The 72,089-nt window shown below is 39.3% G+C and overlaps 1 protein-coding gene across 1 annotated transcript; it reads right to left on the bottom strand.

The window, feature by feature from the left end:
- Nucleotides 1-42,118: 42,118 nt before the first annotated feature.
- Nucleotides 42,119-43,637, bottom strand: LOC147619135 (dormancy-associated protein homolog 1-like). Its single transcript, XM_086774321.1, has 4 exons — nt 43,463-43,637; nt 43,067-43,321; nt 42,833-42,953; nt 42,119-42,305 (listed from the first exon to the last, which is right to left on the bottom strand). Exons 1-4 carry the CDS (start codon nt 43,566-43,568, stop codon nt 42,269-42,271), a joined length of 519 nt encoding a protein of 172 aa, XP_086630447.1. The 5' UTR covers nt 43,569-43,637; the 3' UTR covers nt 42,119-42,268.
- Nucleotides 43,638-72,089: the final 28,452 nt, after the last annotated feature.

Below are 72,089 nucleotides of genomic sequence, written 5' to 3'. Positions count from 1 at the left end.
CAAAAATTGAGAAGGATGCCGAGGCTTAGATCGAAGCAATGGATGATTATTTCTCAGCTACCGATACTGGAACAGCAAACCAATCTATTCTTGTATGATTTCATCTCACCACGGATGCTAAACTCTAGTGAAAGCAATGGTGCCATGACAAGGGGGTCACTGAACACTCACAAACATGCGATGACATCAAACAAACTGTGAAGGAGTGGTATCTCCCTCCATCTCATGAATCTATAAAAATGAATGAGTTCTTTAGCCTCAAGCAGCTCAATTCAACCCTAGAAGAATACTACTCCAAGTTCAACACTCTCCAGAAGTATGCCCCAGCCATGACTACCTCCGAACAACAAGTAACCTGATTCTGCCAAGGTATGAATGAACCTTTGGACTCCCGCCTCGAAGCAATAAGACCGAGCACATTGGAAGATGATCTCGTATGAGCAAAACCTCTTATGAAAGAGATGAAGTCTGGTAAAGCTAAGCCTTAGAAGAGGTCTTACCATGAAGCAAACCCTAAAGATCAATCCTACAACAAGAAGCCCCAACAAAATGCTCCCTACTACAATGGAGAGCGACAAACCAACTCCTTTGTTTCCCTGTTCGTATGTTGCTTCTTCTAGAGAGGTCCATTTGTGTTTCAAATGCAATGAGCCGGGACACTTTAGGGCCAACTATCCCAAGCTAGCATCATCTTTTCCTCAAGGCGGTCGAGCAAATCAGGGCCGTGGAACCCCCATCCACCAAGGTGCAAGAGGTGGTGGACGTGGCAGAGGTCGTGGAGCATTTGTCCGCGCAGCCTGTGCTATAAATAAAGAACTAACTTTGGAGATAGCTTAAGAAGAGCATGTCACCATCCATGCGACAGTAGAACATCAAGGTCCAAATCAACAATTTGGTGTAATTCAAATCCCAGTCACTTATCTTGGTAAGCCATTTGAGCTTTTGATTGATTGTGGCAGTACCCATTCATTTTTCTCCTAAGTGCTTACAAAAATTAAACTTGGATTAAAAACTAGCTAGGAGAATGGTTGTAGAACTAACTAGTGAGAAAGAAGTAGTATGCAACCACTCTATAGAAAACCTTAATTTTGAGTTGGGTAGTGAGCAAACTCGCGACCATTTTAGAATCTTATCATTAAATATTCATTAGATGAAATTTGGACTATGAAATGGGCCCTGTAAGAAATCCTAATTTTTAGTAATCTTTTGATTAAAAATGCTAATTCTGACCACATAGTGGAAGATAAAGCAAATGATTCTCCTATTTTTTATAGACTTTTTAGATCCCACCATCTATATTTTATCCACTCTCTCACTAGCTTTTTGTACTTTTATAGTCTATAGGTTTGGAATATTTTAACCCACTACTTTTAGATGCAAGTTGCATCACCATTCCCAAGGTTTCACTTTTCGGTCCATAAGGAGGACCCAAAATTTGACTTTTTTAAATTTTTTATTTTTTGAGTTTTTCCATCAAAAAAATTTCCTTATACATATATAAACCCAAAAAGTGAATTTTTTATATCATTTCTTAGTCATAACTACCTCATAACAATCTTGTCATCTCTTTCTTACTTCTATGATATCTAATAATTACAAGATGCATTCTAATATTTTATACCAAAAATAAAAGAGCGTTTATTGAGTCCTCTTAAAAAATAAAAGAGCGTTTATTGAGTCCTCTTAAAAAAATAACTTTTTGATATTTTTTATATTTTAGTGTATTCTCATGTAAAACTTTCATTCTATATATATATATATATATATATATATATATATATATATATATAATTTTTAGTATCATTTTCAAACCAGAACTCTCAAATATATATCAATTCAAAAAACTTATTTTTTTAATATCTTTAAGGATATAAGTTGCATCACCATTCCCAAGAGTTTACTTTTTGGCCATATGGATGCCAAAAAATTAACTTTTTTAAAAAATTTGTTTATTTATTTATTTTCATTAAAAAACTCTTTATACATATATATACCCAAAAAGTAAATTTCTTAGTCATAACTTCCTCGGAATCTTCACTCTTGTCATATCTTCCTAACTTCTATGCTATCTAATGATTACAAGATGCATTCTAATATTTTATATCCCAAAATAGAAAGGTATTTTTTGAGGCCACTAAAATAATGACTTTTTAAGACTTTTCACATTTTAGTGTATTTTCATGTAAAACTTTTCTCCCAAATATATATATATATATATATTGAAAAGTTTATTTTTAATGTCATTTTCAAACTAGTATTCATTTTAAAGTAAGAAATCTAATCATTGTAAGGTTGCACTATTCTCCATCTATTATTTTATACCAAAATAAGAAGGTCATTTTTAAAAGCCATTAAAAATTTTAGATATTTTTTATATTTTGATGTATTCTTATGTAAAACTTTTTCTTAAAAAATATATAAGTTCAAAATTAAATTTTACTTATCATTTTGAGAAAAAAAACCACCCCTCCTTTCATTCTTATCATATCTCCTTATCATGACTAAAATCTTTATTTTTGGAGTGTCAAAAATGACTTTTTTAGAGAGATATATTCTTAATATATATTTCTCTAGAATCATTCCAAATGTTAGAATATTATTATCTAATTCAAATCTCTTTTTTAATCCTCTATTGATCTCATTTTTCTATCATCTTAAATTAGGCATGCCTTTAGATAATATTACGAATGGTAGAAAGCGTAATTTAGTAGATATTCACATTTGTATAAATGAAGATTATGCACTAGAAAAATGTCCATATGTTAGGCAACTATTACCTAATTCAACCATGTCCACATTAAGAAATGAGGAGAAGAAGAATGTTGATCTTTGAGTGGATGGGAATCTCTTCCCCCCCTATGATCCTTTGGCCTTGTACAGTCCACCATTTTGCATGACTTGACTAGTTTTGTTTGATATCTAGGTGATGAAAAAAATGGACTCTTAGGTTATTATAAAAGACTTTCTATTAGTGGTGGTCTTCATAACCAGTACTTACACTCAATTAATTCAAGTCTTCAATCAAGCATTCAAGATTTGAAAAAACATTCACATGACCTAGATGATACGAAAAATAAGGAACAAGAAACACTCATAAATAATCAAAGAGATAAATTGTCTAGGTTACTAAGAAAAATAAGGAGGTTGAAGCACACACCAATTGGTGCACGTGAGCATAAACGAAAGCTTTCTAATATTGAAAATATTTCGATGCAGGGCGACGCAAGGAAATGGAGGGTCATGGTAACAAGGTATGTTTCTATGAAATTTTTTGTTTGTATTTTTTATGTATGTGTTAATTTAAAGGTTTTTCCTGATAGATCTAATGGTAGTTTTGTTATGTCCCAGGAATTTCTTAGTTGATGCATCTGGTGTGGGAGATACTATACATGTTTTCAAAGCTTGCATGAAGAATAAAGAGATAACATCAATCATCCGTGATCCAAATTACAAGAGAGTCCTTGAGGTGGTTACAAAGGACATTATGCAAGACATCAAGGGGTTTATTAGTGCAAGGGATGTACAAGATGCATGTGATGAATCCGACATCAGTTGTAAGGGTTACGAGAGAATTTATGGAGCCATCAAAGGAATCGTGCCCGAGATATTCGAGGGAACCTTTTTTCTCCTTCCTATAAAGTATTATTAGAAAAGAAGACAAGCAATGTAGATGTTAAATCAATCCTTGTTTGGTGAGTATATTCATGTAGAAGGAACAATGGTTTTAGATCCTAAGTCCAAGGATAGGCTTGAAGTACAGTACAAAAACCTCTTTCTGGACCTAAAGAACCTTCAACGACATAGGTTTGAGCATTTATCATTTAACTTACAAATTTTCCTTATCAATAACATGAATTACTTGTGCTGTTTGGCTTGGTTTATGTGATATGTAGAATCGGAGGGAGTCCTATCACTTATACTGAAGTTGGATGAGGCTCAACTAGTAAAATGGAAAAGATTGGAGCAAATGGGAGTCACATATATAAATGAAGCAATGGTATATGCAAAGGAAAAGGATAAAATACCTTCTTTAAGTGTTCAATCTGAGAAGAATAATTGGTGGCTTGGAGCCTTTGAAGTTCCAAAGGAGAATATTGAGCTGTTGAATTGGATGCTTCAACGATGCCCTCAAATTCTAAAAGTCATCAAATAATAGATGAATGGGGAGGAGCTTGAAGTAAATGGTGTGGGCTTCTTTCGTGTGAATTGGTATCTAGGTGGTGATTTAAAGACCATAAAATACATGTGTAATTGTGACAATAGTACTGTAAGATTCCTCCCCAGTCCCTCAAGATGTCCAGTATCTTTTCTTGTAATCAAATCTCCTCTTTAGAATAATAAAATATCTTGTTTCTACCTATTTTAGCTTAGAGAGAGAAAATATTCTAGAGAGAGATTATTCAATTTTTAGATATTTTTTGATGAAAAAATGTCTCTTATTAAAATAAATTTCTCCAAAACAGAAGTTCAAAAAGAATTTCAAAAGGTACATTAGAAATAAATTATAATCTGTTCAAAAGGCCTTATCCTAATAAGGGTCCATATTTTTTGAAAATTTTAGATTAAGGTTCCTATGGAGGACCAGTAAGATTAATCCAAATGTAGAGATAAATTGAAGAAATAAAGAACAATCCTCCAAAAATGAGTAAATACTCACATAAGATGAAGAGTGGACTAAGGACCAAAGGAAATATTAAAAAAATATAAAATTTTGATACCTCAGAGTGAGGATTCTCCCTCATGAAGGAGGCGCCTATTTCACATGTGTGGTGGAGTTTTAAACTCTCAAATAATGAGATATTTTATCATTTTGATCCAAAAATGATCAAAAATTGACCAAACTGATGTGAAAAATTCTAGAATCAGTTTGCTTGGTTAGAGGCTCATTTTTTTCTATAAATAGAAGCCTCCCCCTTTGTAGAAGCTTAATAGTGTTTTATACACTGTTACTCTACTCCTCCCCAAAGCCAAAAACATTGAATTCATTGATAATTCACTTGTTTTTGACTATTTCCTCTACAAAGAATTGGTGGTCACTCTTGATCCAAGCAAGAGTAGAACCCTCAATCCCTCTAGCCAAAGGAAAGCTCACAAAACTCCATGTAAGTTAGAAATTCTACTTTTTTTAATTCTATTCTATGGTTTTTTTATTTCTTGCCTCTTTTAAATTAAAATTGTATGTTATGCCTTGATGGAAAGGCTTCCCCTTCTCTTCATTGTGAATTCAGCCCTTCTTTATCCAAGATGTGTAATCAAATAAATAGAGTTAAACTTTTCATATTGTTTACTCTTTAAAAAATAAGAATTGATTAGATTAAAGTATTAAACTCATCTTGGAGTAATTTCTAAGTAGATTTAAAATATAAAAATTAAAAAATGATCAACCATACAAAGGAGGTTATGGAAAAATTTTCTTAAATTTTGTGAAAATAAGTTTAATCTTTATGTTATTCAAAAAGAGTAATCCCCTCCGTTTGTGTATTCTAAAAGTATTATTTTCATTCTATGCATAGAAAGATGCATATTAAAAATATTGTTATTATAAAAGCGTTATTTTTATTAGAATTAATTTCTATGCATAAAAAGATGCATATTAGATATTTTTTTATAAAAGTGTGATTTTCATTAGATTTAAATTCTATGCATAGAAAGATGCATATTGGATATTTTTTTTAATTATAAAAGTGTGATTTTGATTAGATTTAAATTCTATACATAGAAAGATGCATATTGAAAATATTTTTATTATAAAAGCGTTATTTTCTTTAGAATTAATTTCTATGCATAGAAAGATGCATATTGAAAATATTTTTTTATTATAAAAGTGTTACTTTCACCAATATTAATTTTTATGCATAAAGTGATGCATAAAAGAATTTTTTTTAATTATAAAAGTGTTACTTTTACCAATATTAATTTTTATGCATAAAGTGATGCATAAAAGAAATTTTTTTTATTATTAAAGTGTTACTTTCATCAATATTAATTTTTATGCATAAAATGATGCATGAAAGAAATTTTTTTTATTATAAAAGTGTTACTTTCACCAATATTAATTTTTATGCATAAAGTGATGCATAAAAGCATTTTTTATTATTATAAAAGTGTTACTTTCATCAATATTAATTTTTATGCATAAAGTGATGCATAAAAGATTTTTTTAATTATAAAAGTGTTACTTTCATCAAAATTGATTTTATGCTTAAAATAATGCATAAAAGATTTTTTTAAATTATAAAAGTGTTACTTTCATCAAAATTGATTTTATGCATAAATTGATGCATAAATGATTTTTATATCAAAATTAGGGTTCTCTTTAATTCTATGTTTAATTTCCATGAATAATCGATAAACGAATAAGTAAATACACTGTGAGAGAAAATTTTATCGTTTCATATTCACTCGGATGGTATTGAGAAAATTCAGAAAACCTATCAAAGTCAGAAATTTAGATAAATTGATTAATTTATTTCTCATAGGAATTCGTAATTAGTTTAGAAATCAGTTAAGTGAATATTCATCAATGAATGAAATTCAGTAAAATAGTAATTGAAATATCCCCTCTTTCGAGAAAGGTAGTTCAGGAAGAACCTTACCAGACTCGAATCCAGAATCAAACTTTGACCAAGACCAAACTCTTCGTCAGTTTCAAGAAAAGACGATGTGACCAGTTTAGGAAAATACACTCAAGTCACCCACCAAATCTGAAACTAAGTCGAGACCCTTTGAATTGATATGAGGATCAAGGTTACAAAATTCAAGGAATTTTGCTTGGAATTCTGACGTACGATCAAGAAGTCTTGGGATACGGATTTAAGATATACTCATTATATTCAAAGAAAATCAAAATTGAAAACTTACATAGAAACCCTGTTTTCTTTTTAAAGGACTGTCTTACACCAGAATGCTAGAGGGAGCATTTGGTATATGTGTTTTTCTAAGGGAAGCTCGGTTGCAAACAGCTGGCAGAAAGTGTTCAAAGGACGGCTCATGCGGCAAAAACATGCCCAGGTCTTGACTAGCCTTGGTATGGTGAAAAATGGTGTGCTTCGATGGGCGAGGGCTAACAAAGCAGTCCCTGAGTGAAGTGCCAAGACACCTAAGGAGGATCCTGGAGGGTTCTAACCAGGCAATGCACGGGCTCGCGGTGCTTAAGACACCCATGCGTATGTCATGGAAGATATTGTATGATGGATCTCGTTGGACTGACCAGCTGGTTTTAACAGAGAATCCAAAGTGATACTGTTTTTGTTAAGAAATAAGGATTGGATGGAAATTTTGAGTTATGGCATCTCTAACCAATAATTGTCTATCAATGGATTGTTTTATAAGTTAAAGTTTAAGGAGGAGTGTGTACGTATCTATATTTTAAAGCAAAAGTTAAGAAAGGCATTCAATTATGGGTGGGTAAGTACTTGTCTGGCTCTACCAATTCCAATGGTTGGGCAGTGGCTAACCCATGGACCGGATGGGATTAGATTGGAAGAATTAGTAGAGTTTTAATAATAAAATTGATTAATAAGAATACGCTTAGAACTCGAGTAGTTAAATAAAAGCCTCAAGACTTATCTAAATGAATAGATCAACGACTGTGCCTGATTCAATTAGGAAAAAAGTGTTGATTCCTTCAAGTTAAGTCTGTAGTAATAGTTTCCCTTCTGTCTGGTTTAATCAAATGAAGGTTAGTTCAGTATCTTGACCTCATTAGAAAAATTCATTTAAGAAAATAAAAAATGATGGAATCGTCTCCGTTTTTCGAGCATGAAAAATTTTTCGGTTTCGGTTTTCGGAATGACCACCAGCTTAGTCTCGTGCTGCTCAGACATTCAAGGGCGAGGCCCGGAGTGAGAAACCCTGCCCCGCGCAAGAGGGAGCTGCTTCTGCTCTGCCAGCAATCGAAAATCCGATGCGCGGAGGGGACAGTGGGATCTCACAGCTAGTAATAAAGCACTATTGTAAACTTATGAAACAGCAGCAGAAACTGCCTAAAATTCTAAAGTAATTCTGCGAAAAAAAATATTTTCACTTGCTAAGATTATGTTTAAAATAAATTCATAAATTGAAAACTCATAAATTAAATTGAATTTTTAGATGGATACCCCAAATCTATCTAGCATTCCTAGACTTTCCCAGAGTCAGGATATGATCAACTTTACCTAAACAGTGAATTTATTGATACTTCATTAGTTTAATAATGCTATGCCTTGTTGGAAAGGCTTTAATTTTAGTTTTCTTTAAAATAAAAAATGATGCTATGCCTTGTTGGAAAGGCTTTTCCTCTCTCTTCATTCTTGAATTCAGCCTTTCTCTTATCCTAGATATGTAATCAAATTGTTAGAATTAAAATTTTCATGTTGTTTCTCTTTAAAAAGTAAAATTTGATTAGTTTAGAATGCTTTAAACCATTTGGGATAATTTCTAAGTAACTTGAAAATGAAAAAAATTTAAAAATGATCAGCCATACAAAGGAGGTTATGGATAAATTTTTTTAAAATTTTGTGAAATAAGTTTTATCTTTTATTATTCAAAAAGAATAATCTCCATCGCTTGTGTATTCTAAAAGTGTTATTTTTATTCTATGCATAAAAATATATATATTAAAAATATTTTTATAATAAAAGTATTATTTCCATTAGAATTAATTTCTATGCATAGAAAGATGCATATTATGAATATTTTAATTATAAAAGTATCAAAATTAATTTTTAATTTATGCAAAAATAAATGCTTAAAAGAATTTTTTTTATTATAAAAGTGTTACTTTCATTAAAATTAAATTTATGCATAAATAGATGCATAAAAGAATTTTTTTTATAAAAGCGTTACTTTCATCAAATTTTGATTTTATGCATAGAAAGATGCATGAAGAAATTTATTTTTATTTCAAAAGAATTATTCTCATCAGTTTTGATTTTATGCATAGAAAGATGCATAAAGAAATTTATTTTTATTTCAAAAGAGTTATTCTTATCAATTTTGATTTGATGCATAGAAAGATGTATAAAGAAATTTAATTTTTTTCAAAAGAGTTATTCTCATCAATTTTGATTTTATGCGTAGAAAGATGCATAAAGAAATTGATTTTTTATTTCAAAAGAGTTATTCTCATCAATTTTGATTTTATGCATACAAAGATGCATAAAGAAATTTATTTTTATTTCAAAAGAGTTATTCTCATCATGTTTGATTTTATGCATAAAAAGATGCATAAAAAATTTTATTTTTATTTCAAAAGAGTTATTCTCCTTAAAATTGAATTTATGCATAAATAGATGCATAAACAGATTTTTATAAAAGTGTTATTTTCCATTGAAGTTATTCTTATGATATAGGATGTGAATGAATGTGTTAGCATGTGAATCGAGATGTGAATAAATGATATAGGATGTGAATGAATGTGTTAGCATGTGAATCGGGATGTAAATGAATGATATAGGATGTGAATGAATGTGATAGCATGTGAATCGAGATGTAAATGAATGATAAGGGATGTGAATGGATGTGATGTCATGTGAATCGGGATGTGAATTAATGATATAAGATGTGAATGAATGTGATAGCATGTGAATCGAGATGTGAATGAATGATAAAGGATGTGAATAGATGTGATGTGATGTGAATCAGGATGTGAATGAACGATAAGGGACGTGAATGAATGTGTTAGCATGTGAATCGAGATGTGAATGAATGAGATGTAATGTGAAATGGATGTGATAAGATGCGATGTAAACTGGATAGATGTTAATGTATGTGAAGTGATGAGATGTATGGGTAGATGCAAGTAGATGTGATCTGATGAGGATAAATGAGGAAATAAGTGATGAGATAGAAAAAGATGTGATTAGATGAGAATGAAAATACTCATAAAATGAATGTGAATTGATGTGTGGATAATGTGGATTGATGTGGATGGATGAGTGGGGATAATGTGAATTTATGTGGATGGATGTATGGATGATGTGGATTGATGTGTGGGTAATGTAGATTGATGTGAATGGATGTATGGATGATGTGGATTGATGTATGGATGATGTGGATTGATGTGGATGGATGTATGAAAGATGTGAATGGATGTGTGGATAATATGGACTGATGTGGATGGATGTATGGATGATGTGGATTGGTGTGGATGATGTGGATGGATGTATGAATGATGTGGATTGATGTGTGGATGATGCGATTGGATGTGATTTGATGTGGGAATGATATAATGTGATAGGGATCGATGAAGGAAAAAAAAATTATGGGAAGATTGGAAAAGATAGGGACTAATGTGAAAGGATGTGGAGTGAGAAAAAATGGAAATATTGTTGAAACTGTATTTGTATGTGAAATCTGTTTTTAAATGACTATTTTATGTCAAGAGTGGTGGGGAAGCATTTTGACCATCTTGTGAATGAGGTCGTGGAGACCTATCTGTTAAAGTTGCAACTGCTGATGGAGAGTCAACGGAGGACATCTCGCGTATAGCAAGGTCGGCCGAGGTCTTAACCAACCTCGGTTTAATTTAAATGGTGAGCTTCTAGTAAAGTGGATGAGGGACCAAGGAAGTGGGCTATGAGTGAAGCGCTAGGTGACCTGCGAAGGATCCTAGTAGAGGGTGCTGACCATATGGTGCTCGGGCTCCGGGTCGCCGAGGATACCCACACGTACGTCGGGGAAGATATTGAAACAAGGAGTAAGAGTTGTTTTCTGCATTCGGGCATGGATCTGGTTGTTTGACCTTGCTGGTCCTCAACGGATGAGTCTATGACTCTTTTATATGGATCCGTTGGTTCATCTTCAACGGAGATTCTATTTTGATATGTGAATATATTGCCAATTACTATGAGCTAGGAACTATCGAAAAGGCTCCTGAGTGAACAAGTGGTGAGCGTTCTGGTTGCTAATGATGCCATAGGTACACCGATGAAGGAATGATTGAAAATAAGGATTCAACCGGAGATTTTGAGGATTGTGATCAGTGACACAATGGTTTCATTAAATAATTGTTTTAAAGATAGCTGATGCTGAGAAAAAGGCAATTTCATATTGGGTGTGTAAGTGGTGTGACTAGTTTTAAGTTTGCATGAATATCTAGCAAGGGGTCCTCGGAACTCTTTTCCTTGGTACCCGGGACAAAACCTAACCAAATTCTTAATTGGATCCCATCACTACAGTGGTTGGGCGGTTGGCTAATCCAAGGGGCTAGATGGGGTTAGGCTGGACTGATGGATCCTTAAATTGAGACTCAATTCTGTTATGGTACGATAGATGAAGTAAATCCCAGACAAAAAATTGTTCTATGGAAAAGAATCAACGGTTGTGCCTCTCAATGAGGAAAAAAGCGTTGGTCTCTATGATCCAAGTGCAATCTTTTCCCTGATCTGACTTGGGACTTACGGGTTCGATCAGATCAGTTCAATTAGTTAAGGTTTTTTACTACGTTAGAGAAAAGTTATCCTGGAGGAATCGCCCGTGCTTTCTGGGCAAGGGAAGTTTTTTCGGGTTCGGTTTTTGAAGAACCGATGGATAAGTCTCTTGTCCGCATATCCGTGGGTGAGGCCCCGAGTGTGGGACCCTGCCTCGTGCAAGAAGTGCTACTTCCGCTGCTAGCACCCCTGAATTCGTTGCGCGGTGGGGAGAGGGACTTCACAACTGGTATCAGAGCGAATTGGCTAATGAGGATCAACCGAGAAGCCAAAAATGTTTAAAATTTATGAAGAAGCAGTAAAAGGTTGTAATTGTGTGAAAAAATTCATACAAATTAATATTCAAACTGAAATTTGTAAATTGACAATTGGGTCTTTAGATGGAAGTACCGAAACATGTAAACTGTCTCCGAATATCATTCTTCTTCAAAAAATCAGAGAACTCATTGGAGAAGTACTCTCCCCCTCCATCTGACCTTAGGCACTTTACATATTTCCCTGTTTGCTTTTCAACCATAACTCTGAAATTCTAAAAATGAGTGAACACCTCACTCTTCTCCTTTATGAAGTATACCCACACTTTCCTTGTGTGGTCATCAATAAATGTCACATAATACCTGTAGCCTCTCATAGACATGGTCTTCATAGGACCCCATACATCTGAATGCACATCTAGTGCATTTCTGCTCACATTTCTATCACGTGAAAATACATGCTTTGTTTGCTTTCCAAATTGGCATGCTTCACATATTTTCTGCATACCTTCAACTTTAAACTTTAGCAGCCCTGTCACAATTCCTTTAGTCTGCATAGACTTCATTCTCTGCACATTCACGTGTCTAATTCTTTTATGCCAAATGTCTGTGTCTGCAACAATTCTTGAAGAACCATTTGCAAACATCGCAGCACTCACTTCAGGCATGTTTACATTCAATGTAAACATTCTGCCCACTCTGTTGCCTTTTGCAACCAACCTGCACTTGTCTTTAAAGTCTTCAACATAACAACTATCAGGGTTAAACCGAACCTGCAAACCCTGCTCAATCATCTGGCCAACTGAAACCAGATTCTTTGTTATGTTCGAAACATGAAGTACATCTGCAAGGTACTTCACGTTGCCATCCTGCATAGACAATGGCACATCTCCAACATGGGCAATTTGATGAGCAGTGTCATCCCCTTTTTGCACAAAACCTGATCTTTCAAGGTTTTTCATCTCCTTGAACCACTCCCCACCATGACTTGTCATGTGGTTCGAAGCACCTGAATCAACGTACTATACATCATCTTTATGTGCTGCTTCAACATTTTCAGACATGGCATTAACGACATGCTGCATAACAAACAACCTTTCATTATCCTCATTGTTTCTACTCGAGGATACATAGTTGTTTTGCTGCAATTTTTCATTTTGCATGTCAGTCTGTTTCTTATAACAATCAGTGTGCTTCTTATAACAATCTGCCTGCACATGTCTAGGCTTACCACAATAAAAGCATCCACGTGTATCATTATACTGCCTTTGCCAATTTCCATGACCTCTTTGACTCCCCTTGCCTTTGAATTGGCCTCTTCCACCTGCGTGTTGTTATTGTTGTGAATTCTGGGACTGTTGTTGTTGCTGCTGCTGGCCATAATTCTGATTACCTATTCGACCACCTCCTTGGCCGCGTCCACGGCCTCCAACTGTCGGGTACAATCCCACACAGAGTGTCGGGTACGGACAACACAGAGTGGTGTCGGGTACTGGCCATGGGGATACTGGGGGTTTATATAAGAACTGATATGGATACGAGTGCAGGCAAAGCGAGATGTAAAGGACAGTGTACGGTGAAAGTACGCTGGCTTGTGTCTGCATGAGCCTAGAGAAAGAAAGGGTGCATGTATGGACAAAAGATGAGGTATGCATGTACCTTCCGGGTCAGTGGCAGCATGGACATCCACATGTTGACCAATGTGAACTGTACGTTAGGGTGGTTGACCTCTGGTCCTTACGCGATTGTTGTATGGATGCCCGAGCATGTGAACGTCATCTTTTTAGAACGGAGACCCCTAATTTAGGACGCCAACCTTGACATGCGTGTATCAGAGCGCCCGCCGACGAAGAGAGCGAAAATATTTTTCGATGAAAATATCCGAGATGTTTTCCTGGTCGTAGAGTGTAGTCCATTTGTCAATCGAACACCCGAATGTGCATTTACTAAGGTTTAGAGTTTACCGTAGTTTAATTAAAAATAACTAAAATTTTACGTATAAGCTTAATCCAATGTGTGTTTTAAGTGCTATAAAATCTTATATTAGAGCAAAATTACGTGCATATTCTAAATTTGAACTCAAAATTTTAAGATTCCAAGTGAAAATAGCTCGATTATTAAAATTGATGATTTTTACACCACAAAAAGATCATAAATTCATTTATTAAATAAGCATATACTATTATTGAAGATCGGCATGTTACATCTATACCATTATATTTTAACATATATACCTATATGTGCGTATTTTTAAAATAAATAAACACATATATATATATAATTATAATCAATTAAATTTTAATTAATACTAAAATTTAATCAATAAGAATGCTTGATGAGATATGCTCACTCTTAAATAAATGTATCTTATGTACAATATTTTTTATCTTTTCTTTACAATAAGAGAGATTCCTACACATGTTGAAATTTTCACCTCATTAGGGTGGGCCTTCTAAGAGAGAGGCTCTTATTTTTTCTTTCAAGAAAATCATAAGGTAAGAAAGGAAAGCTCTCCTTTCAAAAATTAAAATGACATGAGATTTAAAAATTTAAATTTGAGAAAGAAAAAAAGAGATGACTAGAGAGAAGGACATGTTATAGGGAAAGAAATAAAATAAAAAAGAGCATTAGAGCTATGCGTAAACCAAGTTACATTAAAAGATATGATATTCAAATTCAAAATTGCATCCTTTTCAAAAATATAAAAATAAATTTTATATATATACACACACACACACACAAGATAAAGGACGAGTGTCCAGGATCCATATGACCAAAAGAAAAGAAGAGTTATGTATATACACACAAGATAAAGCACGAGTGTCCAAAGATCCATGTGACCAAAGGAGAAGAAGAGTTTGAGAAAAAGAGAAAGGAAAAAAAGAATGAGAGAAAGATGACCAAAAAAAAAAGAGAATTTTAAAAAAGGTATAATTTTGAATTTAAAACTCACATCTTTCAATCCAACCTTAGTTCATGCTTAGCTTTAATGCTCTTTTTATTTTATCACTCTCCCTAACATGCGTCATCTCTCTAGCCATTTTCCTTCCCTTTTCTTAAATTTAATTTTTTTATCTCATGTCCTTTCAATTTTTGAAAAGAGAGCTTTCTTCCCTAATGATTTTATTGAGAGAAAACAAAGACCTCCCACTTAAAAAGTGAGCTTCGTGATAACTTCAACGTGTAGGTATCTCTTTCTTTCTCTCTCATAATAAAGATTTGACGAAAGACATTGTATGTAAAATACATTTATTTAAAAGTGAGCACACTCACCATGCATTCTTACCAACTAAAACTTAATTAAAATTATGTGTATATATTTATTTATTTTATAAATATACATGTATATATAAATATATATCTATCTAAATATAATATAAAATATTATTATAGATAAAGTACATTTACATGTGTATATACATATGCAAATGTATATGTATGTGTATGTGTGTACGTGTATGTATGTATGTATGTAAGAGTATATATATATGTGCGTGCATGAGAGAGTATGTTTACATGTATATATGTAAGAATGTGTGTATGTAGGTGCACATGTGGATGTAGGCAGACATATGTGTGTGTGTGTGTGTGTGTGTGTGTGTGAGAGAGAGAGAGAGAGAGAGAGAGATTCTATATTTGGGAGAGTGTGAAAAGCGTATATTTGTGTGTGTGTGTGTGTGTGTGCGTGTGTGTGTGTGAGAGAGAGAGAGAGAGAGAGAGAGAGGTTTATGTGAGTGAAAAAAAAGTGTTTGCATTTGTACATGTGCAAGTGTGAGAGTTTCAACATTTGAGAGTGTGTGTCTGTATATGACAGAGGATGCATGCGCATGTGTGAAAGAGAGAAAGAGACGTTATGTGTAAGATTTAATTAATTAAAATTATATATGTTCAAATTTATTTATTGTGTGTGTGTCTCTGTGTGTGTGTGTGTGTGTGTGTGTGTGTGTGTGTGTGAGAGAGAGAGAGAGAGAGAGTGTGTGTGTGTGTGTGTGTGTGTATGCATGTTCTTGCATACTTGTGTATAAGAGAGTTTCTATGACAAAAGAGAGGACGTGTGTGCAAGTGAGAGAGATGAAAATAGAGACAGAGAATTTCTATATGTGTGTGTGGGAGGAGAATATGTTTGCATTATTACATGTGCAAGTATGTACATGTGTGTGTGTGTGTGTGTGTGTGTGTGTGTGTGTGTGAGAGAGAGAGAGAGAGAGAGAGAGTGTGTGTGTGTGTGTGTGTGTGCGTACATGTATGCGCTTGAGAGAGACAAAAAGTGTGATATGAAAAGCAAGCCCTGATAGAGAGAAAAAGAGAGATGAATGTAAAGAGGGAGAGGGTGAAAAGAGAGAAAGAGAGAATAAAAGTAGGTTTTAATAAAATAAAAATATATATGTATGTGTATGTGTATACATGTGTTTATATAAATTATATATGTGTGTGTGTGTGTGTGTGTGTGTGTGTTTTTATTTACATTTATACATACACATATATATATATGTGTGTGTATACATACATACATACATATACATACATACATACATATATATATATACATATATATATATATATATATATATATATATATATACATAAACATGCATACATATATATATGTGTGTACACACACACACACACACATATATGTATGTGTACACACACACATATATGTGTACACACACACACACACACACACACATATATATATATATAATACACATTTAAATAAAAAAAATAAAGACTAAATATATTATAATATATTATAATAATGATCTATAAATCAATTCATATATACAAAATATATAATAATATTATATTAACGCATATGTAAGCATATACAACCACATACGTGTGGAGATGTGTGTGTGTGTGTGTGTGTGTGTGTGTGTGTGAGAGAGAGAGAGAGAGAGAGAGAGAGAGAGAGAGAGTACGCATACATGTGTGCGTATGTACATGTGTGCATGTGTATGACTCATAGATGCATATATGTGTCTCCCTCACATGCATTCTCTTTATGTCTCTGTCACATACATAGACACAACTCACACATACGTACACATTTACTCTCTCTCTTCTCACATCCATCTTGTATACATTCATACATAAAAACTCTGTGTGTGTGTGTGTGTGTGTGAGAGAGAGAGAGAGAGAGAGAGAGAGAGTACACATTCTCTCTCTCTCTCTCTCTCTCTCTCTCTTTCTACATACATACATACATATACATACATACATACATACATATATATATATATATATATATATATATATATATACATAAACATGCATACATATATATATGTGTGTACACACACACACACACACACACATATATATATATATATATAATACACATTTAAATAAAAAAAATAAAGACTAAATATATTATAATATATTATAATATATTATAATAATGATCTATAAATCAATTCATATATACAAAATATATAATAATATTATATTAACGCATATGTAAGCATATACAACCACATACGTGTGGAGATGTGTGTGTGTGTGTGTGTGTGTGTGTGTGTGAGAGAGAGAGAGAGAGAGAGTACGCATACATGTGTGCGTATGTACATGTGTGCATGTGTATGACTCATAGATGCATATATGTGTCTCCCTCACATGCATTCTCTTTATGTCTCTGTCACATACATAGACACAACTCACACATACGTACACATTCACTCTCTCTCTTCTCACATCCATCTTGTATACACTCATACATAAAAACTCTGTGTGTGTGTGTGTGTGAAAGAGAGAGAGAGAGAGAGAGAGAGAGTACACATTCTCTCTCTCTCTCTCTCTCTCTCTCTCTTTCACACACACACACACATAAAAACTCTGTGTGTGTGTGTGTGAAAGAGAGAGAGAGAGAGAGAGAGTACACATTCTCTCTCTCTCTCTCTCTTTCACACACACACACACAGAGTTTTTATGTATGAGTGTATACAAGATGGATGTGAGAAGAGAGAGAGTGAATGTGTACGTATGTGTGTGAGTTGTGTCTATGTATGTGACAGAGACATAAAGAGAATGCATGTGAGGGAGACACATATATGCATCTATGAGTCATACACATGCACACATGTATGCACATGTGCACACATGCATATACAAACACCACATAAGAACACACACACACACTTGCACATATATACATATGCATAGATACATACACATACACACTTACACAGCACATGTATACAAACACACCACATAAGAACACACACACACATACACTTGCACATATATACATATGCATAGATACATACACATACACAATTACACATACATATGTATGCACATACGCATACGTGTATGAACATACGCATACAAGCAAAAAACTTTATGTTGCAGTAATGTGAGGGTCACCTACTTGTATTAATTCTATTACAAGAAATGCATTTGTTTGTAACTTTTATTATATTTTATAAGAAAAATATTAATAAAATGATTACTTGGATAATAGCATGGGCATGTAACATAAGTACATCTTCATGAGACATCATTTAAGATGATTGCAAGAAAGAGCAATTGTGTTAATAAAGGTATGTGTGACCTTCTATATTACAATATAGAAAATCAACATTCAAAGTTCTCCCTTTTTTGCATACATGAAAACATTCAAATCTTGTTATATAAAATTTCCTTCTTAATCTTTTAAGTGGAGTGAGAAGATGCATCAAAACATGCAAAGAAAGACAAGCAATGATATTAAAAATCAAAATAAATTAAAGTTAATTTCTATTTTCTAGCTCATTCATAGCTCCTTCTATTTAAAAAAGAGAAAGATGATTTTTCTCATAATGTGCATGAATCTACAAAAAGATATCTATTTGTACGTTTTCAATACTTGCTTTTTTTCCATTTGTAAGAGCTAAGTATTGTCGAGGCTGGTAAGGATGTTAGCTAATTTTCTAATAGTGGAACATTACTATTTTTATGGTTCAATCTATGAGAATGAGTTATAGTTCAAAAAATTTCAATTCATCTTTTTTATGGATTAATTTGTGAGGATGAGTAACATTACTATTTTATGGATTAATCTTACTATTTTATGGATTAATCTATGAGGATGATTGTCTTATCGCTGAATATTTTTCAATTCATCTTTTTTATGGATTAATTTGTGAGTGAGTATAGTTTATAGTTCAATATTTTCCATGCTACATTACTATTTTCAATATTTTTTATGGTACATTATTATTTTTATGAATTACTAATTTTATTAATAAGAACAATAATCTTCTAGTTAAATTACATATTTTTATTTCTTCAAATTTTTATAATATTTTTTATTTGTAAAGCCTTAATGCCATCACATAAGGATTGACATTATGAATGAGGAGACAGGGGAGGCGTTGGGTTGGGTTATGCACGCACCAACATAAATCTAGATGTAATAAGGCTAAAAAAATAGTTTCACTAATTTTCATATATATTGTGTTTGTTTTCTAAAATATGAGTTTGGTGAAGATGATCAAGAAACAATCCTCATGCTGAAGTTTCTAGATATAGATCCAATGAATGTATATACGTAATTGGAGTAGTTTATTTTACGTATATACATCATTGAAGTAGTTCATCTTTACTTTCATAACCATGATTATGAGATTTTGAGTTTCGAGTATACATAAAGACATGATTATGCACACTTAATTCAAGTTTAATTTCTTTAGTTAAATTTTTAAATGTGAAATTTTTTTACTTGATTTTTGAAATGTTATTTTGTCTTACACAAACACAACCACAAGTTCTCAATTCTTTATTTCCTTTACTTTCATAATAATAATTATGCAATTTTGATTTTAACTACGATCATGAGATTTTGATTTCGATTTTGATAAAGGTCTCAATTATTTCCTTCAACTACGATTATGAGATTTTGATTTTGAGTTTATATAAAAACGATAAGTTTAACATATTGCTGCAATCATATTTCCCCTTCGAGTTCAATCAACGTAGGATTCTCACTTAATCTAAATTTTGCATCATATTTCTCCTTTGAGTTCAATCAACATAAGATTTACTCAATCTAAATTGCATTTCTATAGTTCAATTCAATTTTGAAATGTAATATATTTCTATAATTCAATTTAATTTTAGAATATAATTTTTATTTCTACTTATCAAGCCATATCAAAGTCATTTTTTAATTAAAGCATATGAAAGTATATATTCTTTAAATATATTTCATTCATTTGGTTTTATATATATGTATATATTCTTTAAATATATTTTGTCTATTTGGTTTTATATATATATATATATATATACATACATACACATGGTATATAGAGAGTTTCATCAACATAACATTGGTTTTACACACACACACACACACACACACACACACACGTAGATAGAGTTTAATCAACATAATATTTAATCAATATCTAAATTATATTTTCTTAAATTAATTCAATTTTAGAATGTATATGTATATATATGCATATAAAAATATACGTTCTTCAAATATATCTATTTTATATGTATATGTATGTGTGTGTGTGACATATGTATGTGTGTGTGTGTGTGTGTGTGTGTGTGTGTGTGTGTGTGTACACATACATACATATTAAAGAGTTTAATCAACATAAGATTTACTCAATATGAGTTTCATTTCTATTTTATATGTATATGTATGTATGTGTGTGTGTGTGAGTTTCATTTCTATTTTATATGTATGTGTATGTGTGTGCACATACATACATATTAAAGAGTTTAATCCACATAAGATTTACTCAATATGTAAGTTTCATTTTTATAATTCAATTCAAAATTTTCATTTTTATAATTCAATTCAAATTTTGAATGCATATGTACATATATGCATATGAAAGTATATGTTCTTTAAATATATATCTATCTTGTTTATACATACAATACATACATATCTCCATATACATACATACATTCATAGATAAATATTTGTAACGTTCCTTTCAAAGACAAAATAATTAAATAATTATATATATAATATATACATGAGGATTATTAATGTTCATTTCAATGACTAAATTAGAAATAAGAATTAGAGTATTACTCCATATAAGTATATATATCTCCATATATATATATATATATATATACTCCATATACATACATACATAGATAAATATTTGTAACGTTCATTTCAAAGACAAAATAATTAAATAATTATATATATAATATGTACATGACGATTATTAATGTTCATTTCAATGACTAAATTAGAAATAAGAATTGGAGTATTACTCCATATAAGTATATATATCTCCATATATATATATATATATATATATATATATATATATATACTCCATACAAGTATATATATCGCCATATCTACGTATACATATCTCCATATACATACATACATACATAAATATTTGTAGCATTCATTTCAAAGACAAAATAATTATATAATTATATATATATATATATATATACATGAGGATTATTAATGTTCATTTCAATGACTAAATTAGAAATAAGAATTAGAGTATTACTCCATATAAGTAGATTGTTAATAGAAATAAGAATTAGATTGTTAATAGTATGTATACATATATATACATATATATATATGAGGATTACTAATGTTGACTAAACTAGAAATAAGAATTAGAGTATTACATATATATACATATATATGAGGATTACTAATGTTGACTAAACTAGAAATAAGAATTAGAGTATTACTCCATATAAGTAGGTTGTTTATAGAAATAAGTAGTCTATTGTTAATAGAAATAAGAATTAGATTGTTATTAGATTAATAAGAATTAGAGTATATTTCTCCATCCAAGTAGATTGTTAATAGAAATAAGATTTAATTGTTATTAGATTGTTAATAGTTTTCAACAAATAAATTACAATGACTAAATAAATACGTAGTGAATAAATAAGTATATTATTATAAGTAACTTCTATCGCTATGTTTATTTTTTTTCCCAGAGTATTAATGGATTTTTTTTTCAAAAAAAGGCAAAATTTATATTAATGAGAAAGAAGGGAATCCAAGACTACACCACGTGTTGACATGTATAGAAAAAACTTCCTAATTGGACCAGTACATCATAGCACGTGAACAAGGCATGAGCCCACACGCGTCAGATTCCTGAAAAAACGGGTTGTCTTGCATGCAATCGTGTTTCGAAGGGCTGGTGCTGCATGCGTCTCTGCTTGGGGCTCCTGGCTCTGAGCTCCTTCGGGGGCTGGACGGGGCTTGTACTGGGGAGCCCTGGACAACTGGAGTGAAGCTTCCTTTTCTCGTCCGTTTCATGCATGAAGGCCTCTGCGGGGGTGAAGGTGCTCTCCATCGCACCTTGCTGTGGGTGTTGTCTCCAGGCAAGCTCTGGTCTCCCATGAGGCGGTTCCTCTGCGAGGTATCCCCTGTCTGGCACTGGCTCTTCGCACTCTGTAAAGCGGTCACTACCTCGACTCTCTGTGCTGTCTTCTCTGGTCATCTAGGAAGGAGGTTCTCCTTTCAGGGGTGCTGCGGATGTCCTTCCTGGAGTGCAGTTCGATGGCGGGCTCCACCGTGTGTTGCAGAGCAAGGGTCCCCGGTAAGTGACTGCTTGGGAAGGAGTAGCTTGTAGGGCATGAGCTAATTCTTTCCTTGTGGGTGCAGGTACCTCTCGTGATTCGATCCTGCCTGAGAGGAGGCTCAAAGCAGATGGAAGACGGGGTTTTCCTATTGGGGCATGGTCTGGCACTGGCATGCCTGTCCTACAGGTCACTTGCCGAGGCTTATCCCTCATTGTCTCTGCCTTCTTGCAGAGATCTGGTTGGCATTTATATTGTACTTTGATAGCATCCTGAATCAGATGTCTATTGTAACCTACTGTGGGGGTTCGCATTGAAAATACTGATTAGAGGCATGATAACTGCATGTAGAATGTCTTTACAGACTACAGATTAAGTCAATTAGTGATCTGTCTTTGGTCATGACTAGATTGATTTTTTCTCTGAGAGCTGATTAGAGAAGGCATTCTTTTAGACCAGTATCTGCTGCATGTTGTGCTTAAACTAACTGAAAGCGGAGGTCCTTTGATTTCTGGATTGTTGAACGTTACTGCTATTCTCAGCATCCATGCATGCCATAGATATTCGCTTCTAATGACGTTCCATAGAGTATCTGAACATCCTAAGGCTTCTCCCAGTGAAATCCGTTTCCAAGTTGAAGCTTTGCCCTATTTAGATACTATGTTTTGAAGTAATTTGAAAGATTGAGAGATGTGCTGGCACTGTAGAAAAATGTGTATCATCTTCTGGGAGTCCACATCTTGCACATTGATTAGATGACACATTGAATTTAGCTGCCTTGACTTGGGTCCATAGGGCTCTATAAGCAATGAGCCATGCTAGGCATGACTTCTTGGGGTCAGTGTGAGGGTTCCAGAGGTTCTTGAGGTTACTGTACCATTTTTTCCGGTCCCACTGAGTGTTCCATCTATGGTTGACGGGTAGGTGGATGGGTGGAGCTTTAGTCATCTTAGGGATGGGGAGAAGAGGTTTGTTGCCTGTCCATTGGTAAGCACAGATGTTGAAGGCGGAGGGGTTGTTTAGCTTCCAGGTCTCCTGCTGATCCCATTTCGAGGTTCTGCTTTGCACGAGGTCCAGCTCAGGGGTCCTGAGTCGAATTTAGCCACCAGTTTAGCTCTTGAGAGCCAGGTTCCGAGATGTTGATCTCTGAGATCTGCCCAGGTTACAATGCCTCTCTTGTGAAGGTTTAGCGCTATTTGGGCTTCCTCTGGTTGAAGGGGGGGAAAGGGAGACTGGACCACCAGCAGGAGTCCCAGGCCAGAGCGCCTTTTGAAATGCGGAGGTTTGGGGCTGGGTTTAAGAACATTTTGATGTTATTCCAAGCTTTCCATATTGAGGACACTAGTTGACTGCCTTTGGGGGAGATGGGGAACTTGGAAATAACTATGGTTGAGAGGGGCAGGTTGTTCCATTTATTAAGGCCCCTGATGACAAACCTGGGGGTATCCTTGATGAGAAGTTGAGCCCAGTCTTCAGAGGGGTTAGCACATGCTCTTATGATCCACTTAGCTGCCATTCTATTGGCAGTGATCCTGATATCCTCAATACCTAGTCCTCCCTTTGCTTTAGGGGTGGTACAGATGTCCCACTTGACTTTGGGTATGCTCTTGTTCCAAGGGTCGCCGCCCCAGAGAAAGTTCCTACACAGCTTGGTAAAGTTGCTGAGGTCAGAATCTGGTGGCCTCCAGCAGCTGAGAAAATAGATGGTATAGGGCATAATGAAGTGGTTGAGAACCATGATTCTCCCTGCCAAAGTAAGCTGTTTTCTTTTCCATCTCAGAAGCTTGTTGTCTATTTTTTCCATGACCCACTGCCATCTTTGTCTTAGAGTGACCTTAAAGCCCATAGGTATTCCTAGGAGCCTGAAGATCTCACCGTCCTGGATGAGATTGCAGCCTGCTTCCTTAAGCCAGTCAGCAGGCGGTGGTTCTATGAGTGATTTGATGCCTGTTTTATAATGGTTGATTGAAGAACCTGAGGCCATGCAATAGATTTGTAAGCATTCCCAGAGAGCCTTTATACTTCCTTCTTCATTAGCTATCAAGCAATTAGTGTCATCAGCAAACATCTGTGTGCACATCTGGTATCCATTAGGGAGCTTTATTCCAGCTATCTCTCCTTTTTTCATCTTGTCCTTGATGAGCCAGTTGAGGCCGTCTGAGGCTATGGCATATAAGAGGGGGGCTAACGGGCATCCTTGTCTGATGCTCTTTTGAAGCGAGAAGGGGGCAGAGAGCTCTCCGTTGTAGATTATCTTGGCTTTGGCATTGCCGAAGAGGGTTTTGACCATGTGGGTGAAATGGGGTCCCAAACCCATATCCCTTAGAGATTGGAGGATGAAGTCCCAGTGGATTCTGTCATATGCTTTTTCAAAGTCGATCTTTATGAAGAGAAAATCTTGATTGGTTTCCTCTGCATATTCAAAGCCTTCCCAAAGTGCTATGATGGCGTCTAGGATGTACCTGCCCTTGATGAATCCTTTCTGTTCCTTAGTTATCCAGCTATTCATGTGCTTGGTCAGACGGTGGGCAAGGGCTTTGGCGATGATCTTGTACACACTGTTAAGCATGGTAAGAGGTCTCCAGTTTCCTACGTCCTCCTTAGGGCCTTTTTTGTGAATAAGCTTGATAAGGCCTTGATTAGATTGGGTGGGCAATGCTCCGTATTTGATCGCTTCTTGCCACACTTGGAGGATGGGGTCTACTAATACCTCGCTGAAGGTTTGGTAGAATTCAGCAGCCAAGCCGTCTTCCCCTGGGCTTTTATTAGGTTTGAGAGATAATATTACCTCTTTTATTTCCTCGTGGGAGATGTCCCGCTCCAGAACTTTTGCTAGATTTGGAGGAACAGTGACTTCCCTTGCATCTTTGATGGTCTGCATGGCCTTCAGCTTGCTTTGAGAGGGGGGTCCTGCTTCAAGGAAGATATCCATGTAGTAGTCAGTTAGGAGCTGCTTGTTCTCCTCGTGGCTGCTAGCCTTAACTCCATTCTTGAAGCAGAGGAGGGGGAGGTGTTCTTGTCTTTGTTTCACTTTTAGCATCTTGAACATTTCTTTGCTCGGTCTATCTGCTTTGCCTGCCCACCAGTCTCTGGTGAAGAGCTTGGCTTGCTGGAGGGCTATTTCCTCCTCCCTTTTGATTTGAGCTCTGATCTGGTTAAGATTTCCAGGGTTGGTAGAGGACTCCTGCATCCGAAGCTGCGATTGGAGATTTCTAAGCCTGCTGGTCCTGTGGGCTGTAACCTCCTTCCTTACTTGCTTTAGGAGGTTTTGAGTGGATTTGATGGCGAGGTTCCAAGCTTTAGCCGGGGGGAGGTTGTAAGAGAAGAAGGATTTCCAAATTTGGCCTATTTCTTCCTTGACGAGAGGTAGTTTAAAAAGGGCTGGATCAGTGTGGAACCAGCCAGCCTTGTGCCTGATGTCTTGATTATCCATGGTGGTGATAATGGGATATTGGTCAGAGATGCAAGTCGTAGTGTCAACCAGACATTCACATCTGTTGTGTTTTGCAAATTGCTAGCATAGGCTCTGTCCAGCCTGGCTTTCCTGGTGAGCTCCCCTATTGAATAATTATGCCACGAAAATATTCCTTCCTGGCCTAAGTCTTGAAGATTGAGTTTGCGTTTGACTTTCTCCCAAGCTAGCTTTTCTCTTCCAAATAGGACCTGACCCTTGGCTTTGAACCTGTCTTGGAGAGATTCTACCATGTTGAAGTCTCCCAGGATGAGGGTGGGGGCCTGCAGGTTGAGGAGAGAGTTCCAGGTATCAGTCCTTTGCTTTTGGGGTCCGTGGGCGTAGATCCCAACAAGAGTGAAGTTGTTTAGGTAAACTGCTATCCATTGGTTGTTGTATCCGATGTGGAATCCCTTCATATCAGAGTTAAGGTCGTGGTGTATGCCCACTGCCAAACCTCCACTTCCCTGTGAGTGCAGGGTGTGAATCCAGAAGTGGGCGGGAGAAATAGTGTTAAGCCTTCTGTTCAACTCCTCTCCTGTAGTCTTAATCTCCACTAAAATAATGATGTCCAAGAGGCCTTTGGATTTAAGCCACTGTCTGACAAGTTGAGCTTTCTTCAAGTCAGATAGGCCTTTTACGTTGAAGCTGGTTATTTTCATTATCTTTTATTGGGGGGTTTGCTTGATCCTCCCTTGGTGGCTGACTGGGGGGTGGCACCAAGCTGAGCTCTCCCTCTCTTGAGCTCTTTACTAATCTCCATATCATTGGGTATAGTAGGCTGTAGAACTGCTCTGTTCTCCTTTGCTGTACTGAAAACAGTACCCATTTCTGCATCGTCAAGGTTATCCACCTCCTTCTCTAGTCTCAGCTTGTTTAATGGAGTACTTTCCACACAGTCCTGTTCCTCTTCAGTAGTCCCTGGTTTTGGAATGGCAGCCAGGATTGAATACCTGTTAGGCTTTATTATAGGCACAGGGGTTTTAGGTTTGAAAGCTGGTTTGCGTCTGTTGCCTAATGCAGAATCAGGCTCTTTGAGACTAGCTGGTGGAATAGATGAGGAGAGGGGGGACTGGACCAAGGGCTGAGGGGGGGGAGCTTTGTTAGCTAGGTGGGGAAGAATGATTTGAGGGTTCTTGATAGGATAGTTTCTAATGAGATGCCCATGTTTTCCACAGTGAAAACAGGAGTTTGGTAGGTGCTTGTAGAGAATAGGTTGGGTGAGAGAGAACTCCCCACAACCAATGGAGATCTCTTCCGGGAGGGGGAGAGACAAGTCCAGCTCAACGAGGACTTGGGGGTGCCATGCAGGATTGTAGTCAGTAAAAGCTTTGGTGCCTAAAACTTGTCCTATGGGAGCTAGGATGACTTTGATCCATGGAGTCAGGTGAATGGGTAAGTTAGGGAGCTCTACCCACACTGGGTACACTGAAGATTTTGGGCCATCCGGGTTGAAGTCTTTGGTCCACCTCATAAAGCAGAATGGGAGGTGCCTGAACATCCATTGCCCCGAGCTCATGACTTTCATAGCCATGCTGGCCTCTTTGAACATAAATATGTAGTACCCTTTGGCCAAGGCTTGCGTGAGCGTGACCTCAACCCCAAGAGGTGACCAGCTGTCTCGGATCCATGCTTTCATTGCTTCTTTGGACGGTCACGGGCCAAAGAGCAGGCCGACCAGACACCTTTCAGAGTATTCTTCTACTTTGTTCCAGACCTGCTCAATAGGAAGACTTACATGAACAGACAGGGACTGGGGGTTACCTTTTTTAGCTGTGGTGTTCGTTTCTTTCTGTTGGGCAACATTAGTGTTTTGACTGTCTTCCTTTGGGGGGATGGGGGCTTCTTTGGGTTGATCACCGCTTTTTGTGGATAACAGCTGCTCTTTAGCTTCCTTGAGTTCTTGCATGAGACGGGAGTTTTCTTCCATTACTGAGTCTATTAAAGAGTCGTCTCCCCAAGGTTTGTCTGGGAGTTGGTTCCACGGGTTTGTTCTAGGACCTTGCAGAGATGAAGAGGGAGAAGCACCGGTAAAGTGACTGCTGAGCATTTGAATGGGTTTTGCAGGTGATGGAAGCTGGGGACGAGGGACGGGCTCCTCCTCTCAGTGCCCATGCACTTGGGAGGGCATCCGCCCGCAGAGAAGGAGAGACGGCGATGCAGCTTGAGAGGCAGGAAGCAGGAGACGGGAAGCAGGAGCTCAAAGTTCCACCATTTTGTATTAATGGATTATTTAAAAAGTAACAGTTTTCAACAAATAAATTACTACAATGACTAAATAAATACGTAGTTGTGAATAAATAACTTCTATCGCTATGTTTATTTTTTTTCCCAGAATATTAATGGATTATTTAAATAAAGTAACAGTTTTCAACAAATAAATTACTACAATGACTAAATAAATACGTAGTTGTGAATAAATAAGTACATTATTATTATTATAACTTCTATCGCTATGTTTATTTTTTTCCCCAGAGTATTAATGGATTACTTAAATAAGATTATTACTAGTATAAATAAATTAAGTAGTAAATAAATTACAATGACTAAACAAATACGTACTTGTGAATAAATAAGTACATTATTATTATAAGTACCTTCTATCGCTGCGTACCTTCTATCGCTATGTTTATTTTTTTCATTATTATTATAAGTACCTTCTATCGCTGCGTACCTTCTATCGCTATGTTTATTTTTTTTCCAGAGTATAATGGATTACTTAAAACAAGGTTATTACTAGTATAAATAAATTAAGTAAATTACTTATTGATAAAAATAATAATTAAGCATAGTAATATTACTCATATAACTAGATTGATAATAGTCTTCAACAAGTAAATAAATTACAATGACTAAATAAATATAGTAATAATTAAGTATAGCAATATTATTCACGTAACTAGATTTTTTTTTTCAAAAAAAGGCGAAATTTATATTAATGAGAAAGGAGGGAATCCAAGACTACACCACGTGTTGACATGTGTAGAAAAAACTTCCTAATTGGACCAGTACATCATAGCACGTGAACAAGGCATGAGCCCACACGCGTCAGATTCCTGAAAAAACAGGTTGTCTTGCATGCAATCGTGTTTCGAAGGGCTGGTGCTGCATGCGTCTCTGCTTGGGGCTCCTGGCTCTGAGCTCCTCCTGCTCGGGGGCTGGACGGGGCTTGTACTGGGGAGCCCTGGACAACTGGAGTGAAGCTTCCTTTTCTCGTCCGTTTCATGCATGAAGGCCTCTACGGGGGTGAAGGTGCTCTCCATCGCACCTTGCTGTGGGTGTTGTCTCCAGGCAAGCTCTGGTCTCCCATGAGGCGGTTCCTCTGCGAGGTATCCCCTGTCTGGCACTCGCTCTTCGCACTCTGTAAAGCGGTCGCTACCTCGACTCTCTGTGCTGTCTTCTCTGGTCATCTAGGAAGGAGGTTCTCCTTTTAGGGGTGCTGCGGATGTCCTTCCTGGAGTGCAGTTCGATGGCGGGCTCCACCGTGTGTTGCAGAGCAAGGGTTCCCGGTAAGTGACTCCTTGGGAAGGAGTAGCTTGTAGGGCATGAGCTAATTCTTTCCTTGTGGGTGCAGGTACCTCTCGTGATTCGATCTTGCCTGAGAGGAGGCTCAAAGCAGATGGAAGACGGGGTTTTCCTATTGGGGCATGGTCTGGCACTGGCATGCCTGTCCTACAGGTCACTTGCCGAGGCTTATCCCTCATTGTCTCTGCCTTCTTGCAGAGATCTGGTTGGCATTTATATTGTACTTTGATAGCATCCTGAATCAGATGTCTATTGTAACCTACTGTGGGGGTTCGCATTGAAAATAATGATTAGAGGCATGATAACTGCATGTAGAACGTCTTTACAGACTACAGATTAAGTCAATTAGTGATCTGTCTTTGGTCATGACTAGACTGATTTTTTCTCTGATTGAGTCCAATTTGAACTTAGTACAGTCTGAGGCTTTCTTGTTGTATTTGATTTCTAGCTTTTTCTCAAAGCTGATTAGAGAAGGCATTCTTTTAGACCAGTATCTGCTGCATGTTGTGCTTAAACTAACTGAAAGCGGAGGTCCTTTGATTTCTGGATTGTTGAACGTTACTGCTATTCTCAGCATCCATGCATGCCATAGATATTCGCTTCTAATGACGTTCCATAGAGTATCTGAACATCCTAAGGCTTCTCCCAGTAAAATCTGTTTCCAAGTTAAAGCTTTGCTCCATTTAGATACTATGTTTTGAAGTAATTTGAAAGATTGAGAGATGTGCTGGCACTGTAGAAAAATGTGTATCATCTTCTGGGAGTCCACATCTTGCACATTGATTAGATGACACATTGAATTTAGCTGCCTTGACTTGGGTCCATAGGGCTCTATAAACAATGAGCCATGCTAGGCATGACTTCTTGGGGTCAGTGTGAGGGTTCCAGAGGTTCTTGAGGTTACTGTACCATTTTTTCCGGTCCCACTGAGTGTTCCATCTACGGTTGAGGGGTAGGTGGATGGGTGGAGCTTTAGTCATCTTAGGGATGGGGAGAAGAGGTTTGTTGCCTGTCCATTGGTAAGCACAGATGTTGAAGGCGGAGGGGCTGTTTAGCTTCCAGGTCTCCTGCTGATCCCATTTCGAGGTTCTGCTTTGCACGAGGTCCAGCTCAGGGGTCCTGTAGTCGAATTTAGCCACCAGTTCAGCTCTTGAGAGCCAGGTTCCGAGATGTTGATCTCTGAGATCTGCCCAGGTTACAATGCCTCTTGTGAAGGTTTAGCGCTATATAGATGTAATTATTATTAAAAAAGAATCTTTATATATTTAATAACCAAAGATGACTTGAGCTTTATTTAGGCGATGACTCGAGCTTTATTTAGATAGCGAAATGCACCTTATTTAAATAGTCCATTATACTCTGGGAAAAAAAATAAACATAGCGATAGAAGATACTTATAATAATATTGTACCTATTTATTCACAAGTACTTATTTACTTATAATAATAATATTGTACCTATTTATTCACAAGCACTTATTTATTTAATCATTATATTTATTTAGTCATTGTAATTTATTTACTTCTTGAAGACTATTACCAATCTAGTTACATGTAATATTGCTGTACTTAATTCAGAGAGCGAAATGCACCTTATTTTAGTCCATTATACTCTCGGAAAAAAAATAAACATAGCGATAGAAGATACTTATAATAATAATATAGAAGCCCAAATAGCGCTAAACCTTCACAAGAGAGGCATTGTAACCTGGGAAGATCTCAGAGATCAACATCTCGAAACCTGGCTCTCAAGAGCTGAACTCGTGGCTAAATTCGACTGCAGGACCCATGAGCTGGACCTCGTGCAAAGCAGAACCTCGAAATGGGATCAGCAGGAGACCTGGAAGCTAAACAACCCCTCCACCTTCAACATCTGTGCTTACCAATGGACAAGCAACAAACCTCTTCTCCCCATCCCTAAGATGACTAAAGCTCCACCCATCCACCTACCCCTCAACCGTAGATGGAACACTCAGTGGGACCGGAAAAAATGGTACAGTAACCTCAAGAACCTCTGGAACCCTCACACTAACCCCAAGAAGTCATGCCTAGCATGGCTCATTGCTTATAGAGCCCTATGGACCCAAGTCAAGACAGCTAAATTCAATGTGTCATCTAATCAATGCGCAAGATGTGGACTCCCAGAAGATGATATACACATTTTCCTACAGTGCCAGCACATCTCTCAATCTTTCAAATTATTTCAAAACATAGTATCTAAATGAGACAAAGCTTTAACTTGGAAACAGATTTTACTGGGAGAAGCCTTAGGATGTTCAGATACTCTATGGAACGTCGTTAGAAGCGAATATCTATGGCATGCATGGATGTTGAGAATAGCAATAACATTCAACAATCCAGAAATCAAAGGACCTCCGCTTTCAGTTAGTTTAAGCACAACATGCAGCAAATACTGGTCTAAAAGAATGCCTTCTCTAATCAGCTCTGAGAAAAAGCTAGAAATCAAATACAACAAGAAAGCCTCAGACTGTACCAAGTTCAAATTGGACTCAATCAAAGAAAAAATCAATCTAGCTATGACCAAAGACAGATCACTAATTGACTTAATCTGTAGTCTGTAAAGACGTTCTACATGCACTTATCATGCCTCTAATCAGTATTTTCAATACGAACCCCCACAGTAGGTTACAATAGACATCTGATTCAGGATGCTATCAAAGTACAATATAAATGCCAACCAAATCCCTGCAAGAAGGCAGAGACAATGAGGGATAAGCCTCGGCAAGTGACCTGTAGGACAGGCATGCCAGTGCCAGACCATGCCCAAATAGGAAAACCCCGTCTTCCATTTTCTTTGAGCCTCCTCTCAAGCAAGATCGAATCACGAGAGGTACCTGCACCCACAAGGAAAGAATTAGCTCATGCCCTACAAGCTACTCCTTCCCAAGCAGTCACTTACCGGGGACCCTTGCTCTGCAACACACGGTGGAGCCCGCCATCGAACTGCACTCCAGGAAGGACATCCGCAGCATCCTTGAAAGGAGAACCTCCTTCCTAGATGACCAGAGAAGACAGCACAAAGAGTCGAGGTAGCGACCGCTTTACAGAGTGCGAAGAGCCAGTGTGCCAGACAAGGGATACCTCGCAGAGGAACCGCCTCATGGGAGACCAGAGCTTGCCTGGAGACAACACCCACAGCAAGGTGCGATGGAGAGCACCTTCACCCCTGCAGAGGCCTTCATGCATGAAACGGACGAGAAAAGGAAGCTTCACTCCAGTTGGCCAGGGCTCCCCAGTACAAGCCCCGTCCAGCCCCCGAGCAAGAGGCGAAGGAGCTCAGAGCCCGGAGCCCCAAGCAGACGCATGCAGCACCCGCCCTTTGAAACATGATTGCATGGAAGACAACCCGTTTTTTCAGGAATCTGACGCGTGTGGACTCATGCCTTGTTCACGTGCTGTGATGTACTGATCCAATTAGGAAGCTTTTTCTACACATGAACACGTGGTGTAGTCTTGGATTCCCTCCTCATTAATATAAATTTTACCTTTTTTTTTTAAATAAAATAATTACATCTATATAATAGTAACTTTAGTAACTAAATATTATTATACATGTAATGACTTGTTTGCTTATAAGTAACTTCTATCGCTATGTTTATTTTTTTGCCAGAGTATAATGGACTACTTAAATAAGGTGCATTTCGCTATCTAAATAAAGCTGAAAGTCACCTTTGGTTTTTAAAGTCATCTTTTCTTTTAATAATAATTACATCTATATAATAGTAACTTAATGAGTATATTATTATACATGTAATGACTTGTTTGCTGCTATGTTCTTTTTTCTATTTAAAGTTTCAAATGGAACTTTTGGACGTAATCATTTGTTTAAAAAAGATAAACGTAAAATTAAATTATTTTTACGTACGCAAAATTATAACTTAGTGTACTGTAATTACGTTACTATAGACGATGTTTTTTATTATTTTTACATCTTTTTTACGTAAATAACTTAGTGTACTGTAATTAAATAAAAACTTTATTTTTACATCCTTTTTACGTATTAACTTAGTGTACCGTAATTAAATTACATCTTTTTTACGTAAATAACTTCTTGTACTGTAATTAAATAAAAACATTATTTTTACATCCTTTTTTACGTAGTAACTTAGTGTACAGTAATTAAATTACTATAGGCAATTTTTTTTTTCGTTAAAACAGCTGAATATATTAAAAAAAGGAAAGGTTACAAGTTCCCATGAGGAAGGTCCATGGGTAGACGCCTCAGACTGTTAGACCTTGCAGGTGAAGGGAAGAACTTCAAAACTACTTGCAGCTGGAAACAGAGCTGAACCAATAAAACAAAACTTGAACCAGAGTTTGATGAACTGGTAAAAGAAGCTCGACAATATGAACATCCTGAAAAACTGAGATGCAGCTAGACTCGCTTTTATTCACTGAGAGGGGCTGATACAACTTTATGAACAACAGACTGAGCCCTGGAGGGAATAAGACACTCCTCAAACTTTCCGACGCCTGGATGTAGTAGTCGGAATGTTGCAGCCTTCTTTGGCATTCGTGAGCCAACCCTTGAAGCATGCTTTCCTTTCTTTTGCAATGCGCGGAAACGTGAAATTGTCTCTATTTTCTCCGTGGTAGGTCCTGCCAACGATCAACCTCCATAGGAGACCCTCTAGGTTGCAGCTGCTGTACAAGCTTGAGAGTGCTGTCAAGAAAAAGAAAAAAGTGTTGATTAGTTTTAGTAGCGAAAAGAGCTTCATTACGTTGGTTCCAAACATGCCATAAGAGAAGAAATCTGACGGAATGCCAAGTAAAGGGGTCAAGAGTGTGACATTCTCCGAGGAGGACTTCTTTCCAACTGAGAGGGGTGTTCCTGATTTGCATAAAAGCTTTGTTAAGAACACTTAAGAATTGACTCGTGTCGGAGCAAGAAAAGAACAGATGGGGGACAGTTTCCAACTTGGTTTTGCAGCGGGGACAGAGACCATTTCCATGTCCAATTTTCATAGCCTTGTCGAGGGTCCAGGTCGCTTTATGAATGACCAGCCATGCCAAGAGGGCATGTTTCCTTTCTTGAGCGAAGGCCCAAATAAGCTAGAAGCGAAAGGCCCATTGATGCTTATTCCAACCCAAAGACCATCTATTGTTAAGTTTGAGAACAAGTTTGCCTGTATGAAAACCATTAGGCAACTTGCCGAGGTTTTTGGACCACCCCCACAAGATGGCTTTAGAAAAGTTTTTGCAGTCACAAATAGGCCCCGGGGGAATGAAAACACTGAGAGAATTACACCTCTGCATGACAAGCTCAATGCCACCCCGGGACAGGCTGAATTTGTTACTGATTTGATCCCTGGTTAACATTCCGGAAGAATCACATAAGTCGCCCCACACCTTAATCCCAGCTTTGAAACAAGAAAGGCTGATCTGGACCAGATCATCGGAGATCGGAGCTATAAGATGGCCAAACCAAACCAAGTCAGCAGCATAGGCATACCTCCCTCTCTTAGTGTAAGTTTGGAAACAAAAGATTTTTTTATATTTCATCCAAGACTCCCACATCCTGCAGCAAAGTTTGCTACCTATTGGGGAGAGATCGGCCTTCGAAAACAGAACTTCATTAATCGAGATCCCCTTCCATGATCTCTTGCCTTTGAGCCAAAATTTCCCAACATCTCTTTTGATCAAGTCAGCCCACACATCATTGGAAAATATGGCCCTTTGCACCCATTTAGCCGCGAGCTTTTCAGCCAACAACCCAATATCAATAATGCCAAGACCCCCTTGCTCTTTATCTAAGCAACAAACCTTGAAAGCAACTTTGCTGATCCTCCTCCTGTCAAGGGAACCTCCCCACAGATAATTACCCAAGATGGAGTTTAGGGATTGAAGTTGGGTCTCTGACGGCTTCCAGCAGGCCAGGAAGTAGACGACGGAGGGGATGATGAAGTGATTCAGGACAAAGGCTCTGGAGGCAACCCCTGTGTTAATGTGGCTCCATTTCTTGACCTGCAGCTTAAGTTTATTGAGCACATAATCCCACCTTTGTTTAGCAGAGATGTTAAAGCCCATCGGGATACCAAGCAGTCTGAACACGACACCCTCGGGGATAATCTTACAGCCAGCGGCAAGAATCGAAGGAGGGGGCCCTCCTTCTAACACTCTGAAGCTGGTCTTGGAGTGGTTTATTTGGGAACCACTGGCCAGGCAAAAGGTTTCAAGGCAGGACATGAAGTGGGCAGCCGTCTGCACTTCATTCCGAAGCAGCACATTTGTGTCATCAGCAAAAAGTTGAAGGCATAAAGGGTTAGGCCTGTTGAGAATCTCAATACCCTTAATGTTGTTGCTGGCTATTTCCTTGTTAACCAACCAACCAAGAGCATCAGCAACAATGGCAAAAAGAAGGGGAGAGAGGGGACAGCCTTGCCTAATAGATTTCCTAAGAGGAAAGGCATCAGTGAGACCCATTGACAGCAACCTTGGAAGACGCATTACCAAGTAAAGTTTGAACATACTTAATGAACTTCCTGTTGAGACCAATATCCTGAAGGGATTGGAAGAGGAAAGACCAATCAATTCTATCATAGGCTTTATCAAAATCTATTTTGAGGAAGATGTAATTCCGCCCAGAGTTTTCCGCATGCTCCATGCCCTCCCAAAGGCTAATAATAGCATCAAGAATATATCTACCCCTGATGAAACCCTTTTGTTCTTTGAGGATCCATTCGTCCATATAGGGGTTGCTTCTACTAGTGAGAATATGAGCATAGACTTTGTAGAGGGAGGTGAGACATGTTATGGGTCTCCAGTTTCCAAGATCTTCTCTCTCATCTTTTTTGTGGATCAGTTTAATGATCCCCATATTGGTCCTTTCAGCCAAACCACCTTTCTTCATGGCTTCCCTCCAGATGTTTAGGATGTGAGGGGTCAGCTCATCTTTAAAAGCAAGAAAGAATTCATTAGGAATCCCATCTTCCCCCGGAGATTTCCTCTTTTTGAGATGAGAGATAGCCTCCTTGACCTCCTTCTCAGAGAACGGAGCGTCAAGCTTAAGAGCTAAAGCTGGGTTGACGACCTTTTTCCTAATGAGAGCAATCTTGGCTCTAGCAGCAGTAACTTCTTGAGAGGGAGGCTGAGCTGTGGAGAACAAGTTAGAAAAGTACTCCTTGATGACCTGCAGGTTTTCGACATCATCTGCAGCGGAAAAACCATTGGGCTTCTTGACCATAGGAATAAGATCCCTAACTTTTTTCCTTTTGAGGAGGGCAAACATCTTAGGGTGAGGTGTGTCGATTTTCCCAGCCCACACCTCTCTGTACCACAATCTAGTGGCCTTAGCTGCCAACAACTCCTCGAGTCTGAGTTGATTCTTAAGATCGATCGTGGATTGATCTAAAACCCCTTTTTTAGAAAGATATAAGTCCTGGATCTGTTTCCTGATCTGGACTCTCCGATTCAACCGAATCGAATGAGCTTTACGCTTATGATCCTTGCAAATAGAATGAACCTTACTGACGAGACATTCCCATCCCTTGGAGGGGGAGGAGAAAAGACTGAAGGCCTCAGTAATGGAGCCTTTAATCATTTGCTGGATACACGAAAGACGAAAGAGAGAAGGGTCCAGGTGAGGCCACCCCGCCCTGCCTTTGGCCTAGCCAATAGACAGCTTGCAAATCAGAGGGATGTGAGCAGAGATGGTCCCAAAGGCCCTAAACCCACCAAAATCCCCGTTTGGGTTGAATTGACTGATATGCCCACTAAGTATTCCATATGGGCCAAGAGGATTGGGGGTGCGGTAGGGAAAGTTCTAGGTCAAAAACCGTTTCAAGTAGTCAATCCCCAATGGGCGCATCAAATGCTTATTGAAGTAGATACCGCCAAGCCCCTTAAGGAGAAAGTCTCCTTGAAAAACAGTGAGGGCCAAATAATTTATGAGCAAACCCTGACCTATAAGAACCTCCCGTACGCCTGTTTCAACTGCAATAAGCAAGGTCATTTGATTAGGGAATGCCCTGAGCTCCAGCAGCCAGCCGTTAGTGACAAAAACCCGGCCAAAGATGAGGCCTTTGTCTTGCCCCAGAAAAAACATGTTTCCAAGTCTAAAAACAACAAAGCTAATTGGCACATCCCAGCCAACAGATATGCCCCCCTCCTAGCAGAGGTTCAAGATGGTCTTAGCATTCAGTTTCAGGCCAAAGAGGCCCCGATTTCAATCCCTCTAGGTGCTGATCACCCCTCCCCGGGAAGGGTCCCTAACAAGGACCGAGTGATTTTCAGCCAAGATCTTGATTCCCCTATGGAATCAGACGAGGATTTCATTGATAAAACCCAACGTATTGATGAAGCTTTCAAAGCTCAACTTGATGAAGAAGATGCTGCTATGATGAAGAGGATGTCCCTCTCACCTATGAAACATCACGAGGAGAGTGACTTCTCTCCCCTTCTCTTGGGTTCAAAAATGAAGAGGAAAAAGGATAAAAGTCAAGAAGCCCTTAGAACCTCCGTGTCCGCGGGTAAACCTTCCAAAACCATTAAAAAATGATGTCTAGTCAATTGCTATCCTTCAACTGTAAAGGGCTTACCAACCCGGAAAGGGCTGTAGCCATCAATAATTGGTTAAAGGACTTAGCCTTTGATTTCGACCTTTTGTCTTCAAGAGCTTAAAATAGGGGGTCCTCAGTTGTATATGAACCTTCAAAGAATCTCCAATAATGCTAGGTGGTTTTTTACCAACCATCACTCTGGGAGAGGCGGGGCAGCTATAGGCATTCACACGAAGTGGGAACATACTATTTTAGATGCTTGGTCTGATGTCAATCACTGTTGGACCGCGGTAAGACTGGGCAATCCTTTCAACTGCACTCTTGTTTTCGTTTATGCCCCGTGCTTGGCTAACTTAAGGGCGTCAACCTGGCAGACTATCATTGAGATTGAGGGTTCCATGCTTCTTGTTGGTGATTTTAACATGGTTGAATCCCAGGGAGACAGAAATAGGTTTCTGGGTAGAACCATCAATGGGCAAGAAAAGGTTCAATGGGAGTTACTCAAAGTTGATAAAGATCTTTCGGACCTTTCTATTAAAACAGGTTTCTCTTGGTCTAACAATCAGAAAGGTTCCTTTCACAGAGCTGCGAGATTGGACAGATCGTATGCCTTTGGGAACAAAGGAATCATACCATCAGAAGAACGAAAGGGGCGTGTTTCTTATAATCCACTGCCCGCTGTTTATAACAGAAGACGCACTTAAAATATCCTCAAAGATGAACATATAATACGAGTTAGGAAGATGCTGCACAAAAGCTACCTTAATTCCTTTCTGTTCCCAATTTGATTTTATCCAGAATTTCAAAGTGTCTACAGGGGGTCTGGCCCCATGACAAAGACCAATCAAAGCATGGGAAGACAGATGGACCTTCCATGCTTCTAACTCGCCATTATCACAAATTACAGCGCCATCTGAATCAACATCAAACTCACCAATTTTTTCTTCAAATGTCGGGTTCTACGACAAATTAATCAGACGATCAAACCTGGAGGGAGTCGAAGCCTGACCAAGACCTGAGATCGACTGTGTGGCTGCAGGGAGTCGGACAGCGTTAGCAAAGGATGCAGGATGGCCGTTGACAGCAAGGCCACGATGCCCCTGAGAGGCGACAGCATGATGAGACTCAACAGAACCTTCAGAATCAAGACGGCCTCCCACACCGTGTAACTGATGGAGAGGCGGAGCAAATGCTCTGTTCACGGAGAGCGAGCCACCGAGGAGCTTCACAGGCGCCTGATGGAGAACAAGAGACGAGAGGCCAACACCTTCGTGTAATGTCTGAGAGGACGAAGCAGCACCGACTCGAACAATATCTTGAAGCGACATCTTAGTGCAGAGTTTCCCCCTCTCGGGGGGGAGCGGGTACAGAAAGGAAGAGCACAGCAGTCAGAACCCGATGGAAAACCTCGAAGGGGAGATTGAAGCTGGAGCATCCAGGGATCACAGGGCATGAACGACACCTGGGCCAACAGCTCTTACGCGTCGTTCATGCGAGAGCCGAGTCAATCCCCACTGTTTTCAGTTAGTTTAAGCACAACATGCAGCAAATACTGGTCTAAAAGAATGCCTTCTCTAATCAGCTCTGAGAAAAAGCTAGAAATCAAGTACAACAAGAAAGCCTCAGACTGTACCAAGTTCAAATTGGACTCACTCAAAGAAAAAATCAATCTAGTCATGACCAAAGATAGATCACTAATTGACTTAATCTGTAGTCTGTAAAGACATTCTACATGCACTTATCATGCCTCTAATCAGTATTTTCAATGCAAACCCCCACAGTAGGTTACAATAGACATCTGATTCATGTAGTCTGTAAAGACATTCTACATGCACTTATCATGCCTCTAATCAGTATTTTCAATGCGAACGTCCATAGTAGGTTACAATAGACATCTGATTCAGGATGCTATCAAAGTACAATATAAATGCCAACCAGATCCCTGCAAGAGGGCAGAGACAATGAAGGATAAGCCTCGACAAGTGACCTGTAGGACAGGCATGCCAATACCAGACCATGCCCCAATAGGAAAACCCCGTCTTCCATTTGCTTTGAGCCTTCTCTCAAGCAAGATCGAATCACGAGAGGTACCTGCCCCCACAAGGAAAGAATACCTGCCCCCACAAGGAAAGAATTAGCTCATGCCCTACAAGCTGATCTTTCCCAAGCAGTCACTTACTGGGGACCCTTGCTCTGCAACACACGATGGAGCCCGCCATCGAACTGCACTCCAAGGACATCTGCAGCATCCCTGAAAGGAGAACCTCCTTCCTAGATGACCAGAGAACACAGCACAAAGAGTCGAGGTAGCGACCGCTTTACAAAGAGTGCGAAGAGCCAGTGCCAGACAAGGGATACCTCGCAAAGGAACCGCCTCATGGGAGACCAGAGCTTGCCTGGAGACAACACCCACAGCAAGGTGCGATGGATCACACCTTCACCCCCGCAGAGGCCTTCATGCATGAAATGGACGAGAAAGGGAAGCTTCACTCCAGTTGTCCAAGGCTGCCCAGTACAAGCCCTGTCCAACCCCCGAGCAAGAGGCGAAGGACTTAGAGCCCGGAGCCCCAAGCAGACGCATGCGGCACCCGCCCTTTGAAACATGATTGCATGCAAGACAATCCGTTTTTTCAAGAATCTGACGCGTGTGGACTCATGCCTTGTTCACGTGCTGTGATGTACTGGTCCAATTAGGAAGTTTTTTCTACACATGAACACGTGGTGTAGTCTTGGATTCCCTCATTAATATAAATCACCTTTTTTTGAAAATAAAATAATTACATCTATATAATAGTAACTTTAGTAACTAAATATTATTATACATGTAATGACTTGTTTGCTTATAAGTAACTTCTATCGCTATGTTTATTTTTTTTGCCAGAGTATAATGGACTACTTAAATAAGGTGCATTTCGCTATCTAAATAAAGCTTAAAGTCACCTTTGGTTTTTAAAGTCATCTTTTCTTTTAATAATAAATACATCTATATAATAGTAACTTAATGAGTATATTATTATAGATGTAATGACTTGTTTGCTGCTATGTTCTTTTTTCTATTTAAAGTTTCAAATGGAACTTTTGGACGTAATCATTTGTTTAAAAAAGATAAACGTAAAATTAAATTATTTTTACGTACGCAAAATTATAACTTAGTGTACTGTAATTACGTTACTATAGACGATGTTTTTTATTATTTTTTACGTAAATAACTTAATGACTAATTAAATAAAAACATTATTTTTACATCCTAATGACTAATTAAATAAAAACATTATTTTTACATCCTTTTTACGTAGTAACTTAGTGTACCATAATTAAATTACATACTGTAATTAAATAAAAACATTATTTTTACATCCTTTTTACGTAGTAAATTAGTGTTTTACGTAGTAAATTAGTGTACCGTAATTAAATTACATCTTTAATACGTAAATAACTTGTACTGTAATTAAATAAAAACATTATTTTTACATCCTTTTTTACGTAGTAACTTAGTGTACAGTAATTAAATTACTATAGGCAATATTTTTCATTACTTGAAACAATATTTTTCTTTTCTATATTACAAAATTTACTACAATAATGCTGTATGATGCACTAGATAATGTTGCTATAAAGTTAATAGTCTAACGTCATTAAATAAATACGGATGCCAAATTATCTCCTTCACATTAAATAATTAGACAAATCTCATTAATTAATAAGACAAGGAAAGAAGCTTCGGAGATTTGGTTTTATTAAGGTACCATTTGAAGCTCCAAGCCTTAATAATAAAAGTTTTTAAATAACATTTTTTCCATTAATCTAGAGGGAGATGGGACGATTCGAGTGACTTCCGATCGAAGAAAAAATTGATAAGTCTGACGCTGCAACGAGAACGAGAGAGAGAGAGAGAGAGAGAGAGAGAGACGAAGGGTGATCGAATGCATACGAAGGGTGATCGAATGATGAGGGTAAAAAATTTTTGATGATGAGAGCGAGAGACAGCGCGAGGGAGGAGAACAGGTTTTTCCGGTGTGCCCTCGGTTTTTTATACCTGCTGATGCTCGATCGTTTCTGTAAGCTGGCTACCTTAGGTAAGCCTAGGATATTAATTATTAGTTAATCAAACCTGTCAAAGCCTAATTAATTAATTAATATGGTAAAGCGATTATAGACAATGTTTAGCTTTTTTATAGACAACAATTTATGGAGTAATGCTATATGGTAAAGCACTAGATAATGTTGCTATATAGTTAATAGTACTATATAGACAACCTATGGCTTTTCTACATAGTTTTGCTATGTGAACTTACCATATATAGTAAATTATTGTCTGTAGCAAATTGTTGTGTATAGGTATGGCCATTTGTATAGTAATTTGGGCTTATTTTCGTAAGTACATGAAGGAGGTTAAGAGTTCCTTGTATCTCGAAATAAGAGACATAATGATACATTACACCGAAAATGAGACATAAAAGACATGATGTACAGGAAGGGAGGTCTCAACCTCCGCACTCCAAAAAAAAAAAAAAAAAACACATATCGTCCACCATATGTACAAGAAACTACCTCCCAAGATTTTCCACTCATCTTTGCTCCATGATCAACGCCAGCTCGATTTCGTTTCCCCACTGTAAAGCCTGTATGTGAAATATAGGCATCATGCTATGGGAACGATTTTACTGAACAAACAGACTCAATGAAAATTCTTTGCCAATGGGTTTGTCACCGGCAAGGGGCAAGGGAAACGTCTGTGGAGTTCAAATCCTCTACTCCGCTGCTAAGATATCCTCTAATCCTAAGATAAACCATAATCCTCTAAGATTACCATAATTGTACCAGTTCAAATCCTCAAGTCTTCTTAATACTTAAGAAGACCATGACTGTACCGGTTCAAATCCTCTAGCCCTCTTACGACGTTAACCACTACCGCTAATCCTTTAAGAGGACCATAACCTCCACTCCTCAAATTCCTATAACGTAACCATAACCTCTAATAATCCTCTGAAACGACCCTAGCCTCTAATCCTCAAGGCAACCGTAATCTCTAATCCTCTCGAAGGACCATAATTATACCACTACTTCCCAATGTGGGTTTCTGCTTAAGCAGGAAGAGGTCTAAAGTTCAACAAATTCTTTAAAAAACACCCACTGCAAGCTCACTTACCAGTCGTAGACTGTCGGGGAGTTGGGATGCGCTTTGTCGAACTTGTCCGAGCCAATCTTCTTCATGGCCTTGTTGCTTCCTGGGTGGAATACACTACGCCAAACATTCTCCCTTTCCCTCGCTGCAAAGCCCAACACCAGCCTCTCTCAAACAGAGAGAGAAAAAAGACAACAAGCATGCGAACTATAAGACGCGTTCAATGAGAAGCTCGTGCTGCGCGAATGTGCTACATACCACCGGCTGTCGGATCCGATCCGGACGTGGGCGACGTAGCACCACCCGGGGGAGTGGACGGAGTGGACGGAGCAGATCCTCCTGCGATCGCCTGCTCAGGCTGAGAGTTGGTGTTCGGCAGCACCAGACTCAGAACCGGTTTCCCGCTAACGCTCTGCGCCACCGCACGGCGCGCTTCTTCTTGCTGCTGCTGGAACTCGCCGCTGAGTCTCCGCTCCATCCTCCGCGCCACGGACTCGCGCTCATAATCATGCTCTGCAAATTCACAAAAATCGCACGACTTCAGCAGAAACCACATAGACGAACACCAACCTGCATGCATCATGCCGATCATCACACGTACTCAAACAAGCCCTAACATCGCACCTCTCAACATATACACGCACAAGCACGCACCTTTCAGTGGGAGACTGTGTTTGCCATCCCTGCGAAGGCGACCAAGGCCGTGATCAGGCTGCGGACCTGCTACAACGTCGTCCCAAAGCTTGTCGAGCAGCCCCATGATTCAGAACAAACGATTCTTCAAAGATGCGCAGGCACCTTTGAACTTTGTAGCAGCACGACTCAGTGGAAGCTGACTCAGTGTGGATAAGCTCTATCGCCTCGTGCGCGGGCCCTTCTAAAATATCTGTCCTAATGGTACCCGCCCGACGCGTGTGAAGGTTCCATTATCATTTTTATTTCGAGAGTGATCCGTATATTTAATACATTAATTTTCAACTTGCTAGGTGTTCTTTGTGCTCATCGTACACTACTAACATAATATGTGGTTTTTATAGTACATGGTTTATACGATATGGTTTACAACGCCCCTCGGTTTATAGGACATAGTTTATAAGATACTAGTGGGTTTATAGAACATAGTTTATAAGATACTAGTGGGCTGACCTCCTAGTCACACTTCTTTTCAAACCTCCAAATTCAAATTGTACTCCAACCTCCTCCTCTCTTCCCGAACCTCCAAATAGTTGCCACATGGCACTTTTACGGAACTCTTTCTTTATATAATATATAGAGATATAGAGATATAGAGATAGAGATGACATTCCTATCCGTACTCTCTCACATTAAAAATATATATAAATATCGTTTATAACATCGTTAGTGTTGGGAAAGCGCCTTCATTATTTCTCGAATATTTTTAGAGAAAAGGAAAATATATTAAGAGATGTACAACATAGCAACTTCATACAAGTGCCTATGCTCATCATCATCAACTTTTACTGTAAACAAAGATGCTAACTCAAGAAGGCCTACTAATACCAGACCCTAGATACAACTTGGCATCTCAATCAAAGGGAGAGCCTATTTACATGTTATTGAGGATGAATTCATGGAATATTATATGTATTCTCATGTTGTGTAATTATGATTTTTAAAAGAACTCATGAAATATTTTTATTTTCAGTTTTTTTATATTATGAATTCTCCTAGACGGGTTTAGATTGGGACGCCCTTCTAAATCTGAGCGATCTTAGCTTACTTTATGTGTATGAGGGTGAATCCATACATGCATGGGAAGTATTGTTTAAAGTGTAGATCATTAGATCGGATAATGGAGGTGAGCTAGTGTTGGTCAGGAAATATATTTTGAAATGATAAGTTTTAAATATCGATAAATAATATTTGATTTTGTGAAGACAAGTGCCACTAATTTATTTGGACGCTATTCATATTTATTAGCAATGTGTATATGTTAATTGGTACGTGTGAAAGCTCCCTAATGCATGTTTTATTTTTCAAGACATGTGCACTTTTATAAAGTTCAAGGCTCACGCCTATTTTTAAAAGAAGCCTAGCTTGCACGCTCAAGAAAGCTATTTTTGAAGAAAGTCACTTTTGAAGAATACTATTTTTGAAGATGTCTACATTTTTGTAAAGCATACTATTTTTGAGCCCCAAAGGCTACCCATGAAATATATAGTACACCAAGAAAAAGAGTGGGTGCACTCATGTGGGGGCAAATTGGACCCAATATTGTGTATTGAGTATCTTGTTTGTTCTATTTATTTTCAATATTTTATTTAGTTGCAATCACTATTATGGGTTCATGTCAACCTCCCACAACAGTGTTATCAAAGCCAAGAGTGATTGTAATTGATTGAAGCCGTGAAGAGCTAGTGGATAAAGAAATGAAAAAGCTTGGCCAAAGGTAAAAAAAATTCATTCAAAACATACACAGCGTAAGGTTTTTTAAGAAAGCCAAATTTCTGACCAATGGGTAACAAAGACCCATAAATCTATTACCCAATGGTCCATCCAAGGTGGAAAACCACTTGTCCATTTTTTAAAACCACCTACAAAAACCCATAAATCTATTACCCAATGGTCCATCCAAGGTGGAAAACCACTTGTCCATTTTAAAAACCACCTGCAAAAACCACTTTAAATCCAAAAGCAATTTTACTGTTCTCAATTTCTCTTCTTGATCAGCCCACCATTGTCAGTTGAATCTCCTACTGCAATTCATCTCCCTCTTCCTCCCAACGATGCACGGAGATTCGTTTTTTCTAATTTACTTTATCAAAATCACCTGTGCATTACGCGATTCGGTCATCGAAGATTTTTTCTCAACGCTTTAGATAATAAATCTTATAAGCTTTATAATATAAGCCTTTTATATTACAAAGTTATTAAAGCTTTACTTCTTTTCAAAAGTCTATAAAAACTTTCTTATAAAATCTTACAACCCCATCCAAATTTTTATTTTTTTAAATCCCATGCCTAAACTCTGCCTAAAGCCTAATTCAGCCTTCGCAAAATTTCTCCAAAATCCTAAAAACCTTTTTTATTTTTCCATAACCCCTTTATTTACCCAAAAATCCCCTTTTTGTGCTCGAAAATCCCAAAAATTGTTAGAAAATCCTTGTAAAAAATTTGTAAATTTTTGAGAGTTTTCCCAAGCACTTAGGAAAAATTCTAACCACCTATTCCGATCAATTCAAGCCTCTTCTTCACAAACCCATGGATTCGGGAGTTGATTTCAACCAACCCCAATGACGCTTCTACCAATGAAGATGCCAATGCCTGAGATGGTGGAATTACAAACTCACCACTTCCACCACCGTCTTTTTAAGATCTCATTCAACTTCTCGAGAAACTACTTCAAGATGAACAACAAAAGTGCCTCATCCTCAAACAATGATTTGATGGTAATGAAGCTGCTACTCTGCAAACTGAAGATGCCCGTATTACCAAAATCATCAAGGCTATATTTGACGCTCAACAAACAAAAAAGGATAGTAAGGTTAGCCATCATACTTTTTCTTTTATCAAATTTGATGGTAAAAAATATGCTCATCTCATACTTTCATGGTTAAGTCAATTGGATGATTATTTTTCTAAGGAGACCTTTTCAGAAAGATATAAGATCAAATATGTTGCCAACCGCATGGTTGGCTGTGCATCATTATAGTGGAATATTCTTTGTAAAAGCAGTGATGACAAACCAACTACTTGGGTGAAACTCCAACGTAAAGTAAGTCCAGCTTTTTGCCACCCCAATTTACTCTCAAAGCACGTTGTGCATGGGATTCTTTGACTATGTTCGATCATGAGACAATATCACCATACACGAAGAAATTTTGGCAAACTCTACTTCAACTCTAAATGCTTGAAGAAGTCCCTGAAAATACAATTCAATATCATTATGAATCACGACTCAAAGAGACTATTCAACTCGAGGTAAATATGTTCAAACCTTCTCACACTTGATGAAGCTATTTCTTTAACCCATGATCTCGAACGTAAAAGAGGTTTACACAAAACCCCTCGGCAATTCCATTCTTTCTCATCCAACAATCAGGTTTCAATAATAATTGACAAACCAATGCCTCGTCATTATGGTACTCCCACTGGGCCACATTCTTTTAATAATTTTAATGCAATTAGAAAACCTTGGGTAGCACCTAGCAACATACGCACAAATCCCAGTCAAAATGTAAATTAATGATCAAAGCAATGTATCTCAACCCAAGCTTATTAGTCACAACACTTTTACTGCAAAGAAGCCTTGCCCTACATGTTACAAGTGCAACTAACCAAGCCACTTTACTACTCAATGTTGGAAGAATGTTAGCCCAACAATTGCTCAACTACACAACATCGAAGAGGTGCCCAACGATGATGGTGATTACGCTCCAAATTGGTCTAAAGACATGCTACATGATATGGTAATCTCGAACAAAGCAATATGCCAAGTAACCCTATTTCATTTTATTCTTTGCTTACATTCTGCGTTATGGACATTCAGAACAGCTTACAAGAATGTGACGGGACTAGAAGTAGTTATGCCAATGGAATTTGTCACGCAGATTCTCAAGATAGCCATGGTAGAAAGATTATCTTCGAAAGAGTCAGAAGTGCACAGAATCAAGCAACTCCTTCAACTAGATGAAAAGATACTACATAGTGCATGGATAGCTAAGATTGCGTAGAAAATAAGGAAGCCCCAGGTGGATAGGAACATAAAATTCAAAATCTTTGAGGAAGGAGACGCAGTCTTGCTATTCTCCTCGAGAATGGGACCTCACCCAAGAAAACTGAAGATGAGATGGACATACCCATTCAGAATTGTCAAGAAAATGGGAACGAGAACCTTCCAATCTGCAAGCCTGGATGGAGAAAGGTTAAAGAAACTAGTGTTGCCAATGTGGAGAGGCTGCACCTGTTGAACCTATCTATCCACCGAGTTGTGAGCAAAAATGATAAGTCCTCAGCTGGCATTACAAGCTCCTCTTGCACGATGTTGGCCCATTCCACCCCATCCTTGGTGGTGGAGCCTCGAAAGATGCCGCGTGGTGTCAGGTGGTTGGTGTTAGTGAGCCGCACATAAGGCTATTCCATCTTGGGGAGGTGGAGGGCATCTCAGATCACATCAAGACTTAGGTGCACTATTTGGGGCTAAACTATGGCATCCAACACCTATCCAATTGCGTCATTTGCATCTTAACTCTCTGTGAAATACAGGCAATTGAAAAGGTTTGGGCCCCAGGGTTCCAAAGTTGGCAGCCCGCCAGCCCAATCTTCTCCAGGCGGGCAACTATGGATGGATCGGCAACAACTCAATAACAGAGCCCTATGTAGTAAAGGAGCTTGTGCTCCACCTTATGATTATTCTTCATTAAGCTGTGGATAGTGTGTCCCACTGAATTGCTTCATCAGGTTCTCTCCACCTTATGATTGTTCTTCATCAAGTTGTGGATAGTATGTCCACTGACTTGCTTCATCAAGTTCTCTCTCCAAGGTCTGATAGCTGTGTGGGATGGCATCCATACTCCTCAAAGTGCTCCCCTGCTAAGCGTTTCTTTTTCTAGGTTGTGTGCTTGTGGACCTCCAAGGAGGAGTCAGAGGCCTCTGCCATGGAGTGGAGGATAGGGGACAAGAAGTGAAATCTCAAGAAAAAAATGTGCAAGAGTTTGGCTAGGTTGAGAGCAAAAAGTGAGGAAAAGGAAGTGGTGGGCCCATATTTATAGGTTTTCAGGAAGGACACAGCCATGGCAGAATTTGGTACGGGCGTGGAAACTCTAGGGTACAGGCGTACGCTTCTGAATTGGTACGACTATGGAAGTTGAGGTACAGGTTGGTGTAGTGGTGGCTTCTTTTAGGATGGCCATGGCACAATGGATGGAGAATGGTACGGTCATGGTTTCTTTTGGTACGGCCGTGTCTTCTATTTGGTATGGCCATGGCAGTTGAGGTAGAGGTTGGTACGGCCATGGAAAGTTTTTGTTTTTTTTGTGGGCACCCTACAAACAGGTTTTCTATCCCGTGCTATGTAGCCACCACCCCATTGCAGGTTTTGTACTGACTCCGTGCCCAGTTCGCCAAATGGAGAAGACGGTTCCAATTGGGTGATGGCAAGGTTGGTGTCTCCCTAGGGAGTTCAGAGGCTTGTAAAACGAGGGAGTAGCAGAGAATTGAGAGGTTAAGGGCGGAGTGGGAGTACTGTGAGACCCCTGCCCTCTCCGCGCATCAAATTCTGGAGTGCTGGCAGCGGAAGTAGCAACCTCACGCGTAGGGCAAGGCTTCCCACTCGGGGCCTTACCCACGAATGTCTGGACAAGAGACTAATCCCTCGGTTCTTCCAAAACCAAACCCGGAAAAAAACTTCCCTCGCCTAGAGCATAGGCGATTCCTCCAAGAAAATCTTCTAACATAGTCAAGAGGCTTAACTATCCTTTGTATTCCAACCGAACCCGTGGGTCACATGGCCGAATCAAAGGAGGAACTTGCACTTGGTTCATAGAGACCAACGCTTTTTAGCCCATCAAAAGAGGCATAGTCATTGATTCTTTTCCATAGAACAAGAATTATCCCGTGACTTACTTCAATTATCGTAACTTGAACAGAATTGAATTTTATTATAGGAATCCATCGATCCAGCCTAACCCCATCCAATCCCATGGGTTAGCCAACCGCCCAACCACTGTATTGATAGGATTTATAAAAATTTAATTATGTTTTGTCCCGGGTACCAGGGAGGAAAAGAGTTCCCAGGCCCCCTAGCCAGCTCTCATGCAAAATTTAAATAGACACACCACTTACACACCCAATATGAAATTGCCTTTTCTTAGATTCATTATTTCTAAACAGAATTCCAATAAAACCACAGTGTTTCCATCATAATCCTTAGTATTCCATTTCTAGGGTTCAATTTCCAACTTTTCCACTTAGGTCCCCCCACGACCTCATTCCAAATCCAATTTCCAGTCATTCCTTCCTCAGCGGCAACCAGAACGCTCACCACCTGGTCAGTCCCTCTAGGCTCACCTAGTACTTCACTCACGGGCCTTTTCAATAGTTCCTAGCTCATAGTACCCACCAGGAGTATAATCAAGATTTTTCCATAAAATCCATATGGATTCTCCATTGAAGATCAGCTAGATCAACAAACAAGATCCATTTATGAAAAAAGAGCCATGAACTCATCCGTTGAAGACCAGCAAGGCCAATCAACCAGATCCATGCCTGTGTTCAAAAAACAACTCCAACTCATTTTTCTTCCTCGACGCACGCGTCGGTATCCTGGCAACCCAGAGCCCGAGCACTGTATGGTCAGCACCCTCTAGGCTCCTTCGCACGTGACCTAGCACCTCACTCATAGGCCACTTCCTTGGTCCCTCATCCACCATACCGGAAGCTCACCATTTTAACCGAACAGAAGCTGGTCAAAACCTCGACTGACCTTGCCACACGCAAGACGTTCTTCTTTGACTCTCCGTCTCACCAGTTATTGCAACATTTTCAAAGTGCTTCCTCAACGTTCTTAACGTAAAACAATCTTTAAAAAATAAGTTTCACATACAAATACAGTTTCCAAGTAAATTCCCATCTTTCCACATCATTCCTCATCATTTCACATCATTCCTCATCATTTATCATCGTTCCACATTATTTCTCATCATTTCACATCATTTCTCATTATTCCACATTTTTCCACATCATTCCACATTAATTCATATCATCCCACATTATTCCACATCAATTCACATCATCCCACATCATTCCACATTCATTCACGTCATACCACATCATTTCCACATTCATTCACATCATCCCACATCATTCCACACATTCATTCACATCATCCCACATCATTCCACACATCAATCCACATCAACCCACATCATTTCACATCATTCCACACCAATCCACACATTCCACATCATTCCACATCCTTCCACATCATTCCACATCAATCCACACATTCCACATATCACTCCACATCATTCCACACATTCATTCACATCATCCCACATCATTCCACCCATCAATCCAATTTCCACAAACAAGACAGTCTCTTTTCGCTTTAAGCGAATCAGGTTTGATTATCAACTTTCCTTAATCTAGTTATCAGAATTTTTGTTCCACAATCACCTTGATCTAGAAAGAGTTGTTGACTAGGTGACAAAGTATGGTCAGTTGCTTCTATTTCATTTACAAATATCTTGTAGACCTTGTCTTGTTTACATAAAGCACATTTAGCTTGTGTGTGTGACAGTAGTGGAAAAAGTTCATTTGTGGCATTACTTTGAAGAGTTAAAGTTTTGTTTTGGAGTGTGATCCATATCGGGTTTGTGTCATAATCAATTTGAGGATTGAATTGATGACGAAAGGGCATACCCAAAATTATATCACTAGTGTGCAGTGGTGCAATTAACAAATCCCTTTTCTCTTTATAAGGACAAATAATAATTTCTAGTTGCCTAATTTCCTTAGTACCATTGTAATGTGTACCTTGGAATGTAGATTTAACCTTATAAAGCGATGGGTGTGTTTCTAATTGTAACTTTTTAACAACACGTTTTGAAATAAAATCATACATACTACCATCATCATGTTTACACAATAATATCATGACCATTGATTCTACCCTTCAACCTGTCCTGTTTTCATTGACTATCTTGACCATAATTCCTTTTAGGATTCTGTTAGTGGATTCCACCTGACCATTAGCCTATGGGTGGTAGACTGTCTATTTCTTATGCATAATCATGTGTTGTTCTGTCAGCTTCTTGATCACTTCATTGAGGAAGTGGCTTCCTTGATCATTGACTATCTCAATCGGGCATCTGAATCTTGTCATGATAGTTTCATATAAAAACTTTGCCATTGACGATGCCTTACAATCTTTCAAAGCTTTTGCTTCTACGCACTTTGTGCAGTAATTTGTAGCCACCAGTATATACTTGTTTCCTATTCTCTAAGTGTCATGTGAAAATCTGAAAGGTGTTTTGGGTCTGTGTACATATGGAATGCGTGGTGTGTGAATAAGCTTTGCCCTGAATGCCCTGGCAAATGTACAGAGTGGGTGGTTTTATGGTTTTTTTTACGAGCTGATGGTGATGCCTGCATGTGAAAGTGTGCCGGGAACTCCGAATGTGATGATGGTTGGTCAATCTGGGGCTGATTCTGGATGCAATGATGGCACTCCATTTTTAGCAAGCGTGTGATGATGATCGGCAATGCATGGCACCGATGGAATTGGTCGTATTTTGGTGAGGAGAGGTGCTGATGATGATGAGCTGTGGGCAGATATTGCATCTGTTTTGGAAGGAAAGTATGGGCGCTGCACCTTAACTTGAAGCATAAGGAAAGCAAGCTGTAAGTCCACGTGGAAGCTTGTGCTGCAGCCAACACCGTCTGCCAACACGTGAACGCAGACGTCTGGAAGGCTGGCGAAGACAATCGAAAGGAGATCGCCGTGTGATTAAAAAATGGCTCTGGGATTCAATAGGATGGTTGGGAAGAGTCGCCCTCTGGGAGCAGGGCTCGTGGGTGATTGCGAAAGCTGCAGGCGAAAGGCATCGTCTCAAGGTGGCTGGTGGTGACGAAGCGGACGGGCTGGGGCTGTTCGAAGGTCGCAAGTGATATAGCTGCCTTGTACGAGTGTAGACGAGGCCGCCTGGCGGAGGTGTTGTGCAGAACCAGAGGCGAGGAGAAGCTAGTGAAGGTTGCCGCTGGAGCGAGGGTTTGCAGGTTATCATAGCAACGTGGGAGCTGCCTTGTGCAAAAAGGCTCTCAGGTGAGAGCAGCTGATAGCAGGCGTGTGGCTGGTGATGGCTGTAGCGAGTAGCGAAGGGTGGCGAAGACGCCTGGTGTGAAGGGGTCGCCCTGGTGTACAGGGACGTGGAGGCAGCTGCTGCAGGCCAAGGAGATGCTAGCGACTAGGAAGCAGTGTACAGGAGTCGTTGGTGGCTGGTAGCACTGCAGAGAAGAAGGCGACTAGCAGGGAGCCGCCTGTGTGGCTGGATGCTGGAGACGAAGGTGGCTGCTTTCGCTTGCTGTCAGTGAGATGTTTCTCCGTTGGTAGCACTGCAAAGAAGAAGGCGACTAGCAGGGAGCCGCCTGTGTGGCTGGATGCTGGAGACGAAGGTGGCTGCTTTCGCTTGCTGTCTGGCATGGAGTGAGATGTTTCTCCGTTGGTAGTCGCCGGGAGAAGCTAGAAGCACAGAGAGGGAGAGAGGGCTCATGTGTGGGGTGTTTTGCTGATTAGCTGCAGGTGATGTCACAAGGCAGCTCGAGGGCAAAGGTGATGTGTTTTTTGAGGAAAGGTGAGAGAGGGATTAGCCAAGATCAATGGGGACAGCTGGGTGAGTATACATCCTTGTGTTGATGTGAGGGTCGTGTATGTGAGAAGGTTGTGTGAGTGAAGCTTCTGTGTCGGAAGAAGCTGTATGAAGTGTTGATTGGGAATTAAAGATGAAAGACACCAGTGATGTGTCTGGTTATGTTGTTGTGTTGGTATCCTGTGTGTGTTGATTTGCAGGAGAAGGCGTGATTGACGTGTTTGGTGGTGTAGTCCACGGGTTACACTCTCACAGTGCACTTTGTGCTAGCCTTTGATTACCTTGTCACGCACACGGTGGAAGTGTATGTATTGCTGGGTGTTTACTTGGTTTATGGTGCCCCTGTTTTGTTGGCTGTTCTTTTTGGTGTGGGTGGGTGGAGAAGAGTGAGAAGTGTTCCAGCCGGTGGCTGGTGGTGCCCCCGTTGTGTTAGTATTTCCAAAGTTTGGGAGGTGAAGGGCTATAGAGGCGTGGGTCTTTTTTCTTTTTTTCACCTCACATTCTTCTGGCGCCCCCACTGAGGAGAGCTCAGGTATTTCTCTTACGAGGGTGTATGCCCCAGAGTAGGAGATTGAAGGAAGGTGTTTCCAGTTTTTTCTTTGGTCTGAAGGTGAAGCTTGAGGATCAAAATGATGTCGTATCTAGAGTTTTTTGGTGGGCCTAATGAAGATGTAGCTGATTTTCTGGAAAGGATGGAGGTTGCATGCATAAGCAATCACATCAATGAGCCGGCACAGGTATTGCGGTTGCTGAATATATGCTTGAAGGGAGATACAAGGGCATGGTCCAGAACTTTTGAAGAGTCGTTAAAGGATGATGAGCCACGCTTTCCAATGACTGAGGATGGATTGAAGACTGCTCTTTTGAACAGGTTTAAGAAGATTGAGGATCTAGATAGAGTTTGGCATGAGGTGCAGGGGTTGACACAGGGTGAATTGGAGCCAATTGATGATTATGTGAAGAAATTTTCTTTGCTGTGGGAGACTTTGTGCAGGGCTTTAGGGGAAGATCAAGTACCTCCGGACATGATGAAGAAGGATCGTTTTGTTTTGCAGGATTGAAGGGAGGCATTCGCTGGAAGGTCGAATTAAAGAAGCCCAAATCTTATGAGGATGCAGTGGAGATAGCCAAATCAAAGGATTGGAAATTGCAACGGATGAACCAGCTGGGGATGGTTCCAGTGGTTGGCAGTGAGGCCTGAAATTAGAAGGGTAGAAGCTGTACCGATGAGAACCATGCTGGAAAGAGTGCAATCGACAGAAGCTCAAGTGAATAATGCCATACCACAGGGAACAAAGGTAGCACCCACAGCTGTTACAACTTCTGATGAAGGGCTTCAACAGGACATGAGGCAAATGGTGGATTGTATGAAGAATCTGAGTTTGCAAATGATGGGGAACACAGGTGGTGGACGTGGCCGAGGCAGAGGCTATAATCAGGAAGGGGTTGAAGGTCAGACAACAGGCTATGGAAGTGGTCGTGGTTTTGGCAGGGGTAGACGATTCATTCCTACATGTTGGAATTGTGGTGAACTTGGACATCTAAGTACAGATTGTGATAAGCCTCAGCGAGAATGGGAGGTGATGTGTATTCCTTACCCTCTCAGATTCCCAATAGGGCAAATGATTATGGAATTGAAATTAGAGGTGAAGCAAGGAGACCAGTGGATTGACAAATGAGGAGAAAGGTAAAACTAAGGTGATGGATGTGGTCACCCTTGAGAAGACGAAGGAGACAGAAGCTGATGTGATGCCTTTGGGGAAACGGATGCCACAGGAAAGGGAAGGCAGGGATGCTGTAGGGCCCAGTAAGAAGAAAGGTAAAGTGAAGGAAGGAGGGGATGTAAAGGTCAAGCAGAAGTGGAAGTCTCGTAGGAAGTTTCAAGTGACTGATTTTCCACTGGGGGTTGGGCAGGATAGCTACAATTTGCAGGAGGACATGGCTGGAAGAAAAGCTAATATTACTTTTGGGCAATTGATAGAGTTAGCTCCCAAATTGAAGCGTCAGTGGAAAAGACTTGTGAACCCGAGAGAGAAGGAGCCTGCCAAAGGGATAGTGACTATTCTATCTGTTCAGGAGTTGCCTGATATATGTCCTGTGGTGAATGTGTGGTACAAAGGAAAGAATCTGGGAGAAGCATACATAGATGGTGGAGCACAAATTTGTGTAATCACATTAGCAGCTGTGGAGAGGCTTGGTCTTAATATTACTGAAGCGTCTGGTTTTCGTATTCGGTTGGCCAATCACCAGAAGGTCAAATGCTTAGGTATGATCAAGGAGTTAGAATTGTAGGCTTTTGATGTAAAGGTGCTTGTGGACTGTCATGTTATGCCTGCAGGAATGGGTGCATTCCCCATCATTCTGGGAAGACCATGGCTGAGAGCGGTGAAGGCTGTTACCATAGTCGTGGGGGACGCCAATTCCTAAGAAAGTCAACTAGCAAGCATGGCGCACGGCCTTTATTCTTCTCTCTTGCTGATCGTTGCGGCGCTAGCAATTCTCCCTCTTCATAGGGCATAGCTACACTCGGGCATCCGTCGCTTTAAATTCCATGTAAGTGACCGACTCTGTGTGTGTGTGTGTCATTGGTTGCGCAGGGGCTGCAAATTTTGACATTAATCCACCACGCGCACAGGTGAAGTAAAGCAACTTCAGGAAAGGGGTCATTACTATGTATGACAGGAGAGGGGATAAAAAGCAGTTTAATATGGATAATCAGAAGCCTGTTCATGATGAAGAGGAGCTGATTCGAGTGTTGATGATACGACCAGTAGCACCACTACTAGTGAGGGAACAGAAGACACTTCATCCAGTGAGGAGGATGCAGAGATGGATGCCCTGGTTATTGATGAGAAAGTGCTTAGTGATGAGGTTGCCCAACAAGAAGAGGCCATACAGGAAGAATGCGAGGAGGTACAAGTGAATCATGAGCAAAGGTATGCATGTGATGTGAAAGAGTTTGCTTTAAAGTCTTTGGATGATGTACCTTTGTGGGATGAGTGGGATATAGAAAGTCTGCAGGATGATGAACCTGAGTTGGAGCTGGATGATCAGATGTGCATTAATGTTAAGAAAGCCACAAGCAGAATTGATGCTATGAAGGAGGAGCGACACAAGCAGACTATGAATGATGTTGATGCTGTGGATGAGACTATGGATGCTGTGATAGATGAATTTCTTATTGGCCTTGATAAAGGTGAGCATACAGAAACTGAGGTGGATGCTTTGGCAATGGTGCCTTTTGAAGAGGAGTTTGTTTTGCCTATAGTGGTTGTCTTTGATGGTGATGTTCCTTATATTGATGGACAAGAAAATGTTATGGCATAGCAGGTCTTTCTTGATGAAGCTTTCATCAGTTTTTACCCTCAGCAGGAGTTGCTTCACTGGTTCTCCAATATTGGTGTTGACTATATCAGTGATTTTGGAATTGAGATGAGGCAGGATGGTGTGTATGTCAGGATCTTTGTTTCCAGAAGTTCTTATGATATGTTGTGGGATGTGGGATGGCAAACTATGCCTGGGGAAGATGACAGTGTTTCTTTGATCACATGGAATAGAGATGTTTTGATTACACTGTATGATGCTCAAAGGATTGACGGAGGGAAACGTGGTCATATGCTTTCTACTGATCATGAATGATTCAGCAGGCTAGGGGTTGGGCAAAGTATGTCAGGTGAAAATCTGAAAGGTGTTTTGGGTCTGTGTACATATGGAATGCATGGTGTGTGAATAAGCTTTGCCCTGAATACCCTGGCAAATGTACAGAGTGGGTGGTTTTATGGTTTTTTTTTACGAGCTGATGGTGATGCCTGCATGTGAAAGTGTGCCGGGAACTCCGAATGTGATGATGGTTGGTCAATCTGGGGCTGATTCTGGATGCAAGGATGGCACTCCATTTTTAGCAAGCGTGTGATGATGATCGGCAGTGCATGGCACCGATGGAATTGGTCGTATTTTGGTGAGGAGAGGTGCTGATGATGATGAGCTGTGGGCAGATATTGCATCTGTTTTGGAAGGAAAGTATGGGCCCTGCACCTTAACTTGAAGCATAAGGAAAGCAAGCTGTAGGTCCACGTGGAAGCTTGTGCTGCAGCCAACGTCGTCTGCCAACACGTGAACGCAGACGTTTGGAAGGCTAGCAAAGACAATCGAAAGCGTGTGATAAAAAAATGGCTCTGGGATTCAGTAGGATGGTTGGGAAGAGTTGCCCTCTGGGAGCAGGGCTCGTGGGTGATGTTTGCGAAAGCTACAGGCAAAAGGCGTCATCTCAAGGTGGCTGGTGGTGACGAATCAGACGGGCTGGGGCTGTTCGAAGGTCGCAAGTGATATAGCCGCCTTGTGTGAGTGTAGACGAGGCCGCCTGGCGGAGGTGCTGTGTAGAACCAGAGGCGAGGAGAAGCTGGTGAAGGTTGCCGCTGGAGCAAGGGTTCGCGGGTGATCATAGCAGCGTGGGAGCCGCCTTGTGCAAAAAGGCTCTCAGGTGAGAGCAGCTGATAGCAGGAGTGTGGCTGGTGATAGCTGCAGCGAGTAGCGAAGCGTGGCGAAGACGCCTGGTGTGAAGGGGTCACCCTGGTGTACAGGGACGTGGAGGCAGCTGCTGCTGCAAGCCAAGGAGATGCTGGCGACTGGGAAGCAGTGTACAGGAGTCGTTGGTGGCTGGTAGCACTGCAGAGAAGAAGGCGAAGACGCCTGGTGTGAAGGGGTCGCCCTGGTGTACAGGGACGTGGAGGCAGCTACTACAGGCCAAGGAGATGCTGGCGACTGGGAAGCAGTGTACAGGAGTCGTTGGTGGCTGGTAGCACTGCAGAGAAGAAGGCGACTAGCAGGGAGCCGCCTGTGTGGCTGGATGCTGGAGACGAAGGTGGCTGCTTTCGCTTGATGTCTGGCATGGAGTGAGATGTTTCTCCGTTGGTAGTCGCCGGGAGAAGCTGGAAGCACAGAGAGGGAGAGAGGGCTCATGTGTGGGGTGTTTTGCTGATTAGCTGCAGTTGATGTCACAGGGAAGCTCGAGGGCAAAGGTGATGTGTTTTTTGAGGAAAGGTGAGAGAGGGATTAGCCAAGATCAATGGGGACAGCTGGGTGAGTATACATCCTTGTGTTGATGTGAGGGTCGTGTATGTGAGAAGGTTGTGTGAGTGAAGCTTCTGTGTCGGAAGAAGCTGTATGAAGTGTTGATTGGGAATCAAAGATGAAAGACACTAGTGATGTGTCTGGTTATGTTGTTGTGTTGGTATCCTATGTGTGTTGATTTGCAGGAGAAGGCACGATTGACATGTTTGGTGGTGTAGTCCACGGGTTACACTCTCACAGTGCACTTTGTGCCAGCCTTTGATTACCTCGTCACGCACACAGTGGAAGTGTATGTATTGCTGGGTGTTTACTTGGTTTATGGTGCCCCTGTTTTGGCTATTCTTTTTGGTGTGGGTGGGTGGAGAAGAGTGAGAAGTGTTCCAGCCGCCGGTGTGGCTGGTGGTGCCCCCGTTGTGTTAGTATTTCCAAAGTTTGGGAGGTGAAGGGCTATAGAGGGGTGGGTCTTTTTTCTTTTTTTCACCTCACACTAAGCTACTAGCTTGAATGGCCCTACAAAGGCAATACCCCATTTTTGGAATGGCTTAAGTTGTAGTATCAAGGTGTGAGTCATTTTGTCTGAATAATTTGGCTGCCCTAGCCTTCGGCGCATGTCACACTCTTTTGCAAACTTGTGGGAATATTTCAATACTGTTGGCCACCACAGTCCTACTTGGAACACTTTTTTTCCCATGATTTTTTTGGAAAAGTGGCTTCCATTAATCCCTTGATGTGCCTCTACCAGCACAGCTTGCTATTCATGCTCACAAACACACCTTCTCACAATTTGGTCTATGTTCATCTTACATAATTTTCCTACCACCATGAACGACTTGCTCTAGAGAGTCAGTTTTTTCCTTTGATCTTTGGACATGTACTCTAGAAAAGACAAGTCGAAAAGGAACTATAACATCTCATCATACCAACTTGGTCTTTTCTATCTATGATGAAGAGGTGAGCATTTGAGAAATCATCCTCCACCCCATCTAGAGTTTCTCTTGACCCTAGTCTCGAAAGGAAATCTACCACCACTACATGTTTGTTTCCTGAGGTGTGCTTGATGGTGAACTCAAACTCTTGCAGCAATAGCATCCATTTGGCTAACTTTCCTGCTAGGTCTAGCTTGTTCACTAGGTACAAGAGTGCTTTATGGTCCAAATGAAATTTGAAAGCATAATATAATAGATAATGCCTAAATTTTTTGATTAAATAGATCATCCCCAGTGCTTCCTTTTTCGTGGTGGAATAATTCCTCTTTGGCTTTGACAGTCTTCTGCTTGCATAATATAGTAGTCTGAACTAGCCTTCATGTGACTCTTGCATCAAAGCACTTCCTATGTGGAAAAGTCAGAAGCTTCACAAATACATGGAATACAATCTCAAAATTTGGATGTCGGAGAATTGGTGCTGATCACAACATCCGTTCAGATTTTGGAATGCTTCCTGACAGGCTCTTGACCATACATATTCTACATCATGGATAGGCTGTACAAGGGTATTGCCACATTTTCCAAGAACCTCATAAGCCTGCTATGCCACTTGATCAATCCCAAGAATCTGGCTAGTATTCTTGGGCGGTTTGTAGCTTTACTATAATCTCGACTTTTGCCAGATTGAATGCCAGTCCTTCTACAGACTCTATGTGCCCCAATAGAGATTGGCTCGTGGTGGTGACTGCAAAGGTACACTTAGCTAGATCGAGGCTCAATCTGGCTATTCTACATTTTTCTAGACACAACGTCATGTGCCTTATGTGGTCTTATTTTCCTCCAAACACACTGAAGTCATCTACGAAGACCCTCATGAAGGTGGTCAAATATTCATGGAATATTTCTTGCACCATTCTCTGGAACGTGGCTGGAGCATTCTTCAACCTGAAGGTCATCACAGGAGCATTCTTCAACCTGAAGGTCATCACAATGGAGGCAAAAGCCTGCCATTCAGACACAAAGGCTGTTTTCTCCTTATCCTCTAAAGCCATGTGCACTTGGTTGTACCCACTGAATCCATCCAAAAATGACTATATCTCATATCCTGATACAGCATCCAGTAGTAGTGAATCTATGAATGGCAGAGGAGATGAATCCAATATGGTGGAGTCATTTAGTTTTCTGTAGTCTATATAGACTGTGAGCTTCTCATTCTTCTTGGGGACTATGGGTGATAGCCATTATGCTCTATTAATTAGATAGATAAATCCCACTCTCAAGAGCTTATCTATTTCTTCTTTGACTTGCTTGGTGTAGTTAGGGTTCATCATGTACCTACTCTGCCTTATAAGAATTGTATCCTATACTTACTCCACCTTATAGGAAGTGAGTCCTAATTTAGATTGATCTTGTGATGATAAAAGCTGGAATCAATTTCTTTCATGTCAGAGTAGTTTCATGCAAATATATCCTTGTAGGATCTCAATAGCTCCAAGAGTTTTTCTCTGAATTCTTGACTCAGTTTTGCATTGACCTTGATTGTTCTGGGCTCTTGATCATCTCCTAGGTTTATCTCCTCAAGCTCATCTTCCTGCACTTTGATATTATGTCTCTTCAGTTTGTCTTCTTCCTACTTGAGAGTGAACATGGCCTTCTCCTGCTCTGCTTGCATTTCTGCTATCCTGTCCTGATTTTCTTCTTCATCTTATTTTTGATTTTCTTAAGTTATTATCACCTCAGGTTATGTGACTAGGAGATCTATATCATACCTCTGGACAATCTGCTCTACATCTACTTTGAATAGTGAGCAGGTTCGGATTCTAGATGTTGATACATCAGCTACAGCCATACCTGAGTCCTTCTTTTCTCCTTCTCCAGCCATTTCCTACACTAATTAATGTGTGACAAAGTTTCCTGTAATAGTTTCATTTGCCATTTTTCTTTGTCTTGTCACCTTCCTTATCTATAAGATTGCCCGATGACTCTGATGTCGGCTTGTAACTAACCTGAGGAAAGGATTTACCTTTGCCTCTTTGTTGACTGCAGCAAAAGCCTAATTTCTTGTACGCACGATAGATCTGTTTTACCTAGATTTCTCTTCTTGTTGTAAGAGCTCAAAAACTAACTCCTCAAACTTCAAGGCATTTGGATTTCCTTTCATCATGAGTCTAATGGTAGAGGCAAATCCTTGATACGAGTTTGGTAACACATTTAAGACAGTAGGGATCAATGAACTTTTAGGATATATTTCATTAACACTAGCTAACTACTCCTTAAAATCCTTAATTTTTGTTAGTAAACTGTCCATGGAGTCTCCCTCATCCATATGCTTTGACTCTAATTGCTTGCGTATATAAGCAACACGTGCTTCATTACGTACTTGGTTACAATGATGTAAGCGCATCCCAAGCATGTTTAGCAGTCCTATATGACCAAATGCGAGGAATGATACTCCTCTATAGATGTGCCTTCTACATCATATTCATCATAGGAACCAAGAAATTTCTCAATACCAACCATAACATTCCATAGCTCTTCGACTACCAATGCATACTGCATCATATAGGACCATAACGGGTAGTTGGTCCCATCAAGGTTATCCTCAATGGGATAACATCCGAAATACATCACTGTCTACCATTCCTAATAAACCCAAGCAAGTAATCACAAAACTTGAAAAGTGCTGAGTGAACTTTGATGTAACCAAGGATAAGGTTCCTGACAATGGAGACCTGTAAGGTGTATGAAAGAAATGCAGAGTATAGTGAGTAGAAATTTTACTCGTAAGATGCAGAGGTCAATGTCACTGAAGTGAAGTGAAGCCCTTAGATTCTTTCTCGTGTATCTGCACACCCATCTATAGTAGATCTAACAAAACTACTCCAGAATTCGATGAAGGACATTGCAAATCCAGTCCCCAAAGATGTCTGTAGAAAATTGAAAACCGCACGAATGGTCCCCAAAACTTGCCCGGAACGAATTTTGGACTGCTAAATTTTTTCAATACAAAGTACTGCTGCACACTTCATGGTCCTCTTCTCCCAAAAGGAATCCTTGATCCGATTCAAGAAGATAGGTGACTTAGGGTGAAGGGTAGGTAGTAGCACAGGCGCGAGGAGCGTATGCATGGATACCAAATGTTAGAAATGGGGCTATAGGAATGCGTGTGCACATGCACATGCGCGCGCACACACACACAATGTAGAAGATCAAGGGATCACACCATTGGATAATATATTGATAATGTTCAACTATGTTCAAATATGTGCTGTACAAAGAAGATAAGTATACCCCAAGATGGGTGTATACGAGCATAGGGAAAAAACCTCCTAAAGAGGGAAAAAGTACCTCGGCTGGTCCTAGTGTGTTCGCACATCATTACTAAATATGGCTAGAGATATGAATAATTATCAGTAAGGCAAATAATTGTTAGAGTGTAGTTTTAACCATACATGATGAAAATCAGGATCATTCTTATAAGTCACACATAGCATCAAAATAATGCATATGAAGAACAAGAATGTTTGTAATTAAAGGACGTCTACTCAGTCTACTCAGTGAATCAGGTAAAACATTTTCTTTTCCTGGTTGATATTGAATAAGAGGATGAAATCTTTGAATAAATGATGCCCATTTAATGAGACAATCATATATTAATGGGTTAGGTGAGTAGATGTCATATACTCTATTGGTCTGTTTTAATGAGGAATTTAGAACCCATTAAATAATGTTTCCATGTACGAAGTGCATGAATAACACGAGAATTTTTTTGTCGTATGTACTATATTTAGTTTCAGATGGTTTTAGTTTACAAATTTCAACACAAACCTTGAAAGTTGTGACACATCATATCGGATGTCTAGCCATGAGTTACACAAATAAATTAGACATCTAATAGCTTGATAATAAGTGGTTATGTCAAATGGTTCATTGGCATCTTGTAGACTAATATTTACACCGGTTCCATTGGGGTAGAGATAGGTTTGTAAGCATACCTAAGCACTGGTGCAAAAGACCAAGATATGACATCTCAAAATTTATGGCAAGGTTATCTTTGAAAGCTGTAATGGAATCCTCTTTGGTTCTTATCACTAGAATGACATCTACATAGAGAATGATGATAAGGCAATCTTGCTTGTCCTTTTTCACATATAAAGTGCTTTATGTAAGAATATTTTTGAATCCTTATCCAGCCAAATAAGTATAACTCTTATATGGTACCAAGATATGCAAGGGGATTTTATTTACAAGGGTATGTGTAAGAAAATGCTTAAGGATATTGAATGATTTTTTTGGACTCTCCCTAACGAAAAAACAATTTGTTTAAAAAAAAAGAAAAGTCAAGGGTAGTGTAATCAAAGAAAATTTGCGAACAAATTTTCTATAGTAACTACATAACCCTATAAAAAAATGTTCTTCAGTCACATTCTTTGGAGTAGGCCAAGTCTTAATAGTGTGGAACCTTTTGGGCTCTACTCTAATTCCTTTAGATAATATGACCTAAATATTCAATTTCTTTTTGAAAGAAATAACTTTTCTTGGGATTAGCATATAACTGATTTTCTTTCAAAAGGTTGAATACAAAGGTAAGATGTCGTTTATGCTCTTCTTCATTTTGATTGAAAACAAGAATGTGGTCAAAGAAAATAATAACAAAGTGTTGATATTTCAAGAAAATATGATTCATCATTTGACTAAATGTTGCTAGGGCATTAGTAATACCAAAAGGCATAACAAGAAATTCATAATGTCCAGATAGAGTATGAAAAGCAGTCTTGTATATGTTAGATGAGTGCATTCGAACTTGCTGATATCCACATTTTAGATCTATCTTACTAAATACAGATGCACCACAGAGTTTATCTAATAAATCATCAACACGAGGAATGGGATATCAGTGATCTTATTTAAAGCTCTATAGCCAATGCACATACGATAGATCTGGTTCTTTTTTAGTACTAAAGCATCGAAAGGAGAATTGCTAGGTCTTATGAGTCCTCAAATCTAGAAGTTCTTCTATCTGTTGCTGAATCTCTTCTTGTTGAATTTGATTTTGTCTATAGGGAGTTTTATGAGGTGGTTGATTACATGAGGATTCTAGGCGCCTCCTTCATGAGCTCCACTCACCCTCTTGAGGTGTCAAAATTCCCATGTTTATACTATTAAGTGCCAATACTAACTCGTCATCTTATGTGAGAATTTACTCATTTTTGTGGATTTTCTTTTATTCAAATAGACACACCACTTATGCACCCAATATGAAATTGCCTTTTCTAAGATTCACTATTTCCAAACAGAATTGCAATAAAACCACAGTGTTGCCATCATAATTCTCAGTATTCCATTTCCAAGGTTCAATTTCTAACTTTTCCACTTAGGTCCCCATGACCTCATTCCAAATCCAATTTCCCGTTATTCCTTCCTTAGCGTACCTATGGCATCATCTCAGCAAACCAAAATGCAAACCACCTGATCAGTCCCTCTAGGCTCAACTAGTACTTCACTGAGGGGCCTTTTCAATAGTTCCTAGCTCATAGTACCCAGGAGTATAATCAAGATTTTTCCATAAAATCCATATGGACTCTCTGTTGAAGATCAGCTAGATCGACCAAGAAGATCCATTTATAAAAAAAGAGCCATGAACTCATCTGTTGAAGACCATCAAGGCCAATCAACCAGATCCATGCCTATATTCAGAAAACAACTCCAACTCATTTTTTTCCTGGACGCACGCATGGGTATCCTGGGCGACCCAGAGCCCGAGCACGTATGGTCAGCACCCTCTAGGCTCCTTCGCAGGTGACCTAGTGCTTCACTCATAGGCCGCTTCCTTAGCCCCTCATCCACCGTACTGGAAGCTCACCATTTTAACCGATCGGAGGCTGGTCAAGACCTCGACCAACCTTTCCACGCGAGACGTTCTTCTTTGACCCTCCGTCAGCTGTTGTAACATTTTTCACCACTTAGGTCCCACGACCTCATTCCATAAGATAGTCAAAATGCTTCCCCAACATTCTTAACGTAATATTTAAAAAATAGGTTTTACATACAAATACAGTTTCTACGTAAAATTCCCATCTTTCCACATCATTCCACATCATTCCTCATCATTTCACATCATTCCTCATCATTTCTCATCATTCCACATTATTTCTCATCATTCCATGTCATTTCTCATTATTCCACATTTTTTCACATCAATTCACATCACATCATTCCACATCATCCCACATCAATTCACATCATCCCACATCATTCCACATTCATTCACATCATCCCACATTATTCCACATTCATTCACATCATCCCACACCATTCCACACATCAATCGACATCAATCCACATCCTTCCACACATCACTCCACATCATTCCACACATTCATTCACATCATCCCACATCATTCCACACATCAATCTAATTTCCACAAACAAGATGGTCTCTTTTTGCTTTGAGCGAATCAGGTTTGATTATCAACTTTCCTTGATCTAGTTATATCAGAATTTTTGTTCCACAATCAATCAGGTTAAAAGTATAGTTACTCTACTTTTTATACTGACAACTTTCTCTGTCTCGGCCATTACTTGGCTTAGTCAAAGGTAACTTTTTCTCAACTCAATTCAATTAAATCTAAATTTTCATTTATTTTTGGATCCTTGATCCTTTCAAGAATTCCTTTTCCAGGGAATCTAGGAATAAGTCAGTCACAAATATTTACGTTCATCCAAATACACATGTTTCTGGTATCTTTCTGGTAAATCCTTTTTCTGTTCAAAATGTACCCAAGATTCTATTTGTCGAGAATCTAGACGTATACTTCATAATTCCAGAAGTTAAATATGTCCGTGATTCCTCTTTCTGATTAAAATTTATCCATGTTTTCTCGATGCATTCCTATGAATATTTTCACATTCTTATCTCAATTCTCCCAAAATAAAATATGCTCAATATTCTTCTTTTTGAATAAAAGATTTATGCATACGACCTCATGGGATTTACAAAATCAATTATACCCATATTTCCTCTTTCAACATAAAATATTTAAGCACACATACTAATTCATTTTTATCTAAATGAATTATATTCATAATTATTTCCATAATTCTCATAAATTCAATGAATCTAGAAAATTTATGCATAACCTTCTTTATTTTTCTAGTAAATGAAAAATGCTCAAAACTCAACTTTTAGCATAAAATTTATTATGCATAACTTCATTTTTTAATGATATAAATTTTACCATAGCTTCCCCGCATTTTTTATGAATTGAGAATGCTTAAAATTCTACTTTTAACATAAAATTTAATATATGCATAAACCTTCATTTTCTAATGATAAAATTTTACCATAGCTTTTTCACATTTTCTATGAAATGAGAATTCTTAAAATTTCACTTTTTATATAAAAATCAATTTATGCATAAACCTTCATTTTCTTATGATAAAGTTTTGCCATAGTTTTCCCACATTTTCTATGAAATGAGAGTACTTAAAATTATATTTTTTATATAAAAATTAGTTTATGCATAAACATAAACATTAATTCATCTAAACAACAATATAAATCAAGAAAAGCATGGTTTTAAGAGGAAACCCATAAAATAAAATGCTTCCCAAGCATGAGGGAGGTAGGAAGAAGATTAACATCAAAAAGAGAGAATAAACTTCATTGTTTAGACTTACCCTTGGTTTGCTTAATTCTTTACCTTGCAAGAATTGTGTAGCCCTCAAGGAAAAGGCTTGGCCATGAAGAAAAGAGGGTAATCTTCAAGAGAGAAGAAAAGGTTTAGTGAAGCACCAAAGCTTCACAATGGAGAGGCAAGGTAGAGCGATCAAGGAAATACACTAAAATGAAAATTACACTAGCATGTAAATACTCTAAGATAAAAATACAAAGGAATGAGGCTCTATTTATAGGTGAGGGAGGCCACCAACCAAGCCCAACTGGGATCTAGAGGCTTCCAGCTTCAGTTTGATCCAATTTGGACAAGTTTTTGACTAGTTAGGCCCACTTTTTTTATCTAGTTTGAAAGAGGTGAGAAGAGAGATGAAATATCTCATTTTTTTGAATTAAAAATTGAGGAAATGATGAGGATTCTAGGCACCTCCTTCATGAGCTCTACTCACCTCCTGAGGTGTCAAAATTTTCATGTTTATACTATTAAGTGCCAGTACTAGTCAACTCTTCATCTTATGTGAGAATTTACTCATTTTTGGTGTATTTTGTAGTTAGTGTGCTCCAAGCTTCACAGCTCCAATGGAAGCTTCACAGCTTCTCTTCACAGCTTCTTCTCCCTCTTCACTCACTCACTCATAAACCCAAATAAACAGCACAAGGCTCTGATACCATGTTGAAAGAACGGTAGAGGGGGAGGAGACACACACACAGGAGCAAACCCTAATGTATATTGTAAACCCTAACCATAGAGGGAAGCCATCTCCACTCACACACAAAGCAGAATACCATAATCCATAATCCACACAACACACTATGAGTTGTGTCCACACTCTACTAACCCTAGCTAATGTCCACACACTATGACCAGCTGGACACGCGGTCATTTATGTCTCACACATGTTCCTACCTAACATGCCAGCACATAGCATAGCTGGCTCACACTGACATCGAGCTTGAATCTCAACATCCAGCTCCTCCGTCTCCACTAAAGGATAGTGTGCCTCAACCTCTTACAAAATAACATCTTCCTCGATGAGCCAATCTCCCGTACCACCTACGCTTACATCATCACCAAACCCCCCTCCACAACATCACCCTACTCCCCTAATTCTTTTTCCAAGGCCTCATCTCCTTCACCCACTCCACATTTTCTTCGACCATCCTATCCACCCCCTCTAGGATAACCTCATGAGTTGGTCACATCTTCTCCATTTCAGGATGCCCCAAGACCCCAATCAAGTATCGATCTCTTGATCTCGGACGGCTTGTGCCTATACCCATACCCCTCATCAAACACAGCCAAAGCCCTTCGCTACCTCAACCGCAAGGGTTGGGAGATAGTGAATCGTGTTGTCTACCGTTCCCTCCATAGAGATGACCTCCCTCCTTACTCCATAGCTGGCCTATTGATCCTTTATTGAAGATGCCATATTCAGATGGAGGTGATGGAAGCCACGGGCATCATGCACTTTGATGACTCGCATGTGGTGTTCTCGATGGAATTCACCCCAGAGGAAGCTACGAAGGCAAAGGCATTCTTTAGATCTCATGCTGCAGCATACTCTGATGATGATAACAATGATAGTGACCACAACGGCCACGACAACCGATATAGCACCCCGAGAGTAGACCCCCCTCAACCTCCACCATCATCACCCACAAATCAACCTCCACCCCCAACCCCTCTCACCCAAGCACCCCCACCCCCATCTGGCACCACAACCCTCCCCCTGTTCCCCTCCCAATCATCTACTCCCCTCTGTTTTCCCACCCCACCCCCCTCACCAACCCCACCCTCACCTCCCACATTGACATTACATTTTGGCATGCTGTTATGGGCTACTACACCTCCAAGAGGAAACTCTACACATTCACCTAATGGATGAGCAATAGATCACAAAACCATCATAGGGTACTTACCAATGCTTCGATCTCAAGTCCCTTGAGGCCTCCAAGCTCACTTATCAAGCTCAAAACTCCAAGCTCCACCTCCACACTATCACCATGGAGTCGCTCACACCATCACATAGGCCAATCACTCTCCCTCTCACTCTCTCACACAAGCAAGCATGAAAAAGGCACAATGCTAGAATGCTCTCTCCTTCAATCTCTCTCAAGTCACAAGGGGAGAGCTCTTAATAGCATAAAGGGGATTGTGTCTTTACATTATGAGAAAATGCCTTATATACATTTGGCCCTGATTCACACTTGGATGCCCTTATTCACACTTGGACACCCTTATTCACACTTGGACGCTCTTATTCACACTTGGACGCCTAAAACTTACTTACTAGGCCTTGGGTGACCAATATCTCATAATGTACAACCTTTATAGTGCCTTTTCATGACACTTATTAATGTCCTCAATTTAGGATCATGTTGTTAATCCAAAATGGGATTAACATCCCCCCTTCTTGATGTAGGTTATGTCCTTAGAAAACCTATTACCTACGTCAGAAGACCTGGTCACTGAACTCATGTCAGTAGAAATTTCTCCTGGATTGGAGCTTTTGAAGTGTGCGGCGGAATACTGAGTGTGATTTCCAAAATGCAGTATCCACCATTTCGAAATGTAACATGCATGTATGCTGGAAGACATCGTAGTCGGTGGTAGTACAGCATGACCGCCCTTGATTCAACAAACTTCAGGTTCTCTGCTTCAAAGCCATCGTAGGCTTCTTTGGGTTTATCTATTAGCACCACCAACAATTTCATAAATCTGACACTTGCTACAATGGCAGGATCTGGTATTCTTTGCCATGCCCTGATCCATGTCAGCATCTATTGTCTTTGTTCTATTGTCTTGAATGTGGCCACAATTTGCTAGTATGAAGATAGGGAAGTTATAACACACATGTGAATCTCGGTTTTTGGCCTCTTGGAATTCCAGCAGTGTCCACCTTCTCATGATGGGCATGTACAATGGATCGACCCTCATTGTTGGTAGCGCGCTCATGTATACTTGGCTATGTTCTAGAACTGACAAGTACTCCTACTCCAGTCGGGTTGGATTCCAAAATCCATCAATTGTGGGTTTTCTTCATTAGTGATGATAGTGGCGTAGCCACCTCTAGTGTGTAAAGGATGTGTCCTCCATCTCCTAAAACAGTAGTGGCTAATCATTAATGTTACAATGTGAATTTCGAGCAACTCAACCAACTAAGGATTTGCAAGCCTTGTGTGTTTTGCTACATTTGCCCACAATTTACCCTCTCCAGCCAATGGAAGTAATCCTTCTAAGTCAGGGCATGGGGCATGGAGAGGGAATGGTACATTATGGTGCCTTGTTGGTGTGACTGCTAAGTATGCCTCTGGCATGATTTGGCAGGTGGGATCAAATGGAGTAATCTACATGAAAACTTTGAACATTAGCTTCGGCTTTAAAAGAGGGTTTCCTGCGCGAATGAATCCCTCGTACTCGTGTCAAAGAATCCAAGAGATTATTTTCAGTGAAAGGCTCAAGGTTATCTTGTGGAATGAGATTGCATACCTCCTGAGGTTTTCGTGGTGGGGATGGGTGAGGTGCCAGTACCTCCTCGAGGATGAGTGTTAGTGGGAAAATCTATCTCGAGAGGAGAGAAAGAGGAGAAAATATAGTCAGCTTGGGAGGAGTTAGTAGGTGGTGCGTTAGGATAGGGGTTAAGAAGCTTACTAGCTATATTAGAATATACAGGGTAAGTGGATTTTGAAAGTGAAGAAGAACTTTCTTCTTAACCTTGACCTATTCTAGGGGGTGGGTGGCTAGGCTTATGGGCTTTAAAAAAGTTTTGTAGTTTGGGGATTTCTTCATCATTGATATCAGGGTAGTTTATGTGAGTGGCATCAAAATTATATCGTACATTGGTTAGCATGGCTTCTAAATGTTTGTGGATATTAGTATAGAGTTTAAGTATGCCAACAGGGTGATATAATGTAGACTCACATAAATTTAAATGTTGGTGAGTGTTATACACCTTAGCCACCCATGACTTATAACCCATTGGTAAGTATTTGCTACCACCTCATAGTTGGTTGGAGTCTCTGGTATGCCATCTGGAACAAACAGGTCAAGTTTTTCGATACTATTGTCTAGTACTTCTAAGTTTTGGAGCACGCGACACTAACTACAAAGGTTTAGCACTATAGGATGTAAAGGGTAGAAGAAGATGTCATGTGGGTTAGTTAATACAAGGTCGCCCCTCAAAATGCCCATGACTATGGTTGGGTCAGCATCTCTTTTAGTATTTTGTTTAATTAGTATTAATTCTCCTAGGCCTATATCTCTAGCTAGGTTTAATTAGTATTAATTCTCCTAGGCCTATATCTCTAGCTAGGTTTATATCATACTAAAGTAAAGAGAGTGTTAGTGTAGATAAAAACAAAGAAAGAGTGTGAGGAGGGGCCCGAGGAGTTACTAGTAGTTGGCCCACCTCCAAGGCACGCTTAAGGAGGATACGCATATCATCATTTGGCTTCGAACATTGACTTCTTTCTTGTGCTACTAGCTAGCACGCAAGATCTTTCAGGTAGGAGTTGGTATTGCTGAGGTGGTTGGAAATTATTGTTTCCTTGACCATCCTTGCAGCATCCATCTCTTCAAATCTTCTCATTGCATCTTCCTAGGCTCGTCGACAGTTGCTTCCCTTTCTTGTGCTTCGGTAAGTTGATGGAGCCTTTGGGCTGCCAGCCTCTGAGTGTCTTGTAGTTGTTTTGTAAGTTGTGTCACAGTCTCTACATGCTCCAATTCTTTCCTATATGTGCTTCTGCCTAGCTCGCACTAATTGATTCGTATGTCCATGTATAAGGCGTGAAAATGCAGGATTGTGACGTGAAACACTGTGGCATGAATATGCAGGCATGAACCACATACGCATGAGCACTTGGATGTGAAATAGTGTGGCGTGAAATACCTACACGTGAAACACTTGGACGTGACAGTGTGGCATGATTATGCAGATGTGAAACACATATGCGTGAACACTTGGAAATGAAACAATGTGACATGAAACATATCCACGTGAATATGCATATGTGAAACAGTGTGACGTGAAACAGTGTAATGTCAAACACATCCACGTGAATATGCAGATGTGAAACTACAGGGACTGGCGTGGCCGTGAATTTACAGGATTTGTTTGTGAAAAGGTAACAACTGTGTTTGCACATGCTTATGGTGTATGGTTTATAAGGATGGATTTTTACATATTATTGCAAGACGATAGGAACTCATTCATACAATTGATTATGCAAGAGGACATGAACTCATTCATATAATTGATTGATATCATAAAAAAGAGAAAAAA

The sequence above is a fragment of the Cibotium barometz genome, chromosome 34 (genome assembly GCF_041138505.1).
Source record: "Cibotium barometz isolate CiBa-2024 chromosome 34, ASM4113850v1, whole genome shotgun sequence".
Taxonomy (NCBI): Eukaryota; Viridiplantae; Streptophyta; class Polypodiopsida; order Cyatheales; family Cibotiaceae; genus Cibotium; species Cibotium barometz.
The sequence above is the reverse complement of the archived record's forward strand: the minus strand, read 5'-3'. Positions and strand labels throughout refer to the sequence as shown.

Coding starts and splice junctions, on each gene's coding strand:
- LOC147619135 (XM_086774321.1), bottom strand. CDS start 43,568: ATGGGGCTGCTCGACAAGCTTTGGGACGACGTTGTAGCAGGTCCGCAG. Junction 43,322..43,462: donor ACACAGTCTCCCACTGAAAG/GTGCGTGCTTGT, acceptor GTGAATTTGCAG/AGCATGATTATGAGCGCGAG. Junction 42,306..42,832: donor TCCCCGACAGTCTACGACTG/GTAAGTGAGCTT, acceptor TTTCACATACAG/GCTTTACAGTGGGGAAACGA.